At 43.3% G+C, this 70194-nt stretch overlaps 4 non-coding genes across 4 annotated transcripts; 2 read left to right on the top strand and 2 right to left on the bottom strand.

Moving 5' to 3' along the window:
* Nucleotides 1-10934: 10934 nt before the first annotated feature.
* On the top strand, nucleotides 10935-11024 carry Trnay-gua. The gene is given in 2 exon segments: nucleotides 10935-10971; nucleotides 10989-11024. It is a non-coding gene; the product is annotated as a tRNA-Tyr (tRNA).
* Nucleotides 11025-23385: 12361 nt separating this feature from the next.
* On the bottom strand, nucleotides 23386-23475 carry Trnay-gua. Its single transcript is given in 2 exon segments — nucleotides 23386-23421; nucleotides 23439-23475. It is a non-coding gene; the product is annotated as a tRNA-Tyr (tRNA).
* Nucleotides 23476-31083: 7608 nt separating this feature from the next.
* Trnap-cgg lies at nucleotides 31084-31155 on the bottom strand. The gene has a single exon. It is a non-coding gene; the product is annotated as a tRNA-Pro (tRNA).
* Nucleotides 31156-50651: 19496 nt separating this feature from the next.
* On the top strand, nucleotides 50652-50724 carry Trnar-acg. The gene has a single exon. It is a non-coding gene; the product is annotated as a tRNA-Arg (tRNA).
* The last annotated feature ends 19470 nt before the right edge of the window (nucleotides 50725-70194 follow it).

Below are 70194 nucleotides of genomic sequence, written 5' to 3'. Positions count from 1 at the left end.
GCTGAAGCCAGAGATAAATTCTGCCGAAATTTTTACAAAGGTACAGACGGTGTTTAGAAAGGATAGATTGCATGCAACCGGTGGTGGAGTGTTCGTCGCTGTTAGTAGTAGTTTATCCTGTAGTGAAGTAGAAGTGGATAGTTCCTGTGAATTATTATGGGTGGAGGTTACACTCAACAACCGAGCTAGGTTAATAATTGGCTCCTTTTACCGACCTCCCGACTCAGCAGCATTAGTGGCAGAACAACTGGGAGAAAATTTGGAACACATTTCACATAAATTTTCTCAGCATGTTATAGTCTTAGGTGGAGATTTCAATTTACCAGATATAGACTGGGACACTCAGATGTTTAGGACGGGTGGTAGGGACAGAGCATCGAGTGACATTATACTGAGTGCACTATCCGAAAATTACCTCGAGCAATTAAACAGAGAACCGACTCGTGGAGATAACATCTTGGACCTACTGATAACAAACAGACCCGAACTTTTCGACTCTGTATGTGCAGAACAGGGAATCAGTGATCATAAGGCCGTTGCAGCATCCCTGAATATGGAAGTTAATAGGAATATAAAAAAAGGGAGGAAGGTTTATCTGTTTAGCAAGAGTAATAGAAGGCAGATTTCAGACTACCTAACAGATGAAAACGAAAATTTCTGTTCCGACACTGACAATGTTGAGCGTTTATGGAAAAAGTTCAAGGCAATCGTAAAATGCGTTTTAGACAGGTACATGCCGAGTAAAACTGTGAGGGACGGGAAAAACCCACCGTGGTACAACAACAAAGTTAGGAAACTACTGCGAAAGCAAAGAGAGCTTCACTGCAAGTTTATACGCAGCCAAAACCTCTCAGACAAACAGAAGCTAAACGATGTCAAAGTTAGCGTAAGGAGGGCTATGCGTGAAGCGTTCAGTGAATTCGAAAGTAAAATTCTATGTACCGACTTGACAGAAAATCCTCGGAAGTTCTGGTCTTACGTTAAATCAGTAAGTGGCTCTAAACAGCATATCCAGACACTCCGGGATGATGATGGCATTGAAACAGAGGATGACACGCGTAAAGCTGAAATACTAAACACCTTTTTCCAAAGCTGTTTCACAGAGGAAGACCGCACTTCAGTTCCTTCTCTAAATCCTCGCACAAACGAAAAAATGGCTGACATCGAAATAAGTGTCCAAGGAATAGAAAAGCAACTGGAATCACTCAACAGAGGAAAGTCCACTGGACCTGAGGGGATACCAATTCGATTCTACACAGAGTACGCGAAAGAACTTGCCCCCCTTCTAACAGCCGTGTACCGCAAGTCTCTAGAGGAACGGAAGGTTCCAAATGATTGGAAAAGAGCACAGGTAGTCCCAGTCTTCAAGAAGGGTCGTCGAGCAGATGCGCAAAACTATAGACCTATGTCTCTGACGTCGATCTGTTGTAGAATTTTAGAACATGTTTTTTGCTCGAGTATCATGTCGTTTTTGGAAACCCAGAATCTACTATGTAGGAATCAACATGGATTCCGGAAACAGCGATCGTGTGAGACCCAACTCGCTTTATTTGATCATGAGACCCAGAAAATATTAGATACAGGCTCCCAGGTAGATGCTATTTTTCTTGGCTTCCGGAAGGCGTTCGATACAGTTCCGCACTGTCGCCTGATAAACAAAGTAAGAGCCTACGGAATATCAGACCAGCTGTGTGGCTGGATTGAAGAGTTTTTAGCAAACAGAACACAGCATGTTGTTATCAATGGAGAGACGTCTACAGACGTTAAAGCAACCTCTGGCGTGCCACAGGGGAGTGTTATGGGACCATTGCTTTTCACAATATATATAAATGACCTAGTAGATAGTGTCGGAAGTTCCATGCGGCTTTTCAGGGATGATGCTGTAGTATACAGAGAAGTTGCAGCATTAGAAAATTGTAGCGAAATGCAGGAAGATTTGCAGTGGATAGGCACTTGGTGCAGGGAGTGGCAACTGACCCTTAACATAGACAAATGTAATGTATTGCGATTACATAGAAAGAAGGATCCTTTATTGTATGATTATATGATAGCGGAACAAACACTGGTAGCAGTTACTTCTGTAAAATATCTGGGAGTATGCGTGCGGAACGATTTGAAGTGGAATGATCATATAAAATTAATTGTTGGTAAGGCGGGTACCAGGTTGAGATTCATTGGGAGAGTCCTTAGAAAATGTAGTCCATCAACAAAGGAGGTGGCTTACAAAACACTCGTTCGACCTATACTTGAGTATTGCTCATCAGTGTGGGATCCGTACAGATCGGGTTGACGGAGGAGATAGAGAAGATCCAAAGAAGAGCGGCGTGTTTCGTCACAGGGTTTTTTGGTAACGGTGATAGCGTTACGGAGATGTTTAACAAACTCAAGTGGCAGACTCTGCAAGAGAAGCGCTCTGCATCGCGGTGTAGCTTGCTCGCCAGGTTTCGAGAGGGTGCGTTTCTGGATGAGGTATCGAATATATTGCTTCCCCCTACTTATACCACCCGAGGAGATCACGAGTGTAAAATTAGAGAGATTAGAGCGCGCACGGAGGCTTTCAGACAGTCGTTCTTTCCGCGAACCATACGCGACTGGAACAGGAAAGGGAGGTAATGACAGTGGTACGTAAAGTGCCCTCCGCCACACACCGTTGGGTGGCTTGTGGAGTATAAATGTAGATGTAGATGTAGATAAAACAACTTGCAATATACATAGTTAAATTTGAAAACAGACCTGTAAATTGGCTGTGTGAAAATTATTATAACACATTATTCTTATAAAAAAGGCATTTAACGAATGATTTCGCCATATTGTCTTGTGCTTTTGATTCGGTGAGTGTGTACTCCACTACTCCACTACTGGCCATTCAAAAGTCCCGCCCGCAGTTTGGCAGAAAAATGGCCGCCGTATCGTCCGGTTGTCCACTCTCTCCCTATACAGGCTCTCTAGTCAGCAGTGGGTCCGGGCGCTGGCCAGCGGGGCCAGGAGGTGGCGACGACTTGAACTAATAATTCAGTTGGAGCGCGGACGTCGTAGCGACTGCACTGCGATATCGAAGATGTGTACTAATTGTGTTGGAGAACAGGTGATGACCGTACTGCTTGAAATAAAGTCTTCAGTTTCTTCCCCCCTGCAAAATCAAAGGACGAGACTTAGGTTCTATAAGTGCACTTTATTATTTGACGCGATTTTGATAGGTTACCAGTGAAAAAAGATAAGTGACGGCGAAAGTTCGTATGTGTGATAGATTATGGTGTTGGAATTTAAAATTGTGACATATTTTTTACTATGGATGTAACGCAAATGGCTTTCTTCCCACCGAAATTAGACATCTTGAATAAATAATAAATGATAATAATAAATAGAAGTACAGTTTTCGAAACATTATCGTGTTGGATTTTGAATTTGGCGCAATTTTCTAGTGGAGGTAGGCCAATAATAATAAATGATAAATCATAATGAATAATAATCAGTTATAATAAAGACAAGTACGATCCTGCATGCATTATCCTGTTGGAATTTGAATTTCGAGCCTATTTTTTCTGGAGGCTTTGGTTAGTCGACGAAGCCCAATTGACCTATTTTTCCGCCAAAATTCAAAATTCCCGCCATTTTTTCTGGGGTTAGGTTAGTAGACATAGCACAATTGGTCTATCTTCCCGCCAAAATCGGCCATCTTGCATGACGTCATGTGCTGTTGCCAAGTCTACATGCCGCCATCTTGAATAAATTTGGCAACAATGCAGAGTACACTGACACATACTTAGTCCCACTACTTACTACTACATATCTTCCACTAAGATGGCAGCAGTAAGAATGACCTTGGTTCCATAGTCACAGTTAGCAGAGTAGTTTTCACTGTTGAAGGTTGACAACCTTATGACAGAGCGTTGTTCGGAGGTAAAGGAGAGGGGTAGTTTACTGCAAGCGTACACTTATGGAGTGTTTCTCGGAGACTGCAGTATTGACGCATCTCGTGTGGTAACACACATATACTAAAACGGCAAACAGGAAGTGTGAATTACATTGTATTTTAACAAACAAGTTCGAAGTGTGCCCAGCAGCGATGTACATTTATGTAGCACGAAAGGATACTGAACGGGAAAGTGAATCACAATTTTATTCTGTTCAATGTTGTCCAGCGTGAATCTGTAGTATTTCGCAATTCTAGCGCATAATGCACGAGTGTAACGTGTCTTTTCTGTCAATATCGACCCAGTGAACAAATGAAAAACACAGCTTAAGTGAAGACTCAGTGAAGGCACTGAATTACTTACACACTATTCAAGAATTAACTTGTTCATAATTTTTTGAAACCTCTGAAAGCAAGTATAGTACAGAATAATGATGCTAGTCACGTTGAGAGATGGTGTTCTAAATGCTGCGTGATGAATATTATTTTAAAGATGTTGCTAAAATTGTCCGTTTACATTAATCCACAGCTGCGAACTGTGTTCTAATGATCGTCTAACACCCTCAAAATAACCAGGTGTTTTACTAATAATGGCAGCTTCAGCCAAATCTTCTGGGGTGTCTATCGGAGTATCGAACACCAAACGCTTCGTCTCCCGCCATAAAATAATTCATAGTAGGTCAACAACATTATTAAAACAATATTCACCACACGGCAGTTTGAACATAGTCTCTGAACATAACTAGCACAAAAATCCTCATGCACTCTTAGTGGGGACACGGTAGACCTGTGACGTTTTTGTCACATAAAAATATGTTTCTTTTTATCTGTTGTAAATTCTAAAATTTTGTATGTCTAGTGGTGTGTTACTTGACATAATTACGGCTACTAAATATCTAGGGGCGGCGTTGCAAAGTGACGTGAAATGAAATGAGCACATTATGTTTGCTGGAGGGAAGGTGAATGTCGACATGCACACACAATTTTTGTGACCCCACTGGTTTGGATTAAAGGAGAGATCGAAGCAATTGAGAGGCGTACTGTTAGATTTATTATCAGTACGTTCGATCAGCACATGAGTATTACGATAAAGCTCTGTGATCTTAAATCGGTATCCATGGAGGGTGGAAGAAATTACTTTCACGAAGCAGGGCCATATGGAAGCGTGTGCCCACTCGGGGGTATGTAGACAGTTATTTCCTCTCGCTCCATTTACGAGTGGATCTGGAAAGGGAATAACTACTGGTAGTACAGGGAACTGTCTGCCATGCACCGTATGGTGACTTGCTGAGCATATATGGAACTGGAGATGAAGAAATAGTTTTTTTACACCCTGTATTTAAAAAGACACTTAAGCTATCAAGGTATCATCAGTAAATTTTCAGAGTTTTCGGAATAAAGTTCATGAATTTACTGCCCTCCAGGAAGCGTGTTGCGCGCAAATTATTCTCGGGACTGAGACCTGGCGGCACCCTGAGACAGGAAGTTCTGAAATATTTAGTGAGGGTTGGAACGTGTATCGGAAAGACAGATTAGTCACCTTAGGTGGTGGTGTCTTCATTGCAGTTGACAAAAATATTGTGTCTACTGAGATCGAAGTAGTGTGTGATTGTGAAGTTATCTGGACACGTTTAACAGGGCTAGGAGAAATAAAGTTAATTGTTGGGTGTTATTACCGACCACCAGGTTCCACCGTGACAGTTCTAGAATCATTCAAAGGGAGTCTACACTCTGTATCGCAGAAGTACCCGGATCATGCTATATTAGTCGGAGGCGACTTCAACCTACCTAGTATAGACTGGCATGTTTATGGATTCATTACAGGTGGTACAGACAAGCCGTCGTGTGAATTACTTTTGAACACATTATCCGAAAACTGTCTTGAGCAGCTAAATCGACAGCCAACGCGTAATGGAAATATTTTAGATCTGGTAGCCACGAACAGACCAGACCTCATCGACGGTGTCAGTGTTGAGACAGGGATTAGTGATCATGATGTTGTCATTACGACTATGGTTACGAAAGTTAAAAAGTCGGTCAAGAAGGCTAGGAGAGTATTCTTACTAGAAAGAGCAGATAAGCAGTTGTTAGCATCCCACTTAGTAAATGAATCGACTTCATTTACTTCCGGTACGATGGACGTGGAAGAATTATGGACAAATTTTAAACACATTGTAAATCACGCATTGGACAAGTATGTGCCGAAAAAGTGGGTTACGGACGGAAAAGACCCACCGTGGTTTAACAGCGCAATTCGGACCATGCTCAGGAAGCAAAGACAGTTGCACTCGCAGTACAAGAAAGATCGGGAGAATGAGGACAGGCAAAAGTTAGAGATTCGTGCTGCTGTAAAAAGAGCGTTGCGCGAAGCATACAACCACTACCGCCGTCATACCTTAGCGAAAGATCTTGCTGAAAACCCAAGGAAATTCTGGTCTTAGGTAAAATCGGTAAGCGGGTCGAAGGCTTCCATCCAGTCACTCACTGATCAGTCTGGCCTGGCAAGGGAAGACAGCAAAACGAAAGCTGAAATTTTAAATTTAGCATTTGAGCAATCTTTCACGAAGGAGGATCGTATAAACACACCGCCGTTTGAGTCTCGTACAGATTCCCGTATGGAGGACATAGCGATAGACATTCCTGTGGTTGTGAAGCAGCTGAATGGGTTGAAAATAAATAAATCGCCAGATCCTGATGGGATTCCAATTCGGTTTTACAGAGAGTACTCTACTGCATTGGCTCATTATTTAGCTTGCATTTATTGCGAATCTCTTGCCCAACGCAAAGTCTCGAGCGACTGGAAAAAAGCGCAGGTGACACCTGTACATAATAAGGGTAGAAGAACGGATCCTCAAAATTACAGACCAATATCCTTAACATCGGTTTGTTGCAGGATTCTCTAACATATTCTCAGTTCGAATATAATGAATTTCCTTGAGACAGAGAAGTTGCTGTCCATGTATCAGCACGGCTTTAGAAAGCATCGCTCCTGCGAAACGCAACGCGTCCTTTTTTCACATGATATCTTGCGAACCATGGATGAATGCCATATTCCTTGACTTCCGGAAAGCGTTTGACTCGGTGCCCCACTGCAGACTCCTAACTAAGGACCGAGCGAGGTGGCGCAGTGGTTAGCACACTGGACTCGCATTCGGGAGGACGACGGTTCAATCCCGCGTCCGGCCATCCTGATTTAGGTTTTCCGTGATTTCCCTAAATCGCTCCAGACAAATGCCGGGATGGTTCCTTTGAAAGGGCACGGCCGACATCCCGCCCCGTCCTTCCCTAAACCGATGAGACCGATGACCTCGCAGTTTAGTCTCTTCCCCCAAACAACCCAACCCAACCTAACTAAGGTATGAGCATATGGGACTGGTTCCCAAGTATGCGAGTGGCTCGAAGACTTCTAAAGTAATAGAACCCAGTACGTTCTCCTCGATGGTGAGTGTTCAGGGGAGGTGAGGGTATCATCTGGAGTGCCCCAGGGAAGTGTGGTAGGTCCGCTGTTGTTTTCTATCTACATAAATGATCTTTTGGATCGGGTGGATAGCAATGTGTGGCTGTTTGCTGATGATGCTGTGGTGTACGGGAAGGTGTCGTCGTTGAGTGACTGTAGGAGGATACAAGATGGACAGAATTTGTGATTGGTGTAAAGAATGGCAGCTAATTCTAAATATAGATAAATGTAAATTAATGCAAATGAATAGGAAAAAGAATCCCGTAATGTTTGAATACTCCATTAGTAGTGTAGCGCTTGACACAGTCACGTCGATTAAATATTTGGGCGTAACATTGCAGAGCGATATGAAGTGGGACAAGCATGTAATGGCAGTTGCGGGGAAGGCGGATAGTCGTCTTCGGTTCATTGGTAGCATTTTGGGAAGATGTGGTTCATCTGTAAAGGAGACCGCTTATAAAACACTAATACGACCTATTCTTGAGTACTGCTCGAGCGTTTGGAATCCCTTTTAGGTCGGATTGAGGGAGGACATAGAAGCAATTCAGAGGCGGGCTGCTAGATTTGTTACTGGTAGGGATCATCACGCGAGTGTTGCGGAAATGCTTCAGGAACTCGGGTGGGAGTCTCTGGAGGAAAGGAGGCGTTCTTTTCGTGAATCGCTACTGAGGAAATTTAGAGAACCAGCATTTGAGGCTGACTGCAGTACAATTTTACTGCCACCAACTTATATTTCGCGGAAAGACCACGAAGATAAGATAAGAGAGATTAGAGCTCGTTCAGAGGCATATAGGCATTTTTCCCTCGTTCTGTTTGAGAGTGGAACAGGGAGAGAAGATGCTAGTTGTGGTACGATGTACCCTCCGCCACGTACCGTATGGTGGATTGCGGAGTATGTATGTAGATGTAGATGAAATTCACTGACATGTATGGAATTCTGCTCACAGGCGAAAATTATTCAGAATGTGTCTAAAATTACCTATCAGCAGCTGAAGGCTCACATTAATGAAACATATTATATTGTTCGATGATCACCACATCCGTCATAGACACGAAGGCGGACAAACATTTAGTCCACAAATGGGCAAGACAAAAAAGCCATTAAATGTGAGTAATGGGCTTCATTTTCTACATGGAAAGACCACTGACAGCTTCACACTGACCTTCACAAAAAAATCATTAAATGCACAATGATTGCCGATGCATTTCAACATCATCCTACAGCTTGTGCTGCCTAGCTAGTACAAGAAACAAGACCCAGATGAGAGGAACCAGTAACCCAAGTGACTTTGCGGTGATATCCGGGACGACATGTATCTCGGAGAAAGGGCCAGAAAGGTGAAAAGTATAGTTCCCTGGCCACGGGATTTATAATTACGATTACTGGTCTATGACTCTCATTATAATTGTCATTATTAATAGGCAACATGGCGACCGAATAGTGTACTTGCCCTCATGTTTACTGAGGTGTTAGCTAACGATCAAATATTATAGTCTGTGATAACTGTTATGATAAAAATGGTAATTTATGACTCGAAAATTGTGTCTCTCCTCCGCCACTAGTGCAGTGCGCTCCTATTTGTCGAGCCCCCACCACCACCCCCTTAATGTCCTCAGCATCATGAGCGGGGAGTGGCATTCCCAGTCTGTACCTCCGTCGAGCATCTGCTGCAGCAGCAGCAATAAATTCGGGTGATGTTCAGAAATTTGCAGCATAGTATTGCACCCTGTGGGTCTGACTTAGTTTTCGCAAATTTCGGGCAGAATATCGCACCCACTGCTATTTTCTGCAGCACATGACGCTACTTACGGTTTTGGGGTAATTTTGCGGATTTTTCAAGAACACGCACGTAAATACTGGAATGGGAACGTATAAAAATTTCCATAGTGCGTTATTTAACAACAAAGAAACTCCCGCTACATACCTTCTGTAAACACACCACTGCTATGTACGGTTTTACCGATTTTGTTCCCAATACTCGTCAAACGGCCACTTTCTCCAAGAAGAGACACGTAATAAGTATGGGTCAATCAATCATTACATCACGATACCTTAACGTATTACACGGCTATTCAGTGTTAAACAGTTTTTATTTAACAACAGATAGGTGCCAGGTCGGCGTTTCACTTACACGAACTGTTCATCCACACTATTAGTGGGTGACACCACTATAACGCATATTCACGATACGCACGAATTAGTTCCATCAATAAAATTGGTTTTATAATATAGGCCGCCATCTCACAGTTCATTTAAAGACACGCAACAGCTTGGTACGTCCCTGAACGCTGCAGGTGGCTTGCAGCGGCACTTCTGTGAGTGGGTGGGTGTGTGGGTGGGTGGGGGAGTGAGTGCGTGGGGGCAGGTGGGAGCCGCGTATATGCAGAAGACCGTGTTCCACACGGTGCACATACCTGTATGATCGGCGGAGGGGACGGTTTTTAGTTCTCGAATTTCAGGCGTGACCAGTGCGTCGTGGTAAGATATCGCGGGCCGTTTAGGCGCTTGGCAGAAGATGTAAGCAGCACATCGCAGCAGTACTCTTCGCAGCGCCAAGAGGACACTACATTATGGGTTGATTGCTTAAATATAGACGTTGGAATTACTTGTGTTAGCCTGACAGTGGCAGCAGTTTGCGCCCTGAAATGCGGGGCAACGGCAGGAACACAACAGCGGCGGCGACGGACGTGTGCCGGAAGTGACGTCTGTATCCTAGGCGCGTGCAGAGTCGTGGCTCACTTATACACGAGTGTGCTCCCCTGGCATAGGGTGTGGGATATTAACGACGCCATACCTTTCTCTGTATAAGTATTTCTAGCTTATTTTTACAAATTCAATATAGCCTTACAGTGTCAGGGGATCTGATAGTCGTATCACACACTAACATTACGGATGAATAGTTCGGTTAAGTGAAACGTGGGCCTGTTGCATATTTGAAGTTAAATAAAAATTTTTAGCTCTGATTATCCAAGTGTTTTCTTAAATTATCGCGACGTGATGATTGATTAATACTTTTTACGTGTGTCTTCCTGAAAAAAGTGGCTATTTGTGGAATACTGGGAGGAACAGCTGTAATTTTCACTCTCACGAAACAACTAGTATTTTGTGGGTTTCTACACAGTTACTGAATCATTTCAACTTACAGTGTTTTAATTTATATTCAAAATACCCACGAGTTGCTGTCTCGCTTCCGGAAGTGTTTACATTTACCTTTCGTAGGAACCCTACGAACTTCGAAGCATCATAAAAAATGCGCATCGCGATTGTACGGTCTATTTCTCTCATTTTCTAGATTCTTATCACTCATCTAACCCTGTGTAAGACTGAGTGTTGACACTGTCAGCCGGTAATTTGACGAGAACATGTATGTCCTACCAAGAAAGAGGCCGGCACGCAGAGTTGTATCACAGCTATTCACTCTCAGATCGTTAAGTGACGTCATTACCTCTTGTGCTCCTCTCCACGAGAGCTGCAGATAACGGGAGAGCGTCATTGGCGGTCAGCCACGGACCGCGTCGTCACTTTCACGTAACTGGTCCACGAGGCAGCAAAAGCGGCACATTCCTTCGGTAGCTCAGTTGGTAGAGCGGTGGACTGTAGTGGGCTCGTACATAGATATCCATAGGTCGCTGGTTCAAATCCGGCCCGAAGGAAAATTTTGTAAATTTCAATATCCGTTCAGACAACTAAGCCCGCAACGATCCTCCGAGTGAAAATGTTACTACTTCTCTCTCTCTCTCTCTCTTATTAATATGTCACATTATATATGTCATTGACACATTGATATCCATTACATATGTTTCGTGTGCCAAAATGTAGTATGTTTTCAGCTTATGTTTCACATGGATGTTTTATTGTCTTACATAATGAAACGTTTTCTCCTTAACTATTCATATACATGTCCTTTCATACTCCTTTTTTAAACTTGTTTTAAATTGTTTCAATTTTTTGTCTTTTATCACTATTGTGATACTCTTTCCCATAATTAGCTAAAATAATACTACAGTCACTATGACAAAAAACCAGAAAAATTTATGATACTGCAGACTACTAAAAACTAAAAATCTTTAATATAACTAAATCAACACTCCACTATCAATAAATGAACACCAGTCTTATTAATTTTCCAATTTGCAATAGTTTTCACATTTTTTGCTCTTATTTTCGTTTATTGATAGTGGAGTCTTGATTTAGCTATATTAAAGAGTTCTAGTTTTTAGTAGTCTGCAGTATCATTAATTTTTCCGGTTTTTTGTCATATTGACTGTAGTTGGGGTATTATTCTAGCTAATTATGTGAAAGAGTATCACAGTATAATTGTTGAAAGTAGATCAAGTAAAACCCAAAACTATCGTTCCTGTTGGCAACACGATTAGGTTCGTTTACCGAGGAGTATGCAAACAGACACTATTGATGCTATCTTGTCTCATATTTCAATTAATAGATGGGTAGTTCTGCAAATCCAAATGACAGCAGGCAAGCACAACATTAGTGTTAAACGAATTACTATCTCAAAAATGCGGAAGAAGATGGCACTTCCTCATATAAGCAAAAATTTGACATAAAATGCCGCAACTAAACAATCACATCTCCATATCTCTTAAAAAGAACAGATTTTAGATCTATAAAGCAAATCAAAATTGGAAATATGTTTCATTACAAACCATGGACAATGTTTTATAGCAATAACTTTGGCAGAATTTAAGAACCTTCAACAAAAGAAAATTTTAGTAGTAACAATAAGAAAATAATAATAATAATAATAACAATCCAGGGAGAGAGGATAATCCCATGCGTAGAGCAGCGGGGGTCAAAAGAAGTCGAAATGGACGGCACCCAACAGATACCAAATTACAGGAAGCTCTTTATTAAGATGATCACGATTCAAAACGTGGCGCCGTAACAATGATAATGAGCGAGACAAAAGCCATGAATGTGCAAAAGTTACACAGCCGCCGTAGCATCTCAGCAATTACCTAACAAGCTATTTATACATGTACTGACCGACTGTGAAAATATAGATGCAAGACTTAGAGACTTTAACCAAGAAATCGGTTGTTTTTTGGACAAATGGAACGTAAATCCTTGCATTACAAACGACTTGAACTGCATCGTTGAGAACGAAGATAAACTAACAGTTCCAAACAAATATGCCTAGCTACACGAGCTAATTAAGAAATTGAAGCTCACCATCGTATGATAGGTCTCGTACTCGACCACCACAGATATCACTTACTATAACGCCAGAAGAACTCGATTACATAGCGTACATGACTAGAGACTGTTGATGGGTCTCAGTATTTTTATCGGAACCATAGCTAGCCAGCTCTGTCACGAAACTTCGCCGCTAGTGAAATCGTCCAAATCCAGAGGATCCTGGAAGCTAAACACCAGCCATACGTCGGTCGCAGTATTTCGTGATCAATAAAACGTTGCAGACTGTTTGGAGTGTAGAACACATCATTGACCTCCACGGTGATGGATCTTGTACGCGGAGCCTAGAGATGCAGCGCGCCGTGGCGGTATAAAGGAGGCATGTCGTATCGACTTCTGCTCTTTTACAGTCTGAAGGACGCGCTCATTGCTCCTGTTGCGGCTACCGAAAGCGTCTACTCACGATTCAGACGTTTAATGTCGAAGCTTCTGAACTTAAAAAGCAAAGGGAGGAGCGTTATTGCTGTAAGAGTCAGCCGGTGGAGTTGCGATGTATAAAACATAACAGAAGAACACACGTCGTGCAGCACAGGATACAACTAGACTTGACGAAAATCTCTGCACAAAACAGGCGACACACGGTGCACAGGATAAGACGGCTTCTGCACGCAAGTACCACTGGCATACTCGATCTGCGGCGATGGAGTTCGCGACCGCGTTGTTGGGGTAGATCGCGCAACTTTTTATACTGATTGAAGCGCATATACGACGCGTTGCCGGATCATAAAAAACAAGCAGATTTTCTCCGAGATACATAGTAACTCGTCGGACTTTCCCTGTTTTTCATTATCTCCATTATTACTATTACTATTGTTATAATTATTATCATTATTATTTGAGCCCTTCTGGTACACGAGATGTAGGAGAGGGGGCATTTTCAGAACTTTGTTCTTTGTTTTACTTTTTCTTTGTGGCCATAGTACTTTCATTCTCTCACAGTGGGATCTTTTCCACTTGTCATTCCAAGTTGTTTGCTGTACTCTTCAATTTTTCTGCTTGTCCAACGACCGAGTTGTGAATTTTCTGTCTATTTTTTTCCGTCTAACATATCTAATTGTGTTAGTCCTGTTTCCATTAGGTCTTCTTTTACTGTTCTCTTACACTTTATTTTTTGAAGCTTAGCTTTACTGCGACTTTCGTATAATTCCATAACCTGTGCCCCGATGGTTAATTCTTTCAAGATGCCCATAGTACTTTTAGCCTACTTTTTTTCGCATCCGAATTAATGGCGGCATACTTTTGAATTTCTTTATTTGCTCTTTGTAAACTATATTTTTTCTTCAATATAATTTGAACCTAAAGTTTTCCTGATTACTTTTCGTTCAGGAGGTCCACTTCGAAATTATATTGAAAGCATTTTAGAAAGAGAATTTTGATTTGTGGGTCTGCTGCTGATAGAGTATTTTTGCCCGGAAATAACAGTTCTATATCTGCGCTCTTTTTATTATTTCTCTGTTCACTACTAATTTAGGGGACGCAGCCGCGTTCTCAAATGACATCGAAACTTGGATCGAACAAATAAATAACTAAAAAATTGTAGATGTAAACCTGTTTCTTCCAGGGAAAAATTTCCTGTAGGAAAGTAACTGGCAAACTACTTTGGCATTTAGGTTTGTCCAAGGAAGCACACAGCTGACGAGATATTGTATGCCTATTTCTCCCAGAATATACTTCTTTGTGTTCTGACAATAGGGTTACCGTAACTCACCATCCATGGATTTTAATAAAAATATAAATTTGTTCTATGAAGACAGAACAGACCCTATACCAGAGGGTGTACAGTTCCTGACGCAACTCATCAACGTGCCTAATGAAACGGGCAGTGGATGTCAGAGTGGACCGGCTCACACGGAGACACGAGATCTCCAAAATAGAGGGCATCTTTTCTCGCTGGAAGAAATAGAAGAAGGGCTGGGTGTAGTCCGCGAGCGGCGGAGATGAGATGCTTTGCGAGCACACATGTTCACTGGCGTCGGCAGAATGAATCATAACAGTATCACGGCGACTGCGATCACGCGACGTCAGAAGAAGCATCTGTAGACACCCAAGACGAAATACCTGAAATAACATCTCATCAAAAAAAGCTATCTGATAAATCTAATGAACAACATCGTCGACAGTTCTGCATGTACGCTGTGCAGGGAACGTCTAAAACAAGATGGAACCGTAGTTCCTGGATCTCTGCTAGAGGCAGGTGTGGTAAAACGTCACAGATTCCGCGATTCCAATCAAGGGGCAACCGACGTACTACAAAGCGATAAACGATGCCGTGCCAACCGGACTTACTGCCATATCGTTTCTGACAAACTGCAGCAGCTGCAATGCTATGTACTCAGTGAATACCGGTTCAAATGCTGAGGGAGACCGAAAGTCTGACGTAACTGCAAAGAAACAATGAAGTTAATAAACAGAACGGATGTGCGACGAATGTCGATTCGCTGACTGTGCCAGATCTAAAGACGTACCCACGTTAGGAAAGACAGACATTGCTGTGCAAATTAGGACAAACAGTACATGCAGTAATAGGTAGAAGGCTGTAAGACAAAATACAGTACCTCTCATAGTTGCATAAGAACATTCAGCCTTCCTATAGGTTTCAGAAAATATCTGCCTATTCCCATGCAAAAGACTTCAAGAAAAACCATTCTCGAAGAATTGACATGAAGCTCCGCCACCACAGGCTACACCCTCTCACCTCTGAACACGGCCTATAATCACCATTTAAACGAGAGAAAGGACTAGTGGAATACTATAGCGGCAGTGTAGTGTAGAGTAGGAAACTTCACAAAAATGTTATTTTAATTTTCTTAATACTCTGAATTCAGTCAGCACTCATAAGCATGCACTAAATGCGGCACAAAGTACCACACACTCTCAGCTAGTAATTTGTTGTTAATTTTTTCATTGTTTTGCCGAGCACACAAAAAAGCATGAATTAGTACTGTCAAGAATCGTTTTCTTTCTTCTTATGCCTCTAAACTAACAAATATTTATAACTATTTTTCCCGTTGATATCTTCGGCATAGCTAAACAATTTAGTAGGACCCTCCTTCATTTTTGATCAGATAGAAGCAGGAATAGCTAGAGAACACACGTAATGATTTAGAAGCGTATATCACAATGGGAAAGATAGGTACCGACTACAGGAAAATTAAAGTGGCCTTTGGAGAAAGAGAAACAGCTGTATGAACATCAAGAGCTCAGATGAAAAACCAGTCCTAAGTAAAGAAGGGAAAGCTGAAAGGTGGAAGGAGCTCACCTAGAGGATCTGTAAAAGGCAGATGAACTTGCAGGCAACATTACAGAAACGGAAGAGGACGTAGATGAAGATGAGAGGGAGACATGATACTACGAGAAGAATTTGACAGAGCACTGAAAGACTGAAGTCGAAACAAGGCCCCCAGATTAGACGACATTCCATAAGAACTATCGATAGCCTTGGGAGAGCAACCATGACAAAACTCATCCATCTGGTGTGCAAGAATTATGAGACAGGCCGTCAGACTTCAAGAAAAATATAATAATTCCAATTCCGAAGAAACCAGGTGCTGACAGGTGCGGATATTACCGAACTATCGGTTTAATAAGTAATGGTTGCAAAATACTAAAAGAAATTCTATACTGAAGACTGGAAAAATGTTTATAGCATTTGTAGACTTAGCGAAAGCTTTTGACAGTGTTGGCTGGAATACACTCTTTCAAATTCTGAAGGTGGCAGGGGTAAAATACAGGGAGCGATAGGTTATTTACAATTTATACAGAAACCAGAAGGCAGTTATAAGAGTCGCGGGGTACGAGAGGGATGCATCAGTTGATAAGGGAATGAGACAGGGTTGTAGCCTATCCCCGATGTTATTCAATCTGTATACTGAACAAGCAGCAAAGAAAACTAAAGAAAAATTTGGATTAGGAATTAAAATCCAGGGAGAAGAAACAAATACCTTGAGGTTTGCCGACGACTTCTAATTATGTCAGAGATAGTAAAGGCCTTGGAAGAACAGTTCAATGGAATGGACAGTGTCTTGAAAGTAGGATATAAGATGAACATCAACAAAAGCAAAACGACGATAATGCAATGTAATCGAATTAAATCAAACGATGCGGAGGGAATTACATTAGGAAATGAGACACTTAACGTAGTACACTATTGGACATTAAAATTGCTACACCACGAAGATGACGTGCTACAGACGCAAAATTTAACCGACAGGAAGAAGATGCTGTGATATGCAAATTATTAGCTTTTCAGAGCATTCACACAAGGTTGGCGCCGGTGGCGACACCTACAACGTGCTGACATGAGGAAAGTTTCCAACCCATTTCTCATACACAAACAGCAGTTGACCGGCGTTGCCTGGTGTAACGTTATTGTGATGCTTCGTGTAAGGAGCAGAAATGCGTACCATCACGTTTCCGACTTTGATAAAGGTTGGATTGCAGTTTATCGTATCGCGACATTGCTGCTCGCGTTGGTCGAGATCCAATGACTGTTAGCAGAATATGGAATCGGTGGGTTCAGGAGGGTAATACGGAACGCCGTACTGGATCCCAACGGTCTTGTATCACTAGCAGTCGAGATGACAGGCATCTTATCTGCATGGCTGTAACGGATCGTGCAGCCACATCTCGATCCCTGAGTCAACAGATGGGGACGTTTGCAAGACAACAACCATCTGCACGAACAGTTCGACGACGTTTGCAGCAGCATGGACTATCAGCTCGGAGACCATGGCTGCGGTTACCCTTGACGCTGCATCACAGACAGGAGCGCCTGCGATGGTGTACTCAACGACAAACCTGGGTGCACGAATGGCAAAACGTAATTTTTTCGGATGAATCCAGGTTCTGCTTACAGCATCATGATGGTCGCATCCGTGTTTGGCGACATCGCGGTGAACGCACATTGGGAGCGTGTATTCGTCATCGCCATACTGGCATATCACCCGGCGTGATAGTATGGGGTGCCATTGGTTACACGTCTCGGTCACCTCTTGTTCGCATTGACGGCACTTTGAACAGTGGACGTTACATATCAGATGTGTTACGACCCGTGGCTCTACCCTTGATTCGATCCCTGCGAAACCCTACATTTCAGCAGGATAATGCACGACCGCATGTTGCAGGTCCTTTACGGGCATTTCTGGCTACAGGAAATGTTCGACTGCTGCCTTGGCCAGCACATTCTCCAGATCTCTCACCAATTGAAAACGTCTGGTCAATGGTGGCCGAGCAAATGGCTCGTCACAATACACCAGTCACTACTCTTGATGAACTGTGGTATCGTGTTGAAGCTGCATGGGCAGCTGTACCTGTACACGCCATCAAGGCTCTGTTTGACTCAAAGCCCAGGCGTATCAAGGCCGTTATTACGGCCAGAGGTGGTTGTTCTGGGTACTGATTTCTCAGGATCTATGCACCCAGATTGCGTGAAAATATAATCACATGTCAGCTCCAGTATAATATATTTGTCCAATGAATACCCGTTTATCATCTGCATTTCTTCTTGGTGTAGCAATTTTAATGGCCAGTACTGTAGATGAGTTTTACTATCCGGGCAGCAAAATAACTAATGAAGGGCCGGCCGAAGTGGCCGTGCGGTTAAAGGCGCTGCAGTCTGGAACCGCAAGACCGCTACGGTCGCAGGTTCGAATCCTGCCTCGGGCATGGATATTTGTGATGTCCTTAGGTTAGTTAGGTTTAACTAGTTCTAAGTTCTAGGGGACTAATGACCTCAGAAGTTGAGTCCCATAGTGCTCAGAGCCATTTGAACCATTTGAACTAATGAAGGAGAAGTAGAGAGGATATAAAATGTAGCCTGACAATGGGAAGAAAAGCACTTCTGAATAAGATACATTTTTTAACTTCGAATATAGATTTAAGTGTCACAGTCTTTTCTGAAAGTATTTGTATGGAGCGTTGCCATGTATGGAAGTGAAATATGGATGAGAAACAGTACGAGCGATGGTACACAGTATCTCCGAGGCACCGATGAAGTGAGGATTTTCCCGTACGACCATTTCACGAACGTGCCCCGAATATCAGGAATCCGGTGAAACATCGCCGCGGCCGGAAAAAGGTCCTGCAAGAACGGCACCAACAACGACTGAAGAAAATCGTTCAACGAACATAAGTGCAACCCTTTTTTTGGAAATTTGTGGTAAGTTCCTATGGGACCAAACTGCTGAGGTCATCGGTCCCTAGGCTTATACACTATTTAATCTGACTTGAATTAACTTACGCTAAGGACAACACACACACCCATGCTCGAGGGAGGTCTTGAACCTGCGATGAGGCGAGCCGCGCGATCCGTGGCAAGGCGCCAAGACCACGCGGCTACCCCGTGCGGCGTACAAACCTTCCGCAAATTGCTGCAGATTTCAGTGCTGGTCCATCAACAAGTGTCAGCGTGCGAAGCATTCTACGAAACATCATCGGTGTGAGCTTTCGGAGCCGAAGGCTCACTCGTGTACCCTTAATGAATGCACGACACAAAGCGTTAAGCCTCACCAAGGCCGCTCAACACCGAAATCAGACTGTTCATGACTGGAAACATGTTGCCTGGTCGGACAAGTCGCGTATCAAATTATATCGAGCGGATGGACGTGTATAGGTATGGAGACAACCTCATAATCCATGGACCCCGCATGTCAGTGGGGGACTCTTCAAGCTGGTGGGGGCTCTGTAGTGGTGTGGGGAGTGTGCAGTTGGAGTGATGTGGGACCCCTGATACGTCTAGATACGACTCCGACGTACGTAAGCATCCTGTCTGATCACCTACATCCATTCATGTCCACTGTGAATTCCGACGGACCTGGGCAACTCCAGCAGGACAATACGACACCCCATACGTCCAGGATTGCTACAGAGTGGCTCCAGGAACACTCTTCTTGCTTTTAACAGTACCACTGGCTACCAAACTCCCCAGACACGAACATTATTGAGCATATCTGGGATGTCTTGCTACGTGCTGTTCAAAAATCTCCAGCCCCTCGTACTCTTACGAATTTATGGGCAGTGCTGCAGGATTCATAGTGTCAATTCCCTCCAGTACTAATTGAAACATTATTCGAATCCACTGAATCCACTCCAAGTCGTGTTGCGGCACTTGCGCGTGTTTGCGGAGTTCCCCCCTCCCCCCACCACCGATCCCCCGATATTAGGCAGGTGTACCAGTTTCCTTGACTCTTCAGTGTAGATTTTATATGCTGGTGGTACATCGCGCCACTCCAGAAGTTGTCAAGAACACACCTTGTTGAATTTACTCACGGGTAAGGTCATTTGTCACAAAGGATACATAATTTTTGTTACAAGTTACTTATCATTCAGTTCTTTATTTTTGTTAATCAGTCGCATTTCGAAAATTTATCACATTGTGGGGTGCTGGTTGAGCTATGTAGCATACCGCTAAGTTGCTACAAGCCCGATCCCTGGTGACCTACAGGGAAGAGAACTTCCCCTAAGATCACTCAGATTTTAAGGAAACAATGGTGTCACGCAATGGAAACATCTTATTGAAAGATAACAGGGCTTGTCAACCACCGTGAAAATGTGGGTACAACACACATGAATGTATTAGTGAGAGGATGGATCATTTATCTGTAAAAGAAACAAGACAAGCACTCACTGTAATTATCAGGTTTATTACCGTAAGGCATCAACATATTAATTACCCACTGAGAAAAGTAAGTGAGCATTTAATAAATGGAAAACGGATTTTAATTATCAACTCTAGCCTTGACACAATTGGGTGAGCACAATAAAAGCATAATCATGAGAATAAATCGTGGATATGGTTTATGAATGCTAAAGAGGTTATTGGTTTACAGGAAGAACACGAAAAAATAAGTATGAATACATGTATGAAGCAACTAACTAGCACCGAATGTTAAAACTATGCAATTAGTCCCTGGAGAAAGTTAATCAGCATTGTGTCCCTATCGAACCGGTGAGCGTACTGGCGACTCATTCTTACGACTCTCTTACAGCGTGAATGCGAAACGTGGCGGCGGTAATGGACCTCTGTATTCAGTACTGAAGTGGAGGCGTCCTCCTGCATGACAGCAAGGCTCGTCTCATCGGCAACAAGTCTTTGCTCTTCCATCTCCCCGCAGCAAATGTTTACTCATCGGTCGCATAACAACAAGTATTCTCGGAGTCAAGCCTCTGAAACTTCGCTGCTTCTGCCAGTGTGGAAATCTCGCCCGCAAATTGCAGCAGACCTTGCGTTTTTTGTCCAGAAATAGTTTTTTAAATAAGTTGAACTTCTGCTCTTGCGGATTTACTTATGATTCAGCACTGATACCGTGGCATGGGGAGGAAGGCAGGAAACCTCTCCCATTCCCTGGCAGGATTCTGAAGCTGACGAATCAATAGCAGTCACATATGAGAAATCGCGCACTCTACAGAATGAATATTATGAGCTATTTAGCCTGTTGCTACGATTTTAAATGAACTTTCTTCTCTGGCGTGGCTGGCGAGAAAACTGGCGGTTCTCACTCTCTACAGTTTCTGAAAGCTTCACCTGGATGACGTTGTGTCTGGACACGACCATCGGCCTGATGTGACAAGAAACGTGATTCGTCTGATCAAGCGGCATGATTCCATTGATCCACGATATAATTTCGATAGTCCCCACCCACTGCAACCGGAACAGTCGAAGTCACTGGGTCAACATGGGAGCGAGTAGAGGTCGTCTGCTGCAGAGCCCCGTGTTCAACAATGTGCGCTGAGCTGTACGGTTCGAAACCTGTGCCTGCCTAGCTCTGTACTCTGTCCACAGATCACCGCTTATCTTGCTCTGTAAACTGAGCAAGTCTCCGACATCCACATTCTGTGATGAGGTGCGGACGTCAAACATCTAGTCGCCCACGTATGGTCTCACCGCCCTTCAAGCACTTTTCATAGATGCTTCCGACAGTAGCACGTGAAGCAGTATGCCGTGTACGAGATGCTCGTTCCAATACGCCGGGCCACAAAAATCTTCTCTTTATGTCTCTGATGTCAATTGGTCTCTCCGTTTGGGGCTCGTATCGTCGCTAGGGTGACCTCTGCCCCGCTTATACATTCGTCTCACTGTGTTCCGTGCCCGCATCACCACCATGCGGCATTCAGTCTGGCAGTGGGCAGCCGTCACACGGTCATCAGTGCATCTGTTTTGGCACATCGTCTTCCACAGCGATAAACAGACGAATAATATACGTTAAAATTATAGACACGCGATATATACTATTGCTAAATTTTATAAGCTGCCTGACGATAACGCCCTATCGACATTATATGCAGAACAACAATAAAGATTGTGGTAGTTATACATAAAAATGGCTATAGTATTAACAGTTGAGATTTTGCTACAGGCGGCTCTCACGAAGAGGTTGATAGGATCGGTATAAATATTCGACTGTTCGCTGGCAATGTTGTTGTCTACACCAAGGTTTCGTCGTTGGAAATGCGCAAATACTTGGGCAAAATTGGCGCTTGATGTAGTGGATTGCAGGTCTCCTCAGCCGTGGGAAAATGCATGCTATATACCCGTAATAAAGAGAAAGAAGCCGATAGGATCCGATTACAAGGTCGGTGGTCGACATATTGAGTACATCATGTCTTGCAACTATCTAGTGGTATTATTAACATACGATATGAAATGGGACGACCGAGCGAGATGGCGGAGTGGTTAGCATTCTGGATTGCATTCGAGAGGACGACGGTTCAAATCCCTGTTCGACCATCCAGATTTGCATTTCCTACGATTTCTCAAAAATCGCCTCAGGCAAATTTCGGGATGCTTCTTTTTAAAAGTGGATGGCCAGTTTCCTTCCCCATCATTTCCTTAACCTAGCCTGCGCTCCGCTTGTAATGACCTCGTTGTTGACGGGACCTTAAACCCTAACCTTGCTTCCTCGAAACGGGACGATTGCGTAAAATCACTATTAGGAAGGTGAATGGATGACTTAGATATATTGGAAGTCTAGAGTATTGTTCCAGCGTCTGGAGTCCTTATTAAGCAGGCATCACAACGGGCATCGAAAGAATTCAGTGACGCGCTGCTCGAACGGTAACATGTCGATATAGATCATACGAAAGTGGAATGTAAATTCTCGGGGAATCTTTTCCGTAAGAAAAACAATCTGGATTGCTATGACAGGAAGTTTACTGAAGTGTTTCGCATTTTTGAGACATCTTCAGAATTTGCTCAGGAACTGCTGGTACAGTATTATTCATAAATAGCCAAAACTTTAGGATGCGACTTCGATGAAGCCATACCAAAGTTTTAGCTATTTATGACTAATACGCTACCCACACGCCAGTAAAGTTTCTGCTGTCTCTGGAACCTAGACTGTTTTTGTTACTGAAAATACATCAATAAGGTTGCAGTACCAGGACCTTAGAATAGGGGGGGGGGGGGGGGGGGGGAATTATACAGTAAATGGGAATCTTTGGAAGAAAGACGAAATAGTTGTCACGAAACTGTGTTGGGTAAACTGACAGAAGGTATATTCGAAGAGAACTGTTTGACAGTTCTGCTGCTAGCGCTGTATACCTGGCGTAGGGATGATGGGAATAAGGCAAGGGAGATTAGAACGCCTGCAGAGACATAGAGACAGTCATTTTCCCTCGCAGGAATGGGACAGTTTCCGCCGTCATGCATAGTACATTGACTTGCAGATTACATATTATGTGGATGTCGACACGTGTAGCTCATTCCATCCCATTTCGTTTTTCGGCGCCTTCAAAACTGCTGCGACAGTCAAGTCCAGCTATCCGCACAAGGGAAAAGTCTGACAAACAGAAAATTTAAAATATTCCTTCGGGCCGGATTTGAACCAGCGACCTATGGATATCTGCCAGAGTGACCACTACAGTCCACCGCTCTACCAACTGAGCTACCGAAGGAGCGTGCAGACTGGATTCGCTTTTGACCCAGATAAGAACTGCCTCGCAGCAGAGTATCACGTGGCCCGTTCTTCGACCGAGCGCGAGCGCGAGTCAGCGGCGTGCGTATATAGTGCTCTTGCAGTGTCACACGTCCTGGCGATATCTTTTCTCCATCACTGGGGAGCAACGGTCGGCCGCCGGCCGTCGTTGTTGTTGTTAAACTACGGATCGCTCACTAACAAGTGCCCTGGTATTATAAATACGCACATTCATTCTATCACTGCAGTGCAAGTGTCAGAAGGAACGGGTTTTTCCTAGTTGTGTTGACGGAAATGGTGGAGGAACAGGGACTGAGGTGCGAGATCTTACATTGAAATCACTGCGGGAGTACTATCTGCGTATGTCACAAAACAAGTTAGTATTTTTTTCGTAATTTGTGTATTATTCACGTCATCCGTGAAATAAATCACATTTGACATACGTTAGTTTATCTGAATATTACACTCTTCGCCAACAGGTCTACCTCTTGGAGCAAAGAGTCCGCCACCCCTTTGCCAACTAAGTTGTGCGGACAGCCTACTTTCTTTAGCCCGTATTGTTGATGTGAAGGAAGACACGTAAGGAACGGAGAAATCGCATCGGAAAGAAGATCTCTTATGTTGTCAAAAAATTGAGGGATTTCCTAGTAGTGTGACGAAAAGGGAAGCGACAAGTTAGAGCATTTGTCATTTTCATCATTTACTGTTTTCATCACAGCTAACGTTCCTTTGGTTAACTTTAGATACACAGAGAAGTATTTACTAGATGGTACAACCGTTAGGCATCACCGGAATTTGGCACAGCAATCACATGCGAACTGCCACTACTATACTCCGAACAAATTGTTAATTAAGCCCAGATCAGGTATTATTTCAGAAAAATCAATATTTACTTTGCAAACTAGCCATCCGGTGCTTTTCCATCAAATCTTCAGGCAGCACATTTGCATTCCTTCAAATCATTTGGCACTTAAACGAAAACAAGTTGATATCTCTCGATTAAGTAATAATGATGTAGGTCATTAACAAGATGAGATCTAACATAAATATTATCATTTGAAACTTTAGTTCTCAATAATATGGGACAAAACTTTGCACATTACAAACGCCAACTATTTTTACTCTTGAGATTGTAGATGCAGCAGATGCGACAAAGTTGGAAGACTATGAGTATCAGCCATCACCTTGGCGTAAAGAGAGATCATCATGGTTGGCGAATATGACTACTGGAGAAGATATTTCGTGAAAATATGTGATTATATATGCGTGAAGTTGTGCCTTTTTTGGTACACACGCTTTCCATTTCCTTGCCGCAGCTAGTAGTTTGCAGAAAGAATCAAATACTTTCACACGTCAGCGCTACAAATTTCCTCCATCAGTGTGATTCACCAAACCTACAACCTAAAGTAACATCGCAGTGTTGGGGAACCTGTAATAACGTATTCGAATAATAATGAGAGCCAAAATACACTCTAACAGGAAAAAAAAAGACGCAGTGCGAAGCAATTATCCGAATGGCACGGAAATCGGTAGATGTGATGTGCATGCAGAGACAAACAAATGATTACAGTTTCAGAAAAAATGGATGATTTATTCAAGAGAAACAGCTGCACAAATTGAGCAAGTCATAAGGCGTTGTCCCACCCCTGACCATTAAGCACGCAGTCATTCAGCTTCGCGCTAATTGGCTGAGTTGTTGGATGCCCTCCTGACGGACATATTGCCAGACTCTGCCCAATTGGCGCGTGAGATCGTCAAAAGCCCGAGATGGTTGAATGGCTCTGCCCATAATACTCCAAACGACTCAATTGGGGAGAAGTCCAGCGCCTTTGGTGGCCAAGGTAAGGTTTAGCAAGCATGAATACAACCAGTAGAAACTCTCGCCGTGTTCGGTTGGGCATTATCTTGCTGAAATGTAAGACCCGAATGGCTTACTATTGGTATTCCATCGCCGTCCTGGGCGTCTCCAGACTCCTTTTCGGCCTGGAATCTCATTTACTGGAGTAGAATTGTCTTCAGTGATTAATCCCACGTCGAACTGAGCTCCAACGACCAGCAAAGACGTGACTGGATAGACTCCAGACAGCGGCGAGATACAACTCTCACTGTCGCCCAGCCGATTACAGCACATCGGTATGTCGGCGATATCCGACGCCACGTTTTGTTGCCCTTCATGGCAGGCTACGCCGGTATTACATGTCAGCAAGATGATGCCCGCACTACCGGTGAGAGTTTCTACCGCTTGTCTCCGTGTTTGCCAAACCCTACCTCGGCCAGCGTAGTCGCCAGCTCTCTCTCCAGCTGAGAACGTTTAGAGCATTATGGGCCGGGCCCTCCTACCATCTCGGAATTTTGTTGATCTAACGCGCCTATTGGACAGAATTTGGCATGATATTCCTCAGGAAGACATCCACCAACTGTATCAATCTATCCCAAGCCAAAAAACTGGTTGCAGAAAAGCCAGAGGTGGACCAACCCATTATTGACTTGCTAAATTTTGTGCCGCTCTATCTCTTAAATAAATTATCCATTTTTCTGAAATTGTAATCATTTGTTTGTCTGTACATGTATATCGCATCCACTGATTTCTGTTCCATTCGGATAATTCCTCCATGGTGCGGTTCAAAAAATGGTTCAAGTGGCTCTGAGCACTATGGGACTCAACATCTGTGGTCATAAGTCCCCTAGAACTTAGAACTACTTAAACCTAACTAACCTAAGGACATCACACACATCCATGCCCGAGGCAGGATTCGAACCTGCGACCGTAGCAGTCGCGCGGTTCCTGACTGAGCGCCTAGAACCGCTAGATCACCGCGGCCGGCTCCATGGTGCGGTTTTTGTTTTGTTTTAGAGTGTAATTGTGTGTAGAATAGTGGACAACGGCGAAGAAAACTGTGTATGCATCAGCTGGAGCACCTAACAAAGGCGAAGAGCGACTGTTACTGCTACCTAGACAAAATCAGAGTCTGCATTCCTCTCTTGTGACCATTGTTTCGGTATGTATGAAATCATAAAAAAGTATAAAATTGAGCACGAAGTTCTAGTTTCAGTGTTTAAAGCTAATGCGAACTCAGAAAACAAAGTTCCCTGAGTTGAATAACTTTCACGCAGATACGTATCGTGACTGTAAAACTTCAACTCGTCGCCAGTCACAAACTACGATCCTATACGGCACTTATCGCCTCCTTTGAGTTTTGCAAGCCTCATCTTTTTGCGAAGATCTGATGGCGTCCGAATTCGATTGAAGTACTCGCTAAACCAACCAACTCATCGTATGCGATTTTACCATCATTCTGATTCGTTTTGATACTCGTGAAGCTACAGCTTTTACTGGATCTATATTGCAAGATTTTGTTTCTGTTATAATTGCTTGGTAATATATTCTATCAAAATTGAAAGTAGAATTAAATAACTTATTGTAACAACACTGAGAAGTTCTTTTGGATGAACTGTGCTAATAACCCAGAACTTTCTGCATGCAAAGCGAATCAACAAAAGAAGGTAACTCTGAACTCCACCTCGATTCCATTATAAGAACAACTTTGTTCGGTCACAATGTTCCATTTGCCCCGCTGCTTTCTTCGGAATAGAAGTAATATCGTTCGAACAATGCCAATCCGATGCTGATACTCCTGGAAGTATCATACTCAAATGTTTTTGATGCCCGTACATGTGACGTTACGCTGATTACATTCAGAATTAGAAGAGCATCTCGTACAAACTTCGGCAGAGTGTACCGGTACTGGCACTAGTGATCCCCGGAGTCAGACAGACAGGACAGTGCAGGCGGCCGCAGTGCGTGCTGTGCTGTACAGAGTGGCAACCACCATAGACGGGACGGCCCTGGGACACCTCGTTTTCCAAAAGCCACACCCGAGATCTTCACACTTACACCACAGCGTGGCCCGTTTCTTCTTCCTCCTCCTGCCTCGCCGAGGACTGTATCGGTCGCAGCTGTCAGTATTACTCAACCACGATATTATTGCACTTGGCCGTTATCGGATACACGCGCTGCCGTTACAGTAAACAAGCATAACGCTGGCCAAGGAAAAAGCGTCGCACAGTCAGTGTTGTGCATGTGATATCAATCACAATTACCCGCTGACTCACGATTAGGCGTCTGAGGTGTCCTTACTACCAGACGCAATAACAGTGTGGTCGAGTGCTAACTGAGTGGTCATTTAATTCCACCACATACGGTGTAGTACTACAGCATGAAGCAGAACGGTGCAACCTGACTAAATAGAGATGGACCTTCGAAGGAAGTAGAATGTGAAATGGCACAGTATGTTGCTTTGGGGCTTGTTCCGACGTAGAGACTAAACAGTGACTCACAAGCAGAGGTGTACACGTACCGCCATTAACCTGCCCACGCTTGCCTGTCAGGAGCCAGGCAGGCACTGTCTCAGCTGAACGGGCAAGCTGCTCTACTCCCATCCAAGCCAAGCCAAGCTAAGCTAAGCAGGCTAAAGGAGTGTTGCTTGCCTGCCCGTCTCCCCGCTGTGGCACGCTACGTGGCAGTTTATTCTGTACGCTTTCAATGTTGTGTTACGAGCAGGATTCGGAAGTTTATGAAAAGTCTTTTTTAACCGAGTATTACAAGACGACGCTCAATGTTTTGGGTCATTGCCATCCGCTGTGGCCGAGCGGTTCTAGGCGCTTCATTCTGGAACCGCGCGACTGCAACGGTCGCAGGTTCGAATCCTGCCTCGGGCATCGATGTGGGTGTTGTCCTTAAGTTAATTAGGTTTACGTAGTTCTAAGTTCTAGGGGACTGATGACCTCACAAGGGAACCTCCCCATCGCACCCCCCTCAGATTTAGTTATACGTTGGCACAGTGGATAGGCCTTCAAAAACTGAACACTGATCAATCGAGAAAACAGGAAGAAGTTGTGCGGAACTATGAAAAAATAAACAAAATATACAAACTGAGTAGTCCATGCGCAAGATAGGCAATATTAAGGACATTATGAGCTCACGGGCGCCGTGGTCCCGTGGTTAGCATGAGCAGCTGCGGAACGAGAGGTCTTTTTAGTTCAAATCTTCCCTCGACTGAAAATTTTACTTTCTTTATTTTCGCAAAGTTATGATCTGTCCGTTCGTTCATTGACGTCTCCGTTCACTGTAATAAGTTTAGTGTCTGTGTTTTGCGACCGCACCGCAAAACCGTGCGATTAGCAGACGAAAGGACGTGCCTCTCCAATGGGAACCGAAAACATTTGATCGTAAGGTCATAGGTTAGCCGATTCCTCCATAGGAAAACACGTCTGATATATTCTATACGACACTGGTGACGGCATGTGCGTCACATGACAGGAATATGTTGTCGACCCACCTAACTTGTACACTTGGCGAATGGGTAAAAAGATTCTTCTACCTTGCCTGATTTAGGTTTTCTTGTGGATGCGGTAATCACTCGCAAAAAAGTGATTAAAACATAAGAGTTTGTCACATAACCTGAAAATAAAAAATTAAAATATTCACTCGAGGGAAGACTTGAACCAAGGACCTTACCTTCGGCAGCTCCTCACGCTAACCACGGGACCACGGCGCTTCAGACCTCAGTATACCCTTGATGTTGCATATCTTACGCTTGGACTACACAGTTTGTATATTTTGCTCATTTTTTTCATAGTTCCACACAACTTCTTCCAGTTTTCTCGATTGATTTGTGTTCAGTTTTTCAAAGCCTATCCACTGTGCCAACTTATAACTAAATCTGAGGGGGGTGCGATGGGGAGGTTCCCTTGTCAGATGTTAAGTCCCATGGTGCTCAGAGCCATTTGAACCATTTTGGGTCATTGTAGGCTGGAAAATTATGGATTTTAGTTCTCTTTTTTTTTTCTCTTCGGCGTTTTTCGGGTTCACTTATTTATTTATTTTAGATACGAACGGTTTTCTCTGCAATTTCATCTTATTTGGACTAGTACTGGCTATTCTCGATTCGAACCGTCATCATTACCCCTAATACTTGTCTCCCGTAGTAAGCAGAAACATCTCTTGAAGTCGAGGTCCTTTGCACCTAAAAGCCTGAACATGTCTATTATAATACAATACAATGATAGTTCAGTTTCTGTAACCTTAGCATGTTTCAGCCAAATATTAACAGAGTTATAACAATGTTAGTTACTTTTTTAGAGGTTGTGTATTTCGGGTTCGCTGAATGGATTCTAAGTGGCCAACATTGTTCATTCTAAATTCCCCAAATGTATTTTAACAAACGCGTAGTTCATTTTTCTTTTTATGTTAACCTAAAAAAATAAATGTCTGGAAGAAGCTTTTCATTCATACAAAGCTTTCTTCGTACTACGTTGCATACCACCAGTACGCACTCTTTAATATCGACTCAGCGAATTTGTTTTTCCTGTTTCAATCGGTCTTTGCTCTAAATTTAGAGAACCTATTTACCGCCAAAGGCCTGAAGTCCCTATTAAACATTTTCATATATTTGTCAGCCACTAAGTCTTTGTCCTCTTTCAAAATATTAATGGAGTAAGGAAAATGCTTGTAAAATTTACAGACATGTCGCAACTTACTCGAGGTTCCCGAATGTCTTTTAGTAACTTTTTACTCTGGTTGCAATTCGAGACACCTACCGATTTATTTGAAGTTGCCTAGTAAACATGCGACAACTTTTTCTCTGCTGCACGTGTGCTCTGTTTCGCGACTAGTATATATTCCCCAATTCTTAACTTCTCCTCAAACTCCTTTAAGTTTGGTTCGTTCATTTTGCTGCTCTCACTATTATGATAGCTGAACTGTAGTAAAACTGCCTACGCAAACATATACGTGGCTACTCTGCAACCTGTCGTCAGATTCAGCAGACTGAATGGGTCCAAGCTGGCCTGCTTGAACCACTGTACCTCGGTACACAGGCACTCTCTTTTTTCTGTTGTGGAAGGCTGACTGCTTTAATGTTTGCGGCGGACATAGGGGCAGGCTGCCTGGAGAATTTGTCCACCTCTGCTTGCAAGTCAAAAAGTAATTTTTTTGGCTACCTCTTTATCTAACTTACGATCTATCTGCTTTCCATTTTTTCATTTATTCCTTTTTTTAAAATACCTTCGCAAAACAGCGATATCTCGCTAGATTTAACGTTAATGGTATCTTTAATGTATGTAAGTAGATATTTAATTAGCTGGGTAATTCCAGTATTCTTTCGGAATACTAGATCCAGCTTTAACGCTATATGTGGTGCTTTAACGTAATTAAGCTATAAAGAAAGAAAAAAATACTGCTAGGGTGACTTTGAGTATGTTATTCTCCGTTAATGAATTACGCTGGCTGCATGGCGCAGCACCCAAATATTAAAACTAACATCCTTCTACAGTTAATTTGGAGCCACCTACCATACGAAAAGTCTTTAAAGATTGTAGCTAGAACAAAATGGAATTGTGTGCTTGTGTTTTACTTCTAGTGACTTCGACGTCGCTTTGCCCTTAAATTGGAGCACTCGTTTCTTTCTAGCAGTTTGGACTCTCGTGCTTGCGCAGACTCTGGGAGACGAGACAGGGTCCAATTTCCCGCACAACTCGCGCGTCCCCTTCAGGTCTTGAAAGGGGTGGACCAAAGCAAAAAGCATGTGGGCTCGTCCGGGATTTGAACCCGGGACCTCTCGCACCCGAAGCGAGAATCATACCCCTAGACCAACGAGCCACACTGTGAAAGTTTCTCGAAGATATAAAGAGATAGAAGTAGATCACACGGTGCAAAAAAGTGCTATCTCGTGACCAGTTTAGCCATCGCATCAGTTCATGCCGCACGATTTGCACTGTTTTCCGTATAGGCGGCTCACGTCCGCTCACATACTAGTTGATCCTGGTAAACTTGCCTTTCCTAACGAGTTGTTGTGATATAAGGTTGTCTGGTTTCCAGCCGAGTGAGGTCTTTAACAAAACATGACTTTCAAAGACACCAGCTGTCGAATGATTCAATTACTATTGACTCTTTGGAGCCGCGTAAATCAATATAATTCTGTTCGGAAGGAAGCATCATTTCTCCTCTCTACTCTCTACCGTATTTGAGGAATTTTTGTATCGCGGTCGAAGGTTAAGTTTGTGGGATTCTAGTACTTCTGCTCAATCGGACTACAACATTCTGGCATTCAAGGATATCACTTTATGATCGCACTCATACTGTCGATACGCAGGGGATAATGTAGTATCCACAAGCAAACTGACACTGGACTCGCATTCGGGAGGACGACGGTTCAATCCCCGCGTCCGGCCATCCTGATTCAGGTTTTCCGTGATTTCCCTAAATCGCTCCAGGCAAATGCCGGGATGGTTCCTTTCAAAGGGCACGGCCGACTTCCTTCACCGTCCTTCCCTAATCCGATGAGACCGATGATCTCGCTGTCTGGTCTCCTTCCCCAAACCAACCAATCAACCAACCAACCACAAGCAAACTCTGAGTAATGCAGTTGCACACTTTCAAAGTGATACGAGTGTTTACTGAACGACAACTACGGTTACTGACATCTTAAAATCAATATTTGCTTTCATATTATCTGGCACGGACGACGGTAGGTATGACACTGCTTTTAATTACCTTTTGCGTGACAGTTGTATTTTATTTACTTTAGAAATACGAAACACTAAGAAAGTTAAGGTTTCTTTAAGAAATGAACATAATACGACATTTATATTCCAACGCATTATTCACCTGAAATTCCGCCTAGACCACCTCAATATTAAACAAATTTGCTTCGAGTTGTGACGCCAATTTTGTCATCAAATAATTTTAAAATGCTTTGTTTTCCTGCAGATAACGATATTTTGAGGCATGAAAATTAGGAATGTCAGAATGTCGTACCATACCAAATGAGAAAAATAGAAGTACTAAATACGTATCTTCTTATTGATTGTTTTCAATTAAATGAGTACTTTTTTGTGACAGCAGAGAAATACAGAATAATCTACTGTACGAATATTAACACCGATCTTGGTTCGAGTACGAACTGTCACCTAACACCGCTACAGATCATTGAAGCTGAAGAGGTCTGCGCCAGCTACTAGGCAACCCCTTCGATAGGGAACATGGCTTTGTACACTGACTTCTCTGCCAAGGGCACTCATACGATGTTTGTGGGGGGTGGAGACAGTGGGTGGCTGGACCGTGTGTATGGGGTATTTTTAATATTTTGGAAGACGAATGACGAGTTATAAGTAACTATAAAAAACATCTAGTTCCAACCCACTTAAAAACCTGGATTATACCGGCTTTTAAATTATTTTCTTTAAAGGAAACTACCTTACTACACTACATTTTTCCTTTCGCCTTGTCCCTGTGTATGGGCGCTCTTGCTCTCTGCTGCCAGAGCGGTTTGTACGTAAAGGCGTGGATCCAGTGCGGCGGGTGAGGGGCGACGGAGGGAGTCACGGAGTGAAAGTCTGCTCAAAGCATTCTTGTTTTTGCCATAGTGGAACTCGGGACAGAAGGAGTACTTAATTTTTCAACACGGGGCAGAATGGGATAAGGCAATTTTTATGAAATTCACGTTCATAAACGTTGAAATTATTAAGAACACAATTTCAAAACTAAGACATAACATGGTTTAATGAACAATTTGGGCTGAGGAATATGGTATCTTCAAAAAAAATCATTAATGTCATTTTAATAAATGTTCAATACTTTTAACGCTTAAGACCAAGTTACTGTTACTTCATTGAATGACATTACTCATGCAGCAAAGCCGCGCGGAATGGCCGAGCGGTCTCAGGCACCATGTCACGGATTGCGCGGCCCCCCCGCCGGAGGTTTGAGCCCTCCCACGGGCATGGGTGTGTCTGTGTTGTTCTTACCGTAAGTTCGTTTAAGTAGTGTGTAGGTCTGGGGACCGATTACCTCAGCAGTTGGTCCCTTAGGGATTCACACACAGTTGAACATTTTGAACATGCTGCAAATGTATTTTTCAGGCTTACGAATGGACAACGTAGGCTGCCTAGTAATAAATCATGTAACACAGTCCCGCTCAGTTAGACGATTTTCTTTGTTAAACCTGATCTTTCCACCGTTGATTTGGGTACATTAGACTCCTTTGATTCTTTTTTTTTAAACTCCCATTTCAGACAACAGCTGAAACTACCATTTCCGTTGAATTAGTATCCCATTCCTGCCTATCAGCTTTTAAATGTAAGTTCACACTGTGGTGTCACCGCCAGACACCACACTTGGTAGGTGGTAGCTTTTAAATCGGCCGCGGTCCGGTAGTATACGACGGACCCGCATGTCGCCACTGTCAGTAATTGCAGACCGAGCGCCGCCACACGGCAGGTCTAGAGAGACTTACTAGCACTCGCCCCAGTTGTACGGACGACTTAGCTAGCGATGCAACACTGACGAAGCCTCGTTTATTTGCAGAGAAGATAGTTAGAATAGCCTTCAGCTAAGTCAATGGCTACGACCTAGCAAGGCGCCATAGCAATTGATAGTTATCGTATGAAGCATGTCTCATCAAGAACGATGTATACAAATGATGGATTAAAGTTAAGTATTCCAGAAGCTACGTACTTTTCTCTATAGCATTCATTACGTATCCTGTTTCAGACCTCACGCCATCCTGCGTGAGCTTATAGCGTGCATTTCGGCTACTTCCGAGTGGCGTGGCTGTCTTGCTACGCCACTACACACACCATCTGGAAAGGCTAGGGAAAAACAAGAAACACGTAGTTCGAAATCCACTTGCATCAAAAATGGCTGGGCAGAACGGAACACTATACAGTTCCGCCCCGTCCACTTCAGCTTCAAGAGCACATTTCACGTTAACAACTTCTATGGGGACTAATAACTGACGGATTTAAACATATTATATAACTAACGTATAGGGACAGAAGGCACTTTAAGATTACTTATCATTCAGAGGAGTACAATAAAGAATTAACGGCTTACCTCTAGTTGAAAGTCACCATACGTTATAAAAGCTCAGCTGGAAAAGTGAACGACAACCGCTCCCTTACAATTCACACTCTAATCCGAGTAAAACTGTCTGCCGCACCTTTCCTTCCATTCAGAAACATAGCAATACGTCACTACGATAGACCGCAGCGATCTCCAGTCTAGAAAACAGCACGATACGGTTGTGCCCCACTATCCTATTATACCCCGTGTTCTCCTACCAATTTGCAAATTTACCAGCCAGTTCCGTATGATAAAGTAGTAAAAGAACTGTGACCTCGAAAGCAAGGACTACCAGAGGATTGTGTTTACCACAGGACACTTCTCTGTTGGCCGCCTGACTTCTGGCTAACGTGGATGGTCTCCCGACCTGACCGGCTACACGCCAGGATGCAGCGGCACAGTGCAGGCCTACCTGCTGACAAAACAACACACCCGGCACTGTTCCCAAGTCCACAGGCAAAAGCCGCTGATCGCGGGAAATTGAGTTACGCAAGACGGGAAGGGAAAAACCCATCGCTAAGCAAAAAATTACAAAAAAATTGACTTTTCCCGAACTTAAGCGGAAACGAACGAGAGAAAGAGCCTGCGTTCACACGCCCAATTAGCAGTAGTGTGCTGATCCGTGTTCACGATCGTAGTGTGAAATGAAACATTGATAATGCCCAGGGCAAATTTCCATATTATATTGTGTAATTTATGGCGACGTCAGAGTTGTGAGAGTTTGTCGCTTTTATTAACTACGTGACAAACATACTTCTCAAATTTTCGAACGAATGGTTTCCAAGTGATAAAATGCTCTGAATGGCTGTTTCTTGGAAGATATGTTAAAGTGAAGTACTAAGCGCTTGTGATTTTTTTTCCAGTGTTTTCCATGAATGTTGTGCAATGTTGTACTAACAAAAAGAAACCTTTTTTTTTTTTTTTTGTAACTACGGCATGCCATCTGTTAATATAACAAAATGTTTATTTATGTGTGACATGCAATTTTAAAAACTGTTTTAATTGTATGTAAATTCTTATTACAATGGATCGCTGTCAGCAGCGAATATTGGGGGGGGGGGTTCCACATTTGTCAAAAGTGAACAGCGATGGTAGCCTTTGCAACAACGGTTTCTTTTCAGTATCGTCAGATGCGTCAGTCTGATACAAGTGGCTTCACTAAGACTATACAGGGCGAGTCACTAACTATTGTCACCAAGAATAACCCTGAAAGTATGACAGAGCTGAAAAGTTTGTGGGACAAAAGTTGCATGGGACAACGGGGGTCATAATATGACTTTGGTTTTTTGTTGCTAGGCGGGGTCGCTTCAGAGATATGAAGGTCAACTTTGTTTTTGTTTTTTTTAATTGGGTGCTATAGTTTGCTACTTATTTTCTGATAGCGGCTACGAGACGTATCCAATGATGTGTAATATTAAGGTCTTTGAAGATCAAGGAAGGTCACAAAAGTGGCATGAACGTCCATTAACAGAGGGTGTTCAAAGTGATGATAATTGGTATCAATGCAGGGGTGCAGTCTTCTTATCATGGATTGAGTAGTATTCCTTATCACATCTGCACTTATCGAAGCACATGCTCTGACAGTTCTCTCTCGCATATCTTCAGGTGTAGTTGGAACGTCTTTATAAACAATGTCTTTTACGACTCCCTACAAGAAAAATCCAGAGGCGTCAAGTCTGGCGAACGAGCCGGCCACAACACATCTCCTCCGCGTCAAATCCAACCATTTGGGAATTGTCTCTGCAACTCATTTCTAGCCATCAGCGAGAAATGTGCCGGATACCCATCGTGTTGATACCACATTCTGTTCCTTGTTCCTAACGGTATTTCTTCCAATAACCCACCTCATGTTTCTTGCAGGAATGTGGTGTAGTTCCTACCATTAAGCTTTCCTTCGATGAAATAAGGGCCTATAATTCTGTCCTCCAGGATCTCACACATACATTCAGCGATCTCGCTTTTTGGTGTGCAACTTACCGCAGCCAACATGGATTTTCAGTTGCCCAATACTGCATGTTATGCCAATTAATAAATGTGTCATCCCTCTGAATCTGAAGTTGAGCTCATCGGCAGAATTCAAGGCGACGCATACAATCCGTACCAGTTAATTCTTGGTGGGGACTGATATGGTAAGGATGATATTTATGGCGATGCAGAACACGAACAACGCTGCTCTGGCTCATGGCAGATTCGCTTGCGATTTGACGCGAACTAAGACAAGGATCTCGAACCACAGTGGCAAGAGTAACAATTTCCGTTTCCTCGTTAGTAACTTTCCTTTGTCGGATATGTTTCCGATGCATTATAGAGCCAGTTGTTCTCTATTTATCATACACATATTTAAATGTACGACATGTAGGGTGAGTACGCTGACGATATCTGTCAGCGCGTAAGTCTCTAGCTCTGAGTGAATTTCGTTGGCATTCACCGTAAATGAGCAGCATATCGACTTGTTCTTCGAAGGTATACATCATTCACATTCGTTTGATTAGTCTTACCGTTCCTATTAGTGTTGTATTGCGAAAACGTCGAATGGTGTTTACATGACAATGGCACGTTAGATGGATACGGCGTATTCGGGAATATTTACTATTTGCACGATGTACGAGAGAGAATTGTCAGAGCATGTGCTTCGGTAAGTGCCGGTGTGATAATGATCATCACTTCGAACAACTTCTGTAAATGGACGTTCATGCCACCTTTTTGTTCTTCGTTGACCTTCAAAGACCTTACTGTTAACACGTCATTGGATTCGTCTCGATAGACGCTATCAGAAAATAAGTACCAAACTATAGCATCCCATTAAAAAAAAAAGGTTGACCTTCATATCTCTGAAGCGAACCCACCTAGCAACAAAAAACCAAAGTCATATTATGGCCTCCGTTGTCCCATGCAACTTTTGTCCCACACACTTTTCAGCTCCTATCATACTTTCGGAATTATTCTAGGTGGCAATAGTTAGTGACTCACCCTGTATAGCTAATGCTACAGAGTATGAATTCTCACATTCTGCAGATCACTAATTCTCTTACTGTGTCGTTACCAAAAAAGGGGGAAAAGCAAAAAAGTATGCTCAGAAATCACATTTCGTAAAATCCCACTGGCCATTACTGTTACACGAAGGTAAAGAACTTACTTCAAATATTGCGCTCTTTTTACCGTAAGCTGTGGTAGTCTTTTTACTCCTCTGGAGATAAATAAATCCTTCTGCCTCATGAGCAGAACAAAACTGTCAGTGGGCTCTTGAAACAGGCAAGAAATTTCTTCTTAATTTTCACTGTCCTCGATTTGACGGCACTAACCAGTTTTTTTTTTTTTCCAAGATATTTTCAACTTAAGACGACTCCAGAGAGATTTCGTCCAGTTATCAACAATATTATCTCCTATGGAAATCAAAATCCACTGTCAAGTCACAGTAATCTGACCGTCGCCTATGGTCACCGTCAACGTGCAGTAACCAATCACAGACGGCTAGTGGCATCACTAGCAGTGGAAGAAATATAAAGCGTTCGGGTAAGGGGATGGGGGACAAGAGTGCAGTCGTTGTCATAATGCAGAAATGGAGTTATTACCTGACTTCCAAAAGGGCACGATCATTGGCTTTCGCGCCACGGGTGGGAGATTTTCCGAAATGACCAATTTTGTAAACTGTTGCGCGCCGCCGTGGTTACATTGTACCGCGCTTGGCAAAAGGGCGCTATCCAAAACCGGCGCCGAGAGAACTGTTGCGCATGACAGTCACAGCTGACAGGTGTGAACGATGACTGCAGGGATGTGTACGGGGAAACAGATTTGCAACTGCTGAGCAAGTGACCGCTCAGTAGTAACCAAGGGGGGTTCAGCGAACGTTGTTGCATATGGACCTCCGCAGCAGGCGCCTGGTCCATACACCCATGCTGACTGTTGTCCATCGGCGACGAGGGCTGGAATTTGCACGCCAACACCGCAATAAGACGTTCACCGAGTGGCGATAGGTAACCTTTTCAGATGAACCACGTTTTATACAGCATCGGACTGATGGTCGTTGGTGTGTACGGCTCAACAATCGTCGCTAGGGCCCTGGCACCGTTATGGTCTGGAGAATGTTTTCGTGACATTCCGTGGGTGATCTCATCATTTTGGAACGTACGATGGATCAACACAAGTTTGCATCTGTCCTCGGCGACGATGGTCACCCCTGTTTACAGTTCGTTTTTCCTCTGCATGAAGGCATCTACCAGCAGGACAGTGCAATGTGCCACACCGGTTGCAGGGTACATGCGTAGTCCGAAGAGCACCAGGATGTGTTTATCGTACTCCCCTTGCCACCAAGCCCCATGGATTTCAGTCGGTACACTCCAGAACCTCACTGACACACTGTCTGCACGTTTCCGTTGCAAAAACTGCGTTGTTCAGACTTTTGACAGGTGGTCGCATTGATGTGATTCTTTACGTGGCCACAGAGACGACGGGGTTTTGTGCCAACGCAATTCTAACAAAAAAAACTAATGAAACTTCCTGGCAGATTAAAACTTTGTGCCGGACCGAGAGTCGAACTCGGGACCTTTGCTTTTCGCGGGCAAGTGCTCTACCATCTGAGGTACTCAAAAAAACTAATTCTTCTGTTCATAGGACAGATAATCTTGTAAGTGACAATGACGGGATTTTCAGAGCGTTTTTAAGCTTCATAGTTGATTCGGGTGATTCAAATCCACGTCACCATTTTGACATAAATCTACCAATGCGAGACATATAAACAAAGCCACACAAAGTCATCTCGCCGACGTACGCACAAAAAACGAACTTAAAGACAAGATTTAATCTAGGGTTAGAAAAGCAAAATATTTTTCCATTCTGTTTCATGAAACCACCAACATTTCTCAGATTTAACAGTAGTGTTTATTTTCCCCTTACCTTCACAAGGGAGAACCGTAATGGATATTAGAAGATTCGTCACGAAGATACAAACGAAGACCGTTGTTGAACAGAAATCGCGCTTGCTCATAAAGCTAAACAACTCTGCGAGAAATTTATTACCGTTCTGGAAATGTGTGTTGAGATTTGCACTGACAGCTGTTCTGTATGGTTTGTCAGTCAAAGGTGCCATTCAGAGCTTGTCGAGACAGCCATTACGTAAAACATTGCCCTTGCAGCAATCGTTTGTCGAACAGCAGTTTTGCTAATCTTTCCAAGTTCACTGTTTGTCGCAACGTATCGCAACTCTAAAGAAGATTGTAGCATTTTCTAATACCTCTGCAAAAAGACATGGAGTCTTTGAGGACGCTTTCGGTGGAGTAACAATGCAGCGGAATTCTGCAGTTTCATGATGACAAGCCACCGAAAAAAAAACCTCTGAAAGATATCTCTGTGGCGCGACTGTACAATGACGTCCCAAGAACAATGCCTTAGACAGGCTTTACACGGCCTTGAATTCATTCCCTCGGCCATCTGCTTGGAGGACGTATTAGGTAAATTATGAAATGTACTCACCTATTTTATCTTTCCTTTTACTTAACTTTTAGGGCACAAATTATTATATTTTTATTTTATTCATTTTTCAAGTTTTTTTCCTCGTAATATAAGGGTAGCTTCGTCGCTCAGCCGTTTTCGTCAACCAACAACTATACACTTTAAAACAACAAGGGCACAAAACCCGTCCTAAAGCAGAAGAGACAAAATGTGGATTTTGCTTCCCGGCAGCTACTCCACGAAGCTTAAGAAACTGCGGGTTGAATGTGGAAGTAAAAGCACAGTGTAATGTTCCTCAACAGATACACGCAGATAATGATTGACTGCTCAGTCCACCGAAAAGGGTCTTGCGCATGCTCCGTGTAAGAGAAGTCAAATCTGATCTAAAGGAGGGGCTCTCCCGAAATGTGATGAATCTTTTCAATTTAAGATTTTTTCTGCCACGTATTGTAAGTGTGAAACAAAGATCGCAGGCTTACAAACAGTTTCTGGGTATTCCTGTCTCCTATATAGTGCAGGAATTCAGACTGTGGTTGACTAGTAGGTCTGTTGATATTTAAAAAAATCGGGAATCCGATACATCGGTGTTCAAAAGAATATCATCGGCTTTCGGTATGCTAAAAAAAGTATCACTATATAGACGGGAAAAATATCGACGTACCGGCCAATAAAAATATCGGCTGCACATTTAGAGCTGTATATTTGAGTGTCGATTTATTGTTAGATATTCTGTACATTAAGAAGCTAGTAGTCTGCCTATCCCCCTTTGAGTAAGGACTGAAAGGATAACGATGCAATTACACGATTCGCGATAAGCACTTTGCTAGTAATGGTAACTGCATGTAAGTGGCACAATAAAAGGTATCCGATGGGTCCGTCGTTCGGTTTCGTCACTCTTCGGATTTGTCCGGAACACTTCATGTCAACTACTCTGGTTTTTCGTTCCTGTCAACGCCAAAGTTGTAGTGTCAAAAATGCATGGCGAAGTTAAACGTTACAGTTTCTGCTGGAAGCGCCGAGCGCCGGCTACGTCAGCATTTCCTCTCATATGTCTCCGTCCACCGCAAACCAATCTTGTTGTCATTTAGGTTTTTGTTTATCATTTTCAGCAAATGTTTCTGAAGAACGCCGATGTGAAGAAATAGCACACTATTTGAGTTAAAAACTATTTTAACGCTATTTCTTCACATGCTGTGCTATTTCTTCATATTGGAAATCGTATTCCAATCACACCGCCACCTCCCCGCCCCCGTGCAATCGGACTCCTTCTTTTGTACCACCAACACTTACTTCACACAGTCAAAGAGAAAAACTCGACGCGGTCGAAGCTCAAAAAGTAGTAAGACTTCTTCACACAATGAAAGTGAAAATATGTTCTATAACAATTTCAAAAGAACAACTTCAAATATTTACTAATAATTGTGATAATCATAATACAAAATAAAAGTATCGACACTCGATACTGCCATTTTGATATCAATATATCGTCGGGAAAGGTATAGCGATATGTCTATATGTCTTGCGTTACCCTCGGAGAAAATATAGCTACATATATCTATATGTTTTGAAAAAGTATCGATATATCGATATCTTGTTAACAGCCCTAGTGGCTAGATGGAACCTCCACGGTGTGGCCGGTGTTAAAATTCTGGAGTCTCTGCTCGACATCACCGAGACGTGCGACAATGAACTGAATCCTTATATTGGTGCTATTCTAAAAATTCTAGTCACTCTTCCTGTTACCAGAACATACGTTCTCAACCCTTCGTCTCCTCAAAAGTTGGTTTAGAGCAGTCATACGAGAAGAGCGACTCACCTGTCTTGCTTTCTTTCAGATCCACCGGGATTTTGATATTAAATCAAACAATATTGTGAAAAGGAAAGTTGCTACTCATCATACAGCGGAGATGATGAGTCGCAGATAGGCACAACAAAAAGACTGTTCCAAATATAGCTTTCGGCCAGTAAGGCCTTCGTCAGAATTAGACGGCAAACACACACATACACAATCACGCTATGATATATTCACTGATGCAGTCATCATGTGATTTGCAAAGAATAAGAAGGGATGACTTGAGTTTTTCGTATATATTAATGTAGAAAAGGCAAATCCTGTGGTCCGGCTGCGTGTGGAGTGCAGTGTTTCTTCCCTGCGGCAGTGGGAGGGGGAGGGTGGCTGGCCGCCTTTTAACCCTGGGGAAGACCCCCAGCGCTCATCTGGTAGCAGGTCGGGTGGGCCTGGGGTCATCCTGGAGGGACTGGAACGAGGATAAACCCCTGCCCCCGTCTGGGCTTGAACTGGGGATATCCAGTGCCTCTAGACCATCATGCCCAAATTACAATGTAACAAAATAATTGATATATTCCACTGATTTTTTTTTTAAATATTATAATTCAATTCAGCTGTGATAAGTTTTATTTGTGGAGAAGGTGGGGGGAGGAAGGGCATGAATGACAATCTACAATAAGGAAACATATTTGACGAGGTGAAGAAGTTACTTTCATTCTCTTTTCTTCTCCCCCAATGCCCCAAAGGAGATGTCGTAAAAGATATAGAAAACCACGAATAATTTGTGACCTCCCCTCCACTCCCCCCCCCCCCCCTTCTCCCTCTCTCTCTCTCCGGGACTGAAGCCTGGATCTGGCCTTGGATGTAGAGGCATTCGACATCATCTAACTTCCTGAATGCTGTCAGACCCATTCTGAGAAGATTCGCTTGTGCTCCGCCAGCAAATAAAAGCGTATTTCCAGACGAAGGAGTGGGCTAGCAGCAGGAATTGCAAACTACAGCTTCGAAGCTCTGTAGCATTGTAGAGGGCATTCCTAGACATTCTCAGTTTTTTTCCACAAAACACCACGTCGACGTTAGATTTGCTTTGTTACATCATGTATATGGAAGGATTAGAAGCAGAGTGCAGTTAGTCTCATGAGACCAGTTGAGGACTTACTTGTATCAAAAGTAACAGGTGGCTTCTGAGTCTGGAAAGAAGATGATTATGTGTGAAAGATACGTGCGTTGATGCCATGCCACTCCCTACTGTATCCAAATTACGCCATTTTCAGAGGATGACACTGCAGGCAATCAGCATCACGTGGTTCTCTGAACCTAACTGCGAACTTAATGTATATATGCCAGACGGTGTCCTTGATCACGATGTTACCGTAGGCCTGTCGCCGTGCTGGCATGCTCCCTCCAGTGGGCGCTTTTGGTCCCAGGTGTCGCGATCCCAACAGTCGCCTGCCAACTGCTGTCGTAGTCAGAGGGCAGTGCGCGCGCGCGCGTGTGTGTGTGTGTGTGTGTGTGTGTGTGTGTGTGTGTGTGTGTGTGTCTGTGTCTGTGTCTGTATGTGTGCAGAAGGAACGAGCAAAGAAAGAAGTCTGCAGGAAACATATTTTATTGCTGGACTAGACAGCATTTGTTTCGAAGGAGATGGGTGGAGAGGAAGGACTGTGTGGTTGGATAGGGAAAACGTGTGTGCTATGTTCGGATTAGTTAGGGAGGAAAGATCTCCAGCACTGCCCTCTGACTACGACAGCAGTTGGCAGGCGACTGTTGGGATCGCGACACCTGGGACCAAAAGCGCCCACGGGAGGGAGCATGCCAGCACGGCGACAAGCCTACGGTAACATCGTGATCTAGGACACCGTCTGGCATTCCTGTCGTGGATTTTGTGAGTGCCCATTTTTTTTATCATGGGCACACATTTCGGTATTCTTGAAGCTTTTATTGCATTAAGATGTATATTATGTGTCCATCGTAATAATAGATTCCCTCAAAGTAAATTTTCAACATTTTCATTTTCATTTATTCCGAAGAAATGTTTATCAGTAAAGTCTCCAAGTACTTTTAATTATACTGAACGTATGTACCAGACGTAATGCGGGAGTCTGATCTGAAGCAATCACGCCGCCTAATGGTATTTCCGTTGCAGGCTTCTACTAACTACGCGAATGCTACGATAGTATTGTATTGTTCTACGACATGTCACGTATATTAGTTCTAGAAATTAATGGGTTACTCCTGCAGTCCATATGTTTGGGTATGTTTTGGTGCGTTTGGCTTCAGTGTCACGTATCGTTGGTTACTGATGGTCACTCATTTTATTTTTCTTATCTCTACAGATCAAAAGATGCTTTCATGGAATCAAAACCGATCATAACATTAGAAATATGCGGAATCTAGACGTCAATCACATACAATCATTTATTTCGGATTTCATCCAAAGAATACAGTAAATTTCAGCAGTTAATGTTTACCAGAAGAACTGCTTCTCTGACTTGGTGATGTAATGAACTATGTAGACAAGATGTTAATGGAACTTTAGTAACTTGTTGTGATTCTTCAAACTCTCGCGTCGTAGTTCATGACGACATAGTTCACGGATGAACGGCTGGATGTCAGTTGCCATCATCACGTGCAACGGACGAAATGATTGCTTAATGGCCAGCGTGGCGCTTTTATCTCAGCCCCCTCCCCCCTCTCCCTTCCCTCTGATCTGCCACTCTGTCCATCGTCTTCGGCCAGCGTCTTCTACGCCTCTCCTTCCACCGACACTCCGGGTACACATGCCGATGGTATCCCTGCTGTTCCTCCACCTGCCCCCGAAGTTAGTTCGTTGTGGGATATCCCCTTCCCCTCCTTATTCAGATTAACTGCGGGTTCCCAGGCCTTACTACGGTTGCTGCAGCAATAGCAGACCAGCCATCAGCTTGTGTACTTGGGTACGAACGGAGTACGGAGCATTGTCACACTGTGACGAAGTGGGGAAGAGGTGCAGGCTGAGGCAGTGGACAGAGGGTCGGATCGGAGATAGGAGCCGAAGAGATTAAAAGCGCCGTGACGGCCGCTAAGCAGTCACTTCTCACTGCACCTGATGATGGCAACGTGGCTGCTTCCCAATGTATTGTGCCCACTGGACACTGACATCCCGCCATTCACTCGTGAACTATTTCGTTATTAACTCATTGTTTACCTGAATTATATTTTACATTTTTTATGATTTGTAAGTTATATCATATCTATACGAGATGTCATGAACCCAGCCAGCGTTGTGCAAATGTGTAATGGCAAACTGGCCAGCAGATTTGTAAACAGAATAATGCTCGTGACATGTAAATGTGATTTTGCAAGTAAACACGAACATTTTTCGTATATTGTAGATGGCTGTACGACAGTAAAAACTACTTTTGTTTTCACTTTATTACGAATATTATAGGGTACACCTCTTTAACCAAATGAAATTTTAATTGCATTCGTCATACAAGAGACAACACGCACAGATAGTACGTGCATTCTCAGGTAAATCGCTTTCTGCTTGTTATGCTGGTTGTCAACCTTTTCAAAACCACACAGCAAACATTGTATTTTATAAAGTTATAAGTTTCACATTTTTAGTTACACAAACATTAAACAGTTATTGCATAATTTTTTTTCAAGCAAGGAAGTTACGGTAATCGTTTCATAACAGTATTTCTAAATTTCTAAAACGTCAACATTTGCAGAGGTTTACTAGGTATGTCTGCCAATTGTTCTTCTGTACTACAATACTCTGCTTCATAAAAACCTTCTCTGTATTGTTCACTACATGTGGAACTTCACATCAAACATGTTTGTTTCATGTAACTGTCCTCATCTGATCATTTGGATAGCGCTTAGATTGTGTACATGAAGCATGGTCTTCACTTCTCTGCTGCATAGCTCTTGTAGTATGTCCCTGATGTATTTAATTTCTTTGGTGGATTCTCCTGCTGAAATGTATTCCGCTTCAGTTGATAAAGTAGCTATTAAACTTTGCTTGGAACACCAACTAATGTGGGCACCGTTATGAAGACGAATGTATGCACCTCTACTATTCCTCTCTCTTAAAACATAATCAGCATCATAATACAAATTTTGATGAATAGTGTCATACTGGGAATTTTTCCAGTACTTTCTTCACATATTGTTCTCTATGTAGAAATATTCCATCCTCCGTTTTCTTTCTTTGTATCCCTAGGTACGTCTCTCGATTTTCTATTACAGATCTTTCAAAATTTTTCTCAAGTTTCTTCAACAGATTATCAATTTTTTCGATGACTTTTTCCAATTATACTTACATCATCATTATCTATAGCCTTGTACGTTTCTTCAGTTGCATATTTAAATATCTATTGATTCGACTTCAGCTGAATTACTCCTATATTTTGGAAATCTGTCAGTTTAGTTCCATCTGTACGCAGGTTGTTTACGTTCTTACAGAATTTTCTTCAAAACACAAATTCTCTGGCTTCTTCGTATCCTTCAGGCATATTCATGAAAATATCTTCCTCCAGTTTCCAATGAGGAAAAGCTGTTTTTATATCAAACGCTCTCATGCGTAAATTTTTCTCAGCTGCCAGGGCAAACAACAGGCTCAGTGAACAGACATCTATTACTGGGCTGAATAATTCCTTGAAATCTGTGTCTACTTGTTGACAACTTCTCACAAACAGCCTTGTCTTACATCGACCATTATCCTCGACTTTAAAGCTCTATTTGCTTGTAAAGGTCCCTTTTCCTGTTCCTTCCTTTGGATTCACGAACTTCCTTGTGTCATTATGATAAAGTGATAGATTTTCTTCCTCTATTGGTTTTATCCAATTTTCTTTATCATGACCATGGATACACTCGTTCTTCATATGGAAGTAAGGCTGTTTCATAACCTTCATATTTAAAAGGACTCTTCAGATTGTTTCCATCCCTTAAATTGAAATTTCTGCTTTCTTCATGACTTTCTTCTCCTTAATTTTCTTGATCTTCAAGCTCGTTTACCTTATTATTAAAGTCGCTCAGTATCGCACCAATAGCAATATTTTTCTATACAGTTTTTTCTGTCTCTCTGCTCAAATACAACATCCCTTGACACATCGATACTGAGTAGTGATTCTTAAACTTTCGCTACTTTAGAAGGACCCCAGGAAAAACGAGTGATCGTAAGACAACGAAACTCAGTAGAGACATTTGTAAGGACACGTGAAAGAGAAATAATGAATAAACCATTGGGAGAAACAAATTTTAATTTCCACACGGGAGGATACCATTGGTAATTAGTGGTACCATGTTTACACTCCAGGTTACAAACGTTGCTCAGCGTGACGGCCATCTGCATCCATGACTGCCTGGAAACGCACTACAGATTCCATTTCGTAATACTGCCCGCAGCACTTTTCGAGTTGTGGACCATGGAACATTCAGCTGTTGCGCTGCTTGAAGATTGCACTTTGTGTCCAGCATTTTTAGCCATGGCAACAGTAACTTCTTCAACAATTTATGGCCCAATTGGCCGTCGGCCTGTCCCATGAGCTATGCTCAAATCGCCAGTTAATTCGAACTTCCGAATCATGTTCTTCAGTCCTGGTGCGGAAAGAGGATTTTTTCGCATTCCTTCAATGCGTCGATACTCGCGAAGAACAGAGCACTACTGCTGTTGTTTCGATAAAACTACGTCGGCATACCAGTACAGGCGTCGAGCGGCAAATCGTGACGGTAATACTACTAACACTACGCAATTCCTACAGCACACAGTCTGAGCATCATTCCTATAATGTATGGTACCCATGTGCTGCATGGTTTTCCGTCTAAACTGGCTCAAGTTGCGAAAGTTTAGTTATAATCACCCTGTATTTCTTCTTTCTGTAGCAAATGGTCTGTAGCCGTTGGAAGCATACCCAGCGACATATATGTTTCATGTTTCATGTAGCTTCATCAAGTAGCCAAGATTCGTTACAAAAATTCATGATCTAGAAATCTGAAAGTTTTGACAGATCTGGGCTTCTACCAAACCACTTACCTGCAGGTGTAACACTTTTATTGACAATGGGGGCTTCTATCGATTAAATTTGTAGCTTTAAGCAATGTTTCTCCTCTTTCTTCAGTTTGTTACTGAAGATCATCAGTCTTGCCACGTTCATTATTGTCAGATTTAGCTTCTGCTTTCCTATTGCGTTGAGAACTATACGGAATATAACAGTCTAGCCCAATTGCTTTTCATTCGCACAAATTCTTAAACTCCTGATTAATGCATTCATAACCTTTATGTCATCTTATTTTTGACATTTTCAGACTGAACAGATTTTCTCTTTCTAATACATAATTTCTTACGAATCTTACAGTCTCCAACTTATAGCCTAAAAACAGGTTACACAAAAATGAGTGAAATCATCTAATACTGTCATGTAGCATCTGCACCCATTAAATGTTGTGGGATCTGTCTCTCCACAGATATCAGTACGTATTATTTCAAGTTGTCTTGTTGTTCTTTCTCCCTCAGTAGAAAATTGGTTTCTTGTAAACTTAGTTCTCACACGAGCTCCACACAATTTTTTTGCTGGGAATAAACTATTAGCAATTCCATTGCACATTTTCTTGATCTTCGAAGTACATCTTGTGTTTGGATGACCTAGCTCCTTATTCCATTCTTGTTTTTTTCCGACATTAGTGATTGCATTCCTGGTTTAACGTTCACTTCATATTTCTTGTTTTGGGTCCCTTTAGAACCAGTGTTTTATCTTCATAAATTTGAACAGAATTTTTATTATACACAACTGTGCAATCTGCTTCAGTAGTAGCATGCACAGACATCAGATTTCTACTCAGTTCAGGAACATACATAACATCTTGAGAATACAGTATTCACCTACAAAGTTTCCTGTTCCAATTATTTTCACTGATTCACCTTGTTTGGTAACTTTTATAACACTATCACAATCTTTCACATTTGTTACCTTGTGCACTTCATTACATGTATGTCCTGCACGTGGACTATCAACAACTGTCACCATATCTTCTTCGTCATTAGCTGCTTCTGAAATCTTTTTTTGATGCTTTCATATTCAATAGGTACAGTGCCTTCTTTCTTTGTTCTTAAAATAACAATCTTATTCTTTATGATTTGTCATTTTGCAGAGAGGATAGTGCTTGAAAGGCCTCAGTTTTTGTTATTGAATTTTATTTGTATTTTTAAAGTAGCACTCTTCTCTTTTCCTCTGTGATTATTTTTCTTGTATATATAACAATGTCCTCTTGCGAAATTACCATGTCAACCACAATTGTTACAGAATAGATCCTTAATTTATTTTGGTTGAAATGAACATCGAAGACAGCATTCTGTTCTTGGTTATTACCTCTCAACCGTTCCTCTTAACTTATGAGTCTTGCAATTAAATGTTCATAGTCGTCTCACCATTGTGTATTGAATCACATGCCGGAGAAAAAGGCTTAAATTCATCTGGCAAAATCGAGAGTACCTTGGGTATGAGCATAATATCTGACATGATTTCTAATTTGAGACGATTCACTTCAAATGCTATATTGCATGGAGCACTTACGTTACTAGCCAATTCCTTAGTTTTATCAAATACTAAGTTTTTTAAGTTTTGAAGCAATCGCTGATTTCTTGAGGAAGTGTCTCTTTTGTATATTGCTGTAAGTTTAGTTTATAATTCACAGACTTGGACGTTTGTAAACACAACGTATGTGGCTTTACCTTCTTGTTAGTTATCTACTAAATATAATGTTTCGCCTTCGCCTTGCACTCCGTTGCTGCCCCCCTTTTCCCCCCTTCTCTGTCGCATTTTTCAAGTGATTTAGTTCCATCCACAATATCCTATAGAATCTGCACAGTAAACAATTTTCTGATTTTGACGGCCTATATGGCAAAAGCACTGCTGTCCGTGAGCACTTGTATATCACAAAATTAATCGCTTTCTTGAGACATTTTTCAGTGTTTTTCTTCTTCTTTCAACGTTTCTTGACTATTTTTTACGTTTCTTTGATTGACTTCGCAATCTTTTAACGTTGTTTCGTCCACTGCTTTGGCCTTTCTTATTTTAGAGCCATTGTGTTTTTACTTTTAGGTGTTCACTTTGTAACGAACATTATAAGATATACAGTCTTTAAGTAAATGAATTTTTATTGACTTCTACATAGAACAATGGACCACAGACGCAGACAGTACGCACACTCTCTAATAAGTGGTGTCATCTTCTGTTCTGGTTGCCAACCTTTCAAAACATACAGTAAACAATGCGTTTTACCAACTCTTCAAAACTTTCAACAACTAGAAAAGAAGTCTACAGGTCCAGATACGAATCTCAATATATGTCACGTATTGATGAGGACGCTGGAAATGTACCCAAATATTAGACGAAGTGGCAAATGAAAAAATCAGGCGCAGCAGGCCTGCTAAAATGTTAAATTGCCCCTCCTCGGCTTACACCACCCAATTCCGGTAAACAGGCTGCGCAGCAGGTATCTGGACTGCGGCGTCCTTACGTACTGTCTTCAGCCGCGTATCACTGAAATCACTAGATGATTATAGGTCTAGGTCAGCGATGCACAGACCGCGACCCGTCCCTCAAAGCTCGTTCTTGTACATTGACAAAAAAATGAACCAAACATCAAAGCAATTGTGAAATGAATGGCTTGTCACGTTTCAAATTAAATTGTGTAAATAATATTTCTGTAAAAATACTTGTTGTAATTATATTTGTTAAATAAAATGAAATATATAAAGTGAAGTAAAATAAAATGATGGTGTGAACAACTTTGATGCTTTACAGACAAAAAAATCATAATCTTTGAAGACAATGATGATGAAATAAAATGAATGAATGGTGAACTTTTTCCCAGTCCTAGGGCTTTGCCACCCCCCTCTTCTCACCCCCCCCCCTCTCTCTCTCTTACACACACACACACATACACACACACACACACACACACACACACACACACACACACACACAGTACTGGCTTTTCTATATAACCAATCAATTACTACCACCACGTAGGCCCTGTGGCGCAACGGATAACGCGTCTGACTACGGATCAGAAGATTCCAGGTTCGAATCCTGGCAGGGTCGTAAATTTTAATAACTGCATAGGTGTGTTGTTCTTTACGAAAGTTTTTAAATGTCTCTTTTTAAACGAAAAGTCAAGTGAACATTAAAGATAATAAGATAGGTTATATGTGTGCCACTCAACAAATCTGAATTTTAAGTCTTACATGCAGAGATATCAAAAATATCAGAAAATTCTGGTAGCGTGTAAACGTGCTGGTCACTTCATTGCTTCTTGCAGAAATGGGAGAAGATAAAATGAATGCTGAATTTTTAAAATCTTGGTTGAGAAGTTGTTTCCATCTTAGACTAAATAAAAAAAAAAAGTAAACTGTACGTAAATACATTTGCGTTCCCGACATATTTTCAGTTATTCACGTAACATCTTATACACTGATCTCTGTAAAGTCTTCGATATTGTCCCTCTGTACGAAGAGCATCGGTATCATAAGTAAATAGGCGTAATAACTTACACATAGCTTACATTAACCCTTAGTTTAAGAAGTTATGAAGAAGCATTCGCGCATTGATGGGCTGACTGCTGCAGACTACTTATTCGTTCAGTCGGCAAAATAGATCACTGTGTGGATAAAGTGGCAGACTTTCACATGTAGAGTGTTGTGTTACGTTTGGGATTTTATCAGCAAGAAATTGCTTTAGACAACTGACAAAATAACTGCTGAGTGCAAAGTAAATAACCACAACCCAGAAATTTGCATAGTCTCTCAATGGTTAAATACCGATTTTGTATATTTGTTTATTGTGGTCCTTTATTAAGTGGAAATTTTCTAAGACATAATTTGTTGCATATCTTACTCCATTCTCAGTACACAGCCTGTCGTCGTCTGACATCATATGATCCTGTGTTGGATAAGAGATGGTTGTACACTCAGAACAAAGATCTACTACAAGACGGATAGAAATTTACGCAAAAAGTGGACGAACTAGATATCTCGTCTCCCTCGGCCAGAGGTATTGACAGAAACGAGGTGACGATAACTACAAAAAAAATTATTCGTTCTTCATTTGTGTGGCTATACTGCTTTACAATTCCTGAGGATATTTTCGTTCTATCGTTGCAACTTCAAGAAGATGCGAGTGTTGTTTTTTTCCCTTCATCAGACTTGACTCGCTTTATTGAGGTAAAGCATCCAGTGGTCTGTAGTTAGAGATATTTATACTTGATTTCTTTGTATGATCGAAAAACAGTACGTTAACAATATGTTGGTTTTTCGATTGAGAAAGAAATCAAATTATAAATATCTTTGATTTAAACACTGATGATGCTTTTATCAAAAAAGTGAAACGCGTCTGGTGAAAAAAAACACGCGTCTTCTTGTTGTTGCAACGACAGAACGAAAATATCGTGTTTAACATTATTCATTACGCTATCGCAAATTTTGTTATTTGAGTGTGTTTAGGTTATCTACTTACGGTTTCGCTAAATCAGACTGTTGATTTTCACAGTCCACGTCACCGAGAAGAGACGTTAATTTTCCGGAAAGTAAAGCTCACCGCATATCTACTTTATTTCAACAGGCGTATACTTCACTTGCCTCCAAGAACTGCCGCGCGGAGTGGCCGTGAGGTTACAGGCGTCATGTCACGGATTGCGCGGCACCTCCCGCCGGAAGTTCGAGTCCTCCCTCGGGCGTGGGTGTGTATGTTGTTCTTGGTGTAAGTTAGTTTAAGTAGTGTGTAAGTCTGGGGGCCGTTGACCTCAACAGTTTGGTCCCTTAGGAATTAACACACATTTGAACATCCAATAACTGTGCAAAAATAAGGGCTCGTTAGGGATTTGAACTGGGAACCTCTCGCACCCTAACTGAGAATCAAACTCCCCTTTTTTTGTTTTGTTTCCTCTTTTTCTTTTCTTTTTCCCCCCTCATTGCACTTGCCTTCTCGGCCTGGCTTCAATGCTACTTGTGTAAGTTGAGATAAACTGATATTTTGATGCTAAGATAAATAATCACTCTATGTTGTTCTACCTAACCCAAAGACGGATGTCTGCACAAGAACTATCTCAGCAGTGCGACGACTTCAAAGTTCTACTTCACGAAGGTTTGTTTTCCAATTTATTCCGCAGTATCTTTATGAGTCATCCAACGCATCGGTTTCTCGAGATTTGTTTGATGAATTGGCCTTCCCATCTACATCTATATCATACTCCGCAGGCTACCTAATGGCGTGTGGCTGAGGGTACTTTCGGTACCACTATCTCATCCCTCCAACCCTGTACCACTCGCGAATAGAGCGTGGGAAGAATGATTGTCGGTAAACCTCTATATTGACTCTAATTTCTCGCATTTTCTCCTCGTGGTCAGTACGCGAGATGTATGTGGGGGGAAGTAATATGTTGTCCGACTCCTGAAAAGTGCTGTGCCGAAATTTCAATAGTAAATCTCTCTGTGATGCACAACGCCTCTCTAGCAACGTCTGCCAGTGGAGTTTGTTTAGCATCTCCGTAACGCTCTCTCGCCAGCTAAACGATCCCGTGTCGAAACTCGCCGCTCTTCGTTGGATCTTCTCTATTTCCTCTATCAGTCCTACCTGAACAATACTCAAGAATCGGGCGAAAAAGCGCCTTATAAGCCACTTCTTTCGTCGATGAGTTACATTTCCTTAAGTTTCTTCCAATGAATCTGAGTGTGGTGTCTGCTTTTCCCACTATCTGTTTTATGTGGTCGTTCCACTTAAGGTTGCTCTGGATATTTACGCCCAGATATTTTACGACAGACGCTGTCTCCAGCTGTTTGTCATCAACAGTGTAGCTGTGCAGTAGTGGATTTATTTCCCTATGTATGTGCAATATGTTACATTTATTTACGTTCAGGGTCAACTGCCAGAGCCTGCACCATTCGTCAGTTCGCTGCAGGTCGTTCTGGCGTTGCTACTTTGGTATAGACAATTGCATCATCTGCGAATAGCCTTTCTACTAGATCACTTATATATACTGTTAACGGCAACGGTCCTATCACATTTCCTTCGGTACTCCGGAAATTACATCTGTCGATTTTGTTCCGTTAAGAGCGGTGTGTTGAGTTCTATCTGCAAGAAAGTCTTGAATCCAATCGCAAGTCTGCCCAGATACTCCGCAAGCTCACATTTTTCTCATTAGACGGCAGTGGGGGACGGTGTCAGATGCCTTACTGAAATCAAGGAACGCGGCATCAGCCTGAGAGCCGTTGTCCACTGCGCTGCGGATCTCACGGAGGAACAGAGCGAGCTGAGTTTCGCAGGTTCTCTGTTTGTGGAATACATGTTGATTTTTATAGAGAAGACGTTCATTTTACAAAAATGTCATAATTGTTAAGCATAAAACATGTTCTATAATTCTACAACAGATTGGCGTCAACGATATAGGTCTATAATTGTGTGGATCTATCTTAGAGCCTTTCTTAAAAACAAGAATGACCTGCACTTTTTTCCAGTCGTTAGGTACCTTTCGTTGTTCAAGGACCTACGATAGATTATTGCTAGAAGGGGAGCAAGTTCTTCCGCATAATATTCATAGAATCTTGTAGGTATCTCATCTGGATGCCTTTCAACTACTAAGCGATTGTAGCTGCTTTTCAATACCTGCCATTTAGACGTTCGTACGACGATTGAAAGGAGGGACAGTGTTACGATCTTCCGCGGTGAAGCAACTTCGGAAGGCCGAATTCAGTATGTCAGCATTCGCTATGTTATCTTCCGTTTCGGTGCCGGTGTGGTCACTGAGGGAATGAATAGATGATTTTGACCCACTTACTGATTTTACATACGACCAAAATCTCATAGGGCTTTCACTCAGTTCGGTTGAAAACGTATTACTTTCAAAATCATTGAACGCTTCTCTCATTGCTCTCCTTACGCTCATTATCGTTTCGTTCAGCTTTTGTTAATCAGCTAGGTTTTTAGTTCTCTTGCATCTGAGATGAAGTGCTCTTTGCTTACGTAGCGCTTTTCTAAGACGGCTATTAAACCATGGTGGATCTTTCCCATCCGTTAAAACCTTATTCGGAACATACTTGTCTAGGATATATTGAACGATGCCTTTGAATTTTTTCCTGTTGTTCTCCACATCTTCGTCCTTATCACTGAATATTTGATGCTGACTGCTGAGATATCCTGAAATTTGTATACTGTCACCCTTGCTGAGCATTTCTTGTAGGTCCCGTCGTCATAGATGCTGTCCTCTACGTTAACTGATTGGATAAGTTCAGGTCTGTTTGTTGCCAAGCAGTCTGTTCAAGGTAATTTTCAGGCAAGACATCCAGAACAATGCCACACGAATCCCTGTCTCTGGCACTAGTTTTGACGGTCTATACCTGGCAAATTGAAGTCACCACCTATTACAACGACATGATGAGGAAAATTACTAATGATATTCTGCATGTTCTGCCTGAAGCGCTCGACAACTACAGATCCTGACCCAAGTGGTCTATAAAAACATCCGATCACCATTTTTGACCGTTCTTTGATACTCAGTTTCACCCAGATTAATTCACATTCGGAATCCTTCATAACATCGCTAGATTTTATCGAAGTTTTAACTGCAATAAACACGCCGCCACCATTGGCGACTAACCTATCCCTACGATAAACATTCCAATCTGAACTTTATTTCGTTGTCGTTGACGTCTGGTTTCAACCAGCTTTCTGTTCCCAATAATGCTGTGCATTATAACCTTCAGTAAGAGCTACTAATTGTGGGACCGTTCCTTGGATGCTCCTGCAGCTTACTAAAATCATATTAATCTTTTCTCTCTCTGATCTGCGAGGACCAAGATTTTCTGAGGTCACTGCGTCTGATTTAACAGGCGAATCATCTTTGATCCCAAGGGAGGGGTTCTCTAACCTCACGTACTCCGCTACCCTAATAGCCGCTTCCTGTGTGTAGGGCACGACTGACCTATTAAGGGCAACCCTGAAATTCTGAACCCGATAGCGGAGGTCGAGAAATTCGCATCCGATACCGTCGCAGAGTAGTCTGAGCCTCTAGTTTAGACCTTCCACTCTGCTCCAAACCAGAGGACCGAGATCAACCCTGGATACGATGCTACAAATAGCTTAGCCTGCATCCCGCGTGCATTGCTAGTTGCCTTCACCAAATCAGCCAGCCGCCAAAAGGAGCCGAGAATGGCCTCAGGACCCAAGCGGCAGGCGTCATTCGCGCCGACATGTGCCACTACATGCAGCCGGTTGCACCCAGTGCGCTCGATAGCCGCCGGTAGGGCCTCCTCCATATCGCGGATGAGACCTCCCGGCAAACATACCGAATGCACACTGGAATTCTTTCCCGCCTTGCCTGCTATCTCCCTGAGGAGTTCCATCGCACGCCTAACATTGGAGCTCCCAATGACTGGCATACCCACCCTCTGTATTTGTCCGGACTGGGCAGAAAAATCGGCCGCAGGCCCAACAGGAGAGGTATCCCTGCTGGCTCAGGGTTATCATCATCACTGGGTAGCATCTCGTACCTGTTGCTAAGACGCAGGGAGCCAACCGCACAACCTGCTCCCTCTTTCGCTTGCGAGCACACCACAAGCTGGAAGCTACGAGCTGTCATCTTGGATGTTACAGTTGACGATGGATTTATCGCAGAACAGAAGAAATTAAGGTATTCTTTTGGTTAAAAGAGGTTTTGACACACGGAATGAAATAACACAAAAATTACAACGTCTTCTGTCGTAAGGATAAAGTTTTCCTCTGCGATTGCTTCAACACAAAATAAGGTGCTTTTGACCTGTGTCCTTCGCAGTAAACTTTGTTTTCTTTCCCAAAAAATACACCGTATGAAAAAAAGAAGTCAAAACCAAGAATTTGTTTTTTTTTTTTTTTTTTTTTTTTTTTTGAGTTTAAGTCGTTTCCTATTCACTTCGTACACAAAGATTCACATAATTATATTTACTAAAAATGTTGTGAAGTTTTTCTTGTAATATGTTGTCTTCATTAGGTTATGATGCTGAAGGAAAAGATATATCCGGAAATCATCTTCGGTTTTATTTTCTTCGGTTACGAGATGTACTGTTTGGCCTTTTAGCCAGTTTACAGCACTTTTTTTTATGGGTGGGTATGGCACATCACTAAGGATTCAAACAATCGGCAGGCTAGATATTCGTGTTATGGTGGCTAATATTTGTATGATAATTTGCCAGAAGTCTTTGACTTTAGTGCACACAAACCTATGTATGTTCTTTGATGTCTATTAGGCCGCAGTTCTCACACGTGGGCGAATCACCCAGATGAAGGGCATGAAGTTTCGCTTTGGATGCTACTTTCCTGTTTACTGCCTTGTACCAAGTAGTTTACACATTCCTTGGTAGGTGATGGCTGCTGAAATTTTTTCGAGTGACCTTCCAATTGAATTTTGAGTACTTTTGCTCAATCACATTTCTCCTTTTGTCTTCCACTAATTTCATGTATATGCCCTTAAGTTTTATCATAGTCGATGGACGGACTCTGGTTTCGATATAACTGATTTCAAGTTAAAATAGTTGGAAATGATAAAAGCCTTTGGGGACGTGCCGCACGTATAAGTACATGGGTGGATTCAAGACTGTGGGAGTAATTTCGTCTAGGAAGTGTGGGTGTCTTCTTCCACAGCTTGTAGGTGGAACACACGAATAAAGCTTGTGACTTTCACCGAAGTCAGAGCGGTTTGGTCCCCCGTTTTCGGCTGAGAGGGTCAATGTGTTAAACTTCATTTTGAAAATGTTACCGTTAGCTACAACATGACCCAAAGCTAAGAGAATTCTTGCTGCTGTTTCACGTGGTATGGGTAAAACTTATGCCACATCGTTTACTTTAGAGGCAATGCACATATTTGAAAAGGTGGTCTTTTGGATGTCATCAAATCTTCTCACGCTATGTTCTTTGATGCTGGCTCGCACGCTTGCAAGGATTTTCCTAGAGTCTGCGGCTGTAGCATGCTTTACATTAGACATGCATTGGATACCTAGAATTTGCATATGGATGACCACATTTAGTTCTTCCGTGTTTCGCCCAGATATTCCATGCCCTACATGCATGATGCATGATTTAGTTTTGCTTAGCTTCGCACCTGACGCAAGTTCGCATTTTCCGATGGCCTGCAACGTTTTCTCCACGTCACTCTCACTGGTGATCACGAGACAGCGCATTGAAGTCTGAGAAGTCTGCCGTCGCTATAATGTCCCTACATTCGCAAACAGCTTAGATCTTTCCCCATATAAGTCCCATATGGGCCGATTTCTCATGAATTATCGTTTTTAGTCTTAGGGCAAGAATGAGCGCCATAATTTTGTAATCACTATTCAGATGAGCAATTGGACTTAGGCTATTTATTGACACGCTGTGTGTGTGTTTCGGAATTAGCTCTACATTTCCTTCTAGAAATTCCTTTGAGATTCCCTGTCAGAACTCATTAGTTCATTACATACAAGGAGTAATTTAGATTTCATTTGCGCCTGGAAAACCTTGTAAAACTCTGTTGCAAAGCCATCAGGCCCCAGCGCTTTGTTTTCGGGACTCTCTGCAACCTCGGTTACCGGATCATCATCGTCGCCTCTGCTAGAAGACTCCGAGATGCCGCTCTGTTAAGTCTGCCCTGAAGACTTTGTAACAGGTGTCCTTGTGCTTCATAGTTAACAGCACTGTCGGACATAAAGTCAGAAAGATGGCCACAGATTTCCTTTTTAAAGTCGTTCTGTGTTTTGAGAATAGTCGCGTCAGTTCTTTTAATTTCTGTGATAATTTACGATGTCCTCTCTTCTTGTCGCGTATTTCATGAACTATCCAAGTTTCTTCACGGAAAACAGCATCCTGCATTCTCTCACGTACTTGGTACTCCTCTGTTTTCACATCAGAGCCAAAACTTTGGATTTGATTCTCTTGATCACAATATAATTTTCAATGACAGATGCGTCCAATTTGTACAGGCATTGGAATAAAACTCAGTTCTTTTTCCTCTATCAAAAACTTTCTTCTCGTGAATCGTCGATTAACATTTTCCTTAATTGAGGTTTCACGCATTTTAGTCACCATGTCAAAAAAGAATTGAAGGATGTGAACTTACATTCGCATTCCTGCCAAGTTTTGTGGAAACATTTTCGCCATTCGGCATCTTGCAAGTGTGCGAGGTTTGGGTTCCCATAACTTCTAGCGCGGTAGGTGTCCTGTTTCTCTAGGTTAATTGTGCATATAAATGGAACTTGGTCAGTAAATCTGGTGGGCCACGCTGCTGTGACCAGACTATTAGTCTTCAAGTTGTTTGATAGGTATATCCTATTCAAGCGACTTGCCGAGCAATTAATGATGAGCATACATCATTTTTATGCTCCCATGTGCCAGTTAAATCGAACTCTTTAATTACGTATTTTAATTCAGCAGATAATATAAAATTATGTTGGTCGGTTGGTTTGGGTGTCCTGCCAATCCCTCAATGGGTCGGAAAGGCTGAGCTCCCTCCCCTAGATGGAGTGATAAAAAACCCCTCCACAAATAAACGGTAAAACTAGGTCAGCCGCTGAGGCATCATCCACTAACACCAGCAATAGCGAGTCAGGAAGATTAAGAGTCCACTGCAGGGTGGCTAGGTTAGGACAGCCCAGCAAACTGTGGACTCCCGTCAGTCACCACAGTGACAGTGCGTTGGATCCTCACAATGGAGGAGACGACTATGAGTCAGCCAAGTATGCTGACGAGGAGCTGGCAAACAATGATGGAGCCCTTGTGAGAAGCCAGCATGGAGGACCTCCACAAATTTGTGGTTTCGTCAGCGAAGTCAGAGTATGCCATTCTGTATTCCAAATCCTTAGAACTTCACGGCATAAATACTGATGGAAGATCCTGTTTCAGAATACTGATCTCAAGGGGCAGCTTGGTGGTAGCCGGTCTGGAGACTGTCATCGAGTTCATTCCCCAGGATCCCAACGTGACACAGTGGCCAGACAAAAATCACAAAGTGCCCACAGCGTTTTAGGACAAAAGGAGAATCCCGTTCAGGACTAAGAAATGATGAGGGTAACATTGGTCAAGAGCTTGTAAACCGCTCAAAGAAACTCTACAGCTGAGTGGTGCAGGAACAGATATGTTCAAGAGCACAATAGATGGCTGCCAAATCCACAGTGTAAACACTGCAGCCATCTGACATGGGCAGAATTCATTATATCCCACATGAATGAAACTGAAGCCAGTGTGAATAGCGACCATTGAGCCATCTGTATAAATTAGTTCTGAACCCCAAAACGCGCCAAGAATGGAGAAGAAATGGCGTTGGGAGGCTTCAGGCCTTGTGATAGGTCAAGGAAGAGCTGTGCACGGGGGATAAACCATGGAGGTGTGTGTGAGCTGGCCTGGAAAAGAGGTGGTAGACGGGAAAGCTGGAGTTCTGAAAAAAGGGACCAGATACGGCTGGTTATCGTAAACTCACCTGGGCCACTGTTGTGGGAGATGTATCTCCATATCTGGAAACAGGAGATGATAGTTCAGGTGCTCCAGGATGCAGTAAATGCATAACACACAAGCAATCAACTGTTGTTGGCACAGGACCTGCAGCAGTTGAACCCTTGCCTACACTAAAAGCTGATCATCAAGCTAGTCGAAAAGGCACCAGTAGCCAGTCAGACCCCACAAAGGTGTATCAGGTCAAGCATCTGTAATGCTGAAGGTGATACTGAGCTGTATCTGAGACTACCATAATGTAGACAGGGCTGGATCAAAGCTTTGCAGAGTAGAGTGGTCCATACTCCATTTGGTATTGCTGAGGCATCAAAGAACATTGAGGTGTGCCCAACATGTCTGCTTGGCGAAGATGGGGAAGCCATGTCAACTGGGCATCAAAGACCAGTCACATAAAATTACGAGTCCACCACATTGAGGGACAGGTCTTCAAGTTACAGGTACAGATGGAGATTGGCTGTACAATGGTGACAGAAATACCTAACGCACATCTTGGCAGCCAAAAACTGGAAGCCTTCATTGAGATCCCAGAACTGCACTTGTCGTATTGCTCTCTACAGTCTGCATATAGCTACGCACAACATGGACAAACAAAAATAAATGCTAAAGTCATTAGCACACACAGATGGGGACACCACAGGTCCCACAGACGCCACTAAAAAGAAAGGGACACTCAAAACAGATCACTGCAGAAACCCCTTCCCATGAAGATGGGGGTGCTTTTGGAGCTACCACCCTGTACCTGAAATGAGTGACATGAAAGAAAGTTCTGGATAAAAATTGGTAACAGATCACAGAGACCCCAGCCAAGTAATGTGGCGAGGATGTCGTGGAGCCATTGTGTTATCATAAGCTTTATGTAGATTGAAGAAGACTGCAACAAGGTGTTGATGTTGGAAAAAAAAGCTGTGTGAAAAGTAGACTCCAGGTAAATTATTGGGAGTAGAACAGCCTCAGTGAAAACCACCCTGGGTCAAAGACAAAAGGTCCCTGGATTCAAGGTTCCAATGCAGCCTTCGACTAACCATACATTCAAGTAACTTGCAGAGGACTTTGGTTAAACTGATCAGACAATAGCTGCTCATCTGAAAAGGAGGTTTACCCAATTTCAAAACCTGAAAGGTGGTTTACCCGATTTTCAAAAGCGGAATACGAACACTTTCTCGCCATTGGGAAGGATTGCCTTGCTCGCTCCAGAGGTGGTTAAAAAGAGGAAGTATATGACGTTGGAAAATCACCATAAAGTGATGAAGCATTTGGGTGTGCACCCAGTCTGATCCAGGATCCATATCAGGGCAGAAAGCAAGGGCGTTGGCGAATCGCCATTCACTAAATAGAGTGTTATAAGGCTAGGCGACTGGGAACGAAAGATAAAGGGAGTCGTTCCAGATGGTGTTTGAGAAGATGGGACACAGACTAATGCCGAGGCCTCGGTGAAATGCCAAGTAAAACGCTCAGCGATGGAATCCAAGCTAGTCAGCATAGCACCATTTATGGAAATTGCCAGGATAGATGTGGCCAAAAATCCTCCTGATCCTCGCCCATACCTGCAAAGTGGGAGTGTGTGGCCCTACAGTGGGACATATTGTTCCCGACATATCCATTTCTGGTGTTTAAGAAGATAACAGGTGCAGGCATGACGCCATTTCAACACCAGGAAGTGGTTCAGAGATGGATGCCATTTGTAGCATTGGAGGGCATGATAGCAACCTTTAATAGACTTTCAGGGGTCTGTGAAAGGACCATCTTCCACCAGAGAGAACCCAAAGAAAATGAATTTACTGAAGCACTGCCAAGAGGATAGCATCAGTCAAAACTTCATATGGACTCATCAATGCCATTGTGTGGAGGAGTGACTGGGATCACAGCTGAGGAAAAAGCATCCCAGTAGGCATTAGTAAATGCCCATCTGGGAGTGTGTCCATTTGTGTGATACTGAAGAAAAGATAAAACAATTGGAGAATGGTTACTGTCACACTCCCCATTGAACAGAAGTGAGGAGTCCAGGGCTACAGATGGAAAGCTCAATGACTGAGAAAGTGCTGCATGCCACACTGAAGTGCAATGGAGCTCCAGTGTTGAGGAGGCAGAGTTCAAGCCCAGTGAAAGGGTCCTGTAGCCACCTTTCATTGCCAACTCTCGTAGTGGTCAAATCGGCAAAGAGGTTTCCGCTACTTGTGAGAAATCCACCTGCGTTAGGTTGGTGGCGGAAATGGCGTCCTGGGGTTTTCCGGTCCACGCGGAGCGTGGAAGAGGCTGGAGAAGCGGGAGGCAGTCTGCCGCCGGTACGGGAAGCGTACACAGCTGTGCTCCAGTTGAAGAAGGGTGAGTTGGACTGACCGCGTGGCGCGTTCTCACATAGAGAGGGGAGCTTTTAGCTTTTGGTCTCGAATTTCGTCTTATAAAGATCTACTTGCTGGGTTGCAGCAGGGAATGCAAGGCTTTTGTAGACTTTCAGTTTGATTCCCAATGCAGTCTTGACTTTGATCCGTGAGAGGAACGCAGCACAAGGGAGTTGCATATGTTGAAGTGCCCTCGGTTCAGTGTGAGTGTTTATGTGCTTACAACTGTGTGTGTATGCTTCTAATCTTTTCTGGATCTTGGTAATTTTTGTGTATTTGTGAATTTTCTTTGTCTCATGTGATTAAAATTTGGCCACGGTCCATAGAAATTGTCTCCGCGGACCGAGTGGGCACGCGAGTCTGTTATGAAACGTATAGTATTTCACAAGCAATTGTACATACTTAGCATGCAACAGCAGTCTATAGATGCACTACATCAATGTTTTAAGGAATAAATAATTTTGCCTTCAATCTTATCTTGTGTACCGATGTTACGTCGCCGTTACCTTCGCCATTTACCTTGTAGTTTTCCTTGTTGGACCACCTACAGCGTTTCCATGTGCACAGGTGTAGTGATTAGTGTCCCTTTTTTTTATCTGAAACAAATGCTCTGGAATAGATCGTGTTTTCACGAATCTTGCTGCAGGCTGCACTTACGCATGGTGTTCACGACCTATTTACTTTACTCAATATTTGATTCACGGGAAGAATGCCTGGATCATATTAATAACTACATCCCATTCTTTATCAATGACTTTACAATGAATGTTCTTTTGTGAGTTTTTCTTATTAACAAATTAAGTAATTTTCCGACTCAGTGCTACTTCTTTTTTGTCGTGTGGCTAGAGTTGGTGGCGACCCTATCTTTTATATTGATTCCAGTGTCAAGTAGCATTTTCTTATTCAAAGTGCGCGTGGCTCTTTTAGCTATCAGGATACATTCAAACGGCGCTTCATGCTTCTTGCACATAGCGTCCTTTTATTCACGCTACTTACACATGGCTTACCCTGCTCACGGATTTCGGTAAACCAGAGATCTTCTGATGCGCAGTGAGGATTAGTCATTTTCGGTTGGATGTGCTAATTGGTATATTGTCTTTCTGCAACACAGAATTTATTTGAATTTAGGATATAGGTGTGCATTTTCTTCCATGTTTTATTTTGTTTATGTATTACTGTATAGACATTGTGATTCGGTATTCCATTGTGTTACAAGTGTGGGTCGATTCTTGTCCTGTGTCGTGTATCGGTGTAATATAGTAAATCTTGGCTGCCTTGTGGGGACTGTGAGTCCATTAGGAGACTTTGGTACTATTCTTCTATTTTGGAGCACGGAGTAACTATCCTTATGATGGAGACGCGTAGTTGTTCAGGGAGCCGCGATCGTAAAAACCAGTCAGACAACAACTCTGAACAAGGACGAGATCAGAACGTCGAGTCCGACCAGGAACGAAACGCAGAAAACGCAAGCACAAGTGTTGTCCATCCTGAGCCCGCTGTAGTGTTTTCGAATCAGTCGATAGATGCAAATTCATTACAGACTATGCTACGGCAATTACTAGACAGTAATAAAAGGGATATCGAGGAAACAAATAAAAGATTGAGTAGTGAAATAGTACAGGGTGTTGGGGAGAGACTGGCGATCATTGACCAACGCATCTCCGCCTTAGAAGAGGGGCACCAAGTCGTTAGAAAGCAGGTGATGGAGCAAGAAGAAAGGTTCGCTGGGAATATACACTCCTGGAAATGGAAAAAAGAACACATTGACACCGGTGTGTCAGACCCACCATACTTGCTCCGGACACTGCGAGAGGGCTGTACAAGCAATGATCACACGCACGGCACAGCGGACACACCAGGAACCGCGGTGTTGGCCGTCGAATGGCGCTAGCTGCGCAGCATTTGTGCACCGCCGCCGTCAGTGTCAGCCAGTTTGCCGTGGCATACGGAGCTCCATCGCAGTCTTTAACACTGGTAGCATGCCGCGACAGCGTGGACGTGAACCGTATGTACAGTTGTCGGACTTTGAGCGAGGGCGTATAGTGGGCATGCGGGAGGCCGGGTGGACGTACCGCCGAATTGCTCAACACGTGGGGCGTGAGGTCTCCACAGTACATCGATGTTGTCGCCAGTGGTCGGCGGAAGGTGCACGTGCCCGTCGACCTGGGACCGGACCGCAGCGACGCACGGATGCACGCCAAGACCGTAGGATCCTACGCAGTGCCGTAGGGGACCGCACCGCCACTTCCCAGCAAATTAGGGCCACTGTTGCTCCTGGGGTATCGGCGAGGACCATTCGCAACCGTCTCCATGAAGCTGGGCTACGGTCCCGCACACCGTTAGGCCGTCTTCCGCTCACGCCCCAACATCGTGCAGCCCGCCTCCAGTGGTGTCGCGACAGGCGTGAATGGAGGGACGAATGGAGACGTGTCGTCTTCAGCGATGAGAGTCGCTTCTGCCTTGGTGCCAATGATGGTCGTATGCGTGTTTGGCGCCGTGCAGGAGAGCGCCACAATCAGGACTGCATACGACCGAGGCACACAGGGCCAACACCCAGCATCATGGTGTGGGGAGCGATCTCCTACACTGGCCGCACACCACTGGTGATCGTCGAGGGGACACTGAATAGTGCACGGTACATCCAAACCGTCATCGAACCCATCGTTCTACCATTCCTAGACCGGCAAGGGAACTTGCTGTTCCAACAGGACAATGCACGTCCGCATGTATCCCGTGCCACCCAACGTGCTCTAGAAGGTGTAAGTCAACTACCCTGGCCAGCAAGATCTCCGGATCTGTCCCCCATTGAGCATGTTTGGGACTGGATGAAGCGTCGTCTCACGCGGTCTGCACGTCCAGCACGAACGCTGGCCCAACTGAGGCGCCAGGTGGAAATGGCATGGCAAGCCGTTCCACAGGACTACATCCAGCATCTCTACGATCGTCTCCATGGGAGAATAGCAGCCTGCATTGCTGCGAAAGGTGGATATACACTGTACTAGTGCCGACATTGTGCATGCTCTGTTGCCTGTGTCTATGTGCCTGTGGTTCTGTCAGTGTGATCATGTGATGTATCTGACCCCAGGAATGTGTCAATAAAGTTTCCCCTTCCTGGGACAATGAATTCACGGTGTTCTTATTTCAATTTCCAGGAGTGTATGTATACTAGCAGAACAATGCCAGAGTGAACAAGCGGCTCTTGAGTCCCGAGTAGGACGAAATTCCGCCAGGGATCTCCGCGCGTTAGCAGAACAATGCCAGAGTGACCACGCGGCTCTTGTGTCCCGAATAGAGGACACTGCGGCTAAGTGCCCGGTCCACCTTAGCGCGCAGGTAGAAACCCTCAGCCAGGCGATAATAGCTCTCGAGCGAGAGCAAGGGCTTACGCAAACAAAACAAGACACGGCCCACCGAGAGACGCGAGAAGAAATAGCCAGGATCTCAGACGCAGTGGCGCGTAAGTCTGACAATAATAGGGAAACGATTACCTCGTCATCAGCGGATGCAGACGAAATACGGTCGATAACGAAATGTCCGCGTGGACAGTGTGAAATAAAAATACAACAAAGAGGGGTTACCGAGGGAATATGTGAGCGCATGGCCCGTTTAGAACTTCACCTAAAAGGGTTAAAGGCCCATGAAGTTGAAAGAAATGAACGAAAGGGCCATTATTCCGACGATGATTCCGGGAACGATGGCGAATTTGATCATCGTCATGATCACGGATCTCGTACCAGGTGGGAACGGCGCGGATCCCCTCAGGAACGTTCGCCAAGGGAAACTCACGAATTTGACTTTAAACATTTTCTGACCGTGAGGAAGTTTGAAGTCTTCCGTAACTCGGCTACGGGGATTCACCCGCGGGCCTGGTTACAGCAGTTCGAGTTCTCCCTCCCTCCTACGTGGCCCAGTGCGCACAAAATAGAGTATATGTGCGGCTACCTCGAAGGTGAGCCAGCGGCGCGGATGAGGTCAATTGCACGCAATTGCTACACTGTTGGGGAGTTTCGTCAACACTTCCTGTCGATATATTGGTCAGTGGCAGCGCAAAGTCGTGTAAAACACGGACTCATTATGCTACCAGAGTTAAACAGGTCAAAATTCTCCTGCCCTGTGCAGATGTTCGAGCACATGCTGCAGGCGAATGAACATCTTGACGATCCTTATGGACCTGCAGAAATTATTCGTATTTGCCTGGGAAAGATTCCAATGCAGTTGCGGCACGTTATCCTTGCAGGACGATGTAAGGATGACGTAGAGGGGTTTCGCAATTTCCTTTTAGAGCTTGAGTGCGATGCGAATGGCACCACGCAGAATTACGGTCAGAGCGCCTACGAGCAGCGGCCGCGCGAGCGAAGCCGCAGCCGTAGAGACAGGTGGCAATACAGACGTAACGGGTCGCCTCAGAGTTACAGGGCGCGCGAGCGTTGGCAGCGTCGCGACTCCTCACGGAGCGCGGGCAGAACGAACTATGCCAATGGTCATCATTCGCCTAGAGGAAATCAAAGACACCCCTGGGAGTTTAGAAGATATGGTAATTAGCAGAGATATTGGAGTAATTATAGCGGACCTAGGAACGGTTGTCGTGACCGACCACAGAATAATTATCGAACAAGCAACAACAGGGGTGCTGTAAACAGTACGGGTGGTCCGCCAGTGGGTGTTGAAATTCGTCCCGCAAACCCGCGGCACAATCCGACAAATGCCTCTAATCAAAGGGATCAATGACTGTTGGCTGGCTCGGTTGGCGTCAAACTTAATGAGGACCGTTGCTATTGATGATATTGATGTGCATTTGAATAAAGGAAGACGATATTAGGGAAGATTTGTTGAGGGAGGGCCACAGTATTGGTGTGTCTGCGGTAAACCCAGTCGCTTCTGTTTCGTAAAATTACAGTGCGTATTTTCCAATGTTTTGATTCACTCTGGTGTGATTAAAATTAACGTGTATATTTTCTATGAATTGTAAAGGGTCCCCCAATATGTGTGTAGTTATTTCTTCTTGTCAGCAGAGAGGAGTAGTGTTGTGCAGTTTCAAAACATCTGAATGTGAATGATTATGAGGCTCATATGAAGCGTTTCCTATTACAGTAAGATGGCTTTCGTTCTTTGATGACTAAAAAGGTATCGGGTGTGTTGGCGTGGCGAGTCAATGGTCGTAAGGTAATTCTTGATGATAAATTACAGTTGTAGTGTTCTTATTCCCCTTAGGTGAGCATGATTCAGTGAGATTTTTTAAATGTACTGCGATGTTGATGAAGCGACTTGGTGACTTGTAGGTGAAGGATTTGTGTACGAAGGGAGATTAATAGTGTTTGATTTTCAGAGTTGCCATCTTATAAGATATTTGGAAAGTGTAATTTGCCGTCACATACTACTAGGTACGGTTGAGGACACCAGGGTGTGAAACCCCAGAAGATGTATATGGAAACAGCTTATAACCTCAAGCAGCTTGATATTTAATAGAGAATCAATGCGACTACCTCCAAGCTAAAATAACATGACGGTAGGTGAGGACCCCTGGGGACATGTGGTGAGTAAGTGTGTAATCATTATGAGTATCTTATGATAGCAGTAAGTTGGGTACTCATGGCCCTGGACAATGGATTTCTTTTGACAGTATTTTTTTATGTACTTATAGGACGAAGTGTTTATGTGTTGCTAATAGGATAGGATGATTTTTATTTTCATTTTTATGCCCACTGACCTTTTGCATTAGTCTGATGAATAGATGTTGAAACATTTACCATTCCAGATGTGACTTGAATGAACCTTCTGTGTCTCATTAATCATAACTTTTATTATGCAATGTCCATAGAAAAGAAGTCTCGGAAATTTTTCACAGATCAGCAAACATGTTCTGCAAACCTTGGAGGAGCAGTCAATGAACAACAATATGGGTATTGGTGTTGAAAGGAATATTTTGTTTATATGTGGGAATTGTAGTCGGGCTATATGGTGATGGTGACTAGTACGAGCTGTATAGATTGTGTGTGAGAGCGTAGTTAAGAGCAGGTGGAGTTTTGTGTCTGTAGCTAGCAGCGGCGCCAAATCCTATCCAAATCCTGACCAAACCTTGTACAAGATCTACCCTGAATGATTGACAGCAGATGTAATGCTGGAACTATATTTTATAAAAAGGATTTTTTGTTTGTTTGAATATTGGTTATTTAATTTTCTTCATTTTTTTTTTATTAGTAATGTTAAGAAGGCCCTTTTTGTCAAGTTAATTTTGGGCACTATTCCACGTATTGATCAGGAGTGAGAAACTCCGAAGATTTTGTGGTAATCTGCACACATGATATTTTGTAACGATCTCTGTGAGCGCAGTTCTTAAGTGGGTGCAAGGCCGCCTAGGGAGCCTCCGCATCAGAAAGCACAGGGCTTGGTCCCCCGGCAGGCGTTGCAGAACCCTGGTATCAACGGCGAAGCAGTGGTGCGGCGAGCGGTCACAGCTGTTTCCCCATCAGAGGGGAGGGGATGCTGGTCTTCCCCCAGGCGCAGGCTCACACCGGAGCCCGCAGGCGTGTCACCACGGCAGCGCCAGCTGATGGCCGGCGTTCCACCCCATGCGCTAGTCATCTGACAAGCGAAAGGGAAAGTATGACGCACACCAGGCGAGGCCGCCGATCCCTGAGCGCCGCTAGTCCAGACGGCTGCTGCGGTGAGGTAACGCCCACTGCCCGGAGGGACACGGGTCCCACCACTGACGCATCAGCTGAGACGGTGCAATAGGTGATAAGCGGGTCTCAAGCCCGACACCCGCACGAGTTTACGTCGACCTCGATGCGACGCAGAAGAGCGCGTGTCTCCCCATTGACACGACAGGAGACGGGGGCGTGTGTCGGTAAAACACATTCCTCCACAACACACGGACGACGACCGCCAAGCCGCCTTCTCGATGATGAGGCAGGGCCCACAAGTGGCGATGTCCTGCAAATCTGCAACGCCGAACCATCCCACAGTATGGACGCAGAGGGTGGAAACGGGAACGAGGCAACGTCGCGGGGTGCTGTCTAGGATGAACAACCTGGGTTACAACGGACGTTACAATCAACGCCGCTGCGAACTCCCCAGTTCAGTGTTGTGGTCCCCTAGTAGCTTATCCTCCAAGTCGCCTTTAGAAGAGACGCCCACCCCAGCACCTAAAGAGAATACCCAGTGAAACAACCATGTGGCGAAACTGAAAAATGACAGCGTGCCAACGAGTTGATTTCTGGATGTGTTTTTGTACTCATGTCTTATTTTCCATAGGTGATTATTTACCAGCTGTCATACCTTTGGGTTCATTAATGATTTTGTATCACTGTATTTGTTGTGAATATTGTATTTTGCACTTTCACTTGCATGTTTTTATATATGTCAGCACCAGATGATACTGCTTTGGTTCGTGATAATGATTTTGCATCATTGTATTTGTTTATATATTTATATATATTATGTACCTGTTCACCTATGTCTCTATGTTAACTTTTGATAGTTGGTTAAAGCAATTTTAAAATAATATCTCATGGTTGTGGTCGTAGTAGGTCAGATGACATGGTTAGCGTAGTATATCACGCTTAATTTAATTTGTTCTGTTTGCTTTGCGGACCGCATGAGGTCACAATTATTGACTAAGGTCAGATAAAGCTCACTTGGATATAAGAGATTAATCAACTCCTTTGTGCTGCTGTTTACTGTTGCAATTGTTACTCGTTAGGGTATGTTTGTTTCGAAGACTGTTGGC

This window comes from Schistocerca americana, chromosome 2, assembly GCF_021461395.2.
Source record: "Schistocerca americana isolate TAMUIC-IGC-003095 chromosome 2, iqSchAmer2.1, whole genome shotgun sequence".
Classification (NCBI taxonomy): Eukaryota; Metazoa; Arthropoda; class Insecta; order Orthoptera; family Acrididae; genus Schistocerca; species Schistocerca americana.
This window is presented reverse-complemented; position numbering and strand designations above follow the sequence as displayed.